Below are 61,879 nucleotides of genomic sequence, written 5' to 3' on the forward strand. Positions count from 1 at the left end.
AAGGGGGAGACACTCTAGACCCAAACTGTTATAGAACTATATCCATCCTGCCCTGCCTTTCTGAAATCTTCGAAAGCCAAGTTAACAGATCACAGAGCATTTCGAATCCCAATCTGGTTTCGTAGCTGGTCATGGGTGTCCACATCAGCCACGCTCAAGGTCCTAAACGATATCATTATCACCAACAATAAAAGACAGTACAGTGCATCCGTCTTCATCAACCTGGCCAAGGCTTCCGTCTCTGTCAATCACCGCATTCTTATCGGCAGACTCAATAGCCTACTTCTCAGATTGAGTTCAGTGTGTCAAATCAGAGAGCCTGTTGTCTGGACTTATGGCAGTCTCTATGGGGGTGCCACAGGGTTCATTTCTCAGGCCAACTCATTTCTCTATATACATCAATGATGTCGCTCTTGCTGCTGGTGATTCTCTGATCCACCTCTACGCAGACGACGCCATTCTGTATACTTCTGGCCCTTCTTTGGACACTGTGCTAGTAATAGGGGTTGCAACAATTTCTGCGGATAATTCTAGAAAGAGAGGGTCCAGATTGTCTAGCCCAGCTGATTTGTAGGGGTCCAGATTTTGTAGCTCTTTCAGAACATTAGCTGTCTGGATTTGGGTGGTGACAGTGTTTCCTAGCGTCAGTGCAGTGGGCAGCTGAGAGGAGGTGCTCTTATTCTCCATGGACTGACAGAATGAGGTCAATATCCTTCCAAGATACCCGGGCCAGGTCGATTAGAAAGGCCTGCTTGCGGAAGTGTTTTAGGGAGCGTTTGACAGTGATGAGAGGTGGTCGTTTGACCGCGGACCCATTACGGACGCAGGCTATGAGGCAGTGATCGGCCTCCCGGGTGGCGCAGTGGTTAAGGGCGCTGTACTGCAGCACCAGCTGTGCCACCAGAGACTCTGTCGTAACCGGCCGCGACTGGGAGGTCCGTGGGGCAACACACAATTGGCCTAGCGTCGTCCGGGTTAGGGAGGGTTTAGCCGGTAAGGATATCCTTGTCTCATCGCGTACCAGCGACTCCTGTGGCGGGCCGGGGCGCAGTGCACACTAACCAAGGTTGCCAGGTGCACGGTGTTCCCTACGACACATTGGTGCTTCCGGGTTGGATGGCGCTGTGTTAAGAAGCAGTGCGTCTTGGTTGGGTTGTGTATCGGAGGACGCATGACTTTCAACCTTCGTCTCTCCCGAGCCCGTACGGGAGTTGTAGCGATGAGACAAGATAGTAGCTACTAAACAATTGGATACCACGAAATTGGGGAGAAAAAGAGGGTAAAAATTCACACAAAAAAATAAAATAATAATAATAAAAATGAGGCAGTGATCGCTGAGATCCTGGTTGAAGACAGCAGAGGTGTATTTGGATGGCAGTTTGGTCAGGATGATATCTAAGAGTCTGCCCATGGTTAAGGATTTAGGGTTGTACATAGTCGGATCCTTGATCATTTGTGTGAGATTGAGGGCATCTAGCTTAGATTGTAGGGCGGCTGGGCTGTTAATAAGCATATCCCAGTTTAGGTCACCTAACAGTACGAACTCTGAAGATAGATGGGGGGCAATCAATTCACATATGGTGTCCAGGGCACAGCTGGGGACTGGGGGGGGTCTATAACAAGCGGCAACGGTGAGAGACTTATTTCTGGAAAGGTGGATTTTTAAAAGTAGAAGCTTGAATTGTTTGGGTACAGACATGGATAGCATGACAGAACTCTGCAGGCTATCTCTGCAGTAGATTGCAACTCCGCCCCCTTTGGCAGTTCTATCTTGTCGAAAAATGTTGTAGTTGGGGATGGAAATTTGGGGATTTTTGGTGGCCTTCCTAAGCCAGGATTCAGACACGGCAAGGACATCAGGGTTGGCGGAGTGTGCTAAAGCAGTGAATTAAACAAACTTAGGGAGGAGGCTTCTGATGTTAACATGCATGAAACCAAGGCTTTTACAGTTACAGAAGTCAACAAATGAGAGCGCCTGGGGAATGGGAGTGGTGCTGGGGGCTGCAGGGCCTGGGTTAACCTCTACATCACCAGAGGAACAGAGGAGGAGTCGGATAAGGGTACGGCAAAAGGCTATAAGAACTGGTCGTCTAGTGCATTCGGAACAGAGAGTAAGAGGAGCAGATTCCTGGGTGTGGAAGAATAGATTCAAGGCATGATGTACAGACAAGGGTATGGTAGGATGTGAGTACAGTGGAGGTAAACCTAGGCATTGAGTGATGATGAGAGAGGTTTTGTCTCTAGAGGCACTTCTGATGGGGGTTCTGGTTCTTAAGTAAGTATAAAAAAAATAGCAGATCCGTACCACATTGGGTGAGGCGGGTTGCAGGAGAGTATATTCAGTCCATAGATGGAAAGCGAGATTAAAATATATATACAAAATATATACTGGAATAAAATGAAGAAAACAATATTTACACGGGACAGGACAGGACAAGACAAAACACACGTCCGACTGCTACGCCATCTTGGGCGGACTTTACTGTATGATGTACTGCATGTGATGAGCTTTACTTGTGAGTGCAGCTGTTGTCAAGCCTCTCAGAGTTAAAAGCGGAAAGAAGAAAATAGGGTTTTGAGAGAGGAGGAAATCCCCTACATCAGGCCAAGAGATCCATGGCAACATGTAGACTGTAGACTGCACCGTGCAGCAGCCCAACACTGATCATTTAAACAAAGACTACATAACGACACAACCTCAAAATTATCCCTATTTCATGTTCATTATTATACATTCGTAGATCAAGGTAAATAGTAAGCTTTCTTTGCAATGCATTGTCAGATCATCACCCTGTGTTGCAAAATTGTCCTTTCTGACTGCTGTAAAAGTAAGGCAATTCTATTGGATTCTCTTCAAGTCAAATTGTATAGTTTAATATAAATGAGATTAAACTTGGTTATTAGGCCTTATACTGTATGGACATTAATGGCTGTGTTATGTAAACTAAATGTGCATAGATACACATGAGACCTCATGCCATTTAATTTCCATCACACTTTAGTTGTGATTCATAAAGGGTACGATGCAAAAAACTCTCAAACTGTACAGTTTTATCTCCATCTCTTCATTCAAAGACTCAATCATTGACACTCTTACTGACAGTTGTGGCTGCTTCGCGTGATGTATTGTTGTCTCTACCGTCTTGCCCTTTGTGCTGTTGTCTGTGCCCAATAATGTTTGTTCCATGTTTTGTGCTGCTACAATGTGTTGTGTTGTTGTGTTGCTACCATGTTGTTGTCATGCTGTGTTGCTACCATGTTGTTTTCATGTGTTGCTGCCATGCTATGCTGTTGTCTTAGGTCTCTCTTCATGTAGTGTTGTGGTGTCTCTCTTGTGTTTTGTCCTATATACGTAAATATATTTTTTTATCCCAGCCCCCGTCCCCACAGGAGGCCTTTTGGTAGGCCATCATCAAATAAGAATTGGTTCTTAACTGACTTACCTAGTTAAATAAAGGTTCAACAAAATGAAAATAACATAAAACTCTAGTATTTCTGTGTAGAGTAGAATTAACACATACCAGACTGATAGTGTTGATTGTGTCTGTTCTGCTGGTTGTCTTGTGTTGTTCACTTTAGGACAGATCAGTCTACACTAGCGCTCAGTTTGGACGGAGCCCAGGTCCCCCTGCTCTGCTCTGTTCTCTTCTGTTGAGGCTATGAACTGCATCAGATTCTTTCTCTATGTGGGAATTCCCCATGTCTCTCTAAAAACATTGAAATTAGCTTCCCCCTCTACTCACCAGTTTCCTTATTAAAAAGCGCCTCTCGGAAAGACGCTCAATGTGTCGGTGAGTTTCTTTGCTTTTTTTCTAAATTGTATATATTGATTTAATTTTGTTAAATGTTATAATAGAGTTTGTCTAGGCTATAAAGAGTCCTGTGTTAAAGCGTTCCGACTCTGACTTGGTTATGCTAAATGAATCATCTAATTTGCTTACGGGGGGAAATCAAGTTAGTGAACAAAACGCTATTGATTTGTGAATGATTGATAACATTAAAAAGGTTACATTTATCGATAATATAATTCTTAATATCTCAGACAGATACATCATAAATATAAATATGATACTCTTTCTGTAATCTAAAAATCATGTTTCGATGTCATATAATATATATCTTTTTAAACATTTAAATCCATTTATGTGATGTAATATAATCTCTTTAACTGATTTGGCGGAAGAAAAAAAATTGCAAAACTTTCCAGAGTCATTATAGTCATTATATTTATTCCAAAAACACATCAGAAATTATAACATGACATTTTTGTAATCACTCCAAATTAAAAATGATTTTACAATTGGTGTGTATTAACAGTACATTTTTATTATTAACCTTTATTTAACTAGGCGAGACAGTTAAGAACAAATTCTTACTTTCAATGACGGCCTAGGGACAGTGGGTTAACCGCCTGTTGAGGGGCAGAACAACAGACTGGTACCTTGTCAGCTCAGAGGATTTGAACTTGCAACCTTTTGGTTACTAGTCCAACGCTCTAACCACTAGGCTACCCTGTCGCCCCACCTGCTGCCCCATACATCTGAGTTATGAATAACAAACCCTATACTGAACGGTGTACATACACCATGCAAATATCAGTCAGCTTTTCCAGACTTCCACTCAGCACATATCCAACCAACTTACAGTCCAGATGTGGACTTTTCACAGTATTTTGTGCTTGAGGAGAAGCCTAAAGTGAGCCATGTATTGCGGAAAATTAGTTGATGTTCATTCCTACAAAGAAGAAAATAACTTTGATATTAAAAGTATATTAGTTAAAATGTTTTAAATAATACCCACCTCTCACATGCCCAGGGCCCACTTTTGGTCCTGACCCATAGTTTAAGAAATCCTGGGCTAGATCAAGGGCCAGTATCCACTCGGACAGATGAAACAATATTTCAATGGAGATTGGAGACTTGTGTTTCCATCTAGTTTATTCTACTCTATTCTACTGTATTCTACTCTACTGTACTCTATTCTACTGTATTCTACTCCACTGTACTCTATTCTACTGTATTCTACTCTACCGTACTCTATTCTACTCCATTATATTGTATTCTACTCTACTGTACTCTATTCTACTGTATTCTACTACACTGTATTCTATTCTCCTATACTATACTCTATTCTACTCTATTATACTGTAGTCTACTCTACTGTACTCTATTCTACTCCATTCCAATGTATTCTACTCTACTGTACTCTATTCTACTGTATTCTACTCCACTGTACTCTATTCTACTCTACTGTACTCTGTTATTCTCTATTATACTGTATTCTAATCTACTGTTCTCCATTCTACTTTATTATACTGTATATTCTGCTCTACTGTACTCTATTCTACTCCATTCTAATGTATTCTACTCCACTGTACTCTATTATACTGTATTCTACTGAATTCAACTCTACTGTACTCTATTCTACTCTATTCTACTGTATTCCAATCTACTGTACTCCATTCTACTCTATTATACTGTATTCTATTCTACTGTACTCTATTATACTGTATTCTACTCAACTGTACTCTATTCTACTGTATTCAACTCTACTGTACTCTATTCTACTGTATTCTACTCCACTGTATTCTATTCTCCTATACTATACTCTATTCTACTCTATTATACTGTAGTCTACTCTACTGTACTCTATTCTACTCCATTCCAATGTATTCTACTCTACTGTACTCTATTCTACTGTATTCTACTCCACTGTACTCTATTCTACTCTACTGTACTCTGTTATTCTCTATTATACTGTATTCAATTCTACTGTACTCTATTCTACTCTATTATACTGTATTCTACTCTACTGTACTCTATTCTACTCTATTATACTGTATTCTACTCTACTGTACTCTATTCTACTCTATTATACTGTATTCTACTCTACAGTACTCTATTCTACTCTATTATACTGTATTCTACTCTACTGCACTCTATTCTACTGTATTCTACTCTATTCTACTGTATTCTACTCTACTGTACTCTATTCTACTCTATTATACTGTATTCTACTCTACTGTACTCTATTCTACTCTATTCTACTGTATTCTACTCTACAGTACTCCATTCTACTCTATTATACTGTATTCTACTCTACTGTACTTATTCTACTCTATTCAAAACCAGCGAGCCGATGTTCAAGATAAGCAATACAACTAAATTATTCCTGATTAGAAAGACAACATTTTGCAGGGTTTTTTTTGTTTCACGATATAAACATGTTTGTTGGTTATGTAACGACAAATGAAACAAATTTTGCAGAGCTAGAATATGTATATTTCTGAAAAACAGATTTGATTAAGCTTTAGCTCAGCAGGCTAAAACTGTCTTTAGTTCCAACTGGGTTTGAACTGGGTTTGTTCCAACTGGGTTTGTGCCGTCCGACTGGGTTTGATGGAAAGGGAAGAATAAAAAGATAGCAGAGTGCCAAGTTTTAACCATTGTGATGGTTACCTGGCCTGACATGAGTGAACTGTTGTGTCGCCCCCCCCCATACCGGAAACAAAGCTTTTCAGTCTTTGTAGGTCTAAGGTTGGCTCGGAGGGCTGGTTATGGCCAGGGTTGCCTAGGTTACTTTCTAAATGTAATCCGTTTCAGTTACTAGTTACCTGTCTGATTACTTTCAGATTACCTTTAAGAGGCATTAGAATACAAAAATGATAGATCAAATGCCTTAGGTTTGTCATCATAGTGGTGTCTGTGTCTCACTCAGGTGGAACAAACTGAAACGTGTGCTGTTTTTCAATGCTGAATTGAATGTCATTGAAAAAAAAAACATACTTTCGGGAATTTAAAAGTAATCCAAGAAGTAATCATCCATTTTTTCAAAAGTATCTGTAATCAGTTTACAACATCATTGCTGGTAATGTAATTGATTACAGTTACTGTTTTTTGTAATCAGATTACATTACTCCCCAACCCTGAATATGATGTCCAATGGGTCCTACAGACCATAGAGAATGAGGGAGGCCTCTAGTGGCAAAAAGACTGTATTAGCATGGGCATCGCCATTGAGGGCTTCCACCATTTTCTTGTCGTCAAATGAGTGGGACTTCCTACTTCCTTGACTGATCCCTCCTAGTGACACTGTTGGACTCATGTCCAACCCGAGTCATCAGGAGAGATCAGCCAATCGTGAAGAAGAAATTGACTACTTCAAAACCAGTGGAGGCTGGGGAGAGGAGCTATAGGAGGACAGACTCTGTGTAATGGTAGGAATGTAAATTCATGGAATGGAGTCAAACACGCGGTTTCCATATGTTTGATACCGTTCCATTTCATTCCATTCCAGCCATTAAAACAAGACCCCGTCCTCCTATAGCTCCTCCCACCAGCCTCCACTGGTCAAAATGGAGCCCATGCTGTCACAGACGCTTTAATGGCACATATGTAAAGGTGAGTCATCTATCTAACTGTATGGTAAAGACACAGGTCTGCACTGTGTCTCAATTATTTTAGTCAATAGCAGTTTGGGTTTAGGTATTATTATATTTCCCACAAGATGTTTATATTGGTTTTGGTTGCATCTAGTGTATGGAGGTCACCCATCATGAGATTCCTATCTTTGAAAATAACTAGCAGAATTTTGTTGATCATAGGCCTATCTGCAGTAGGCCTGTGCATGCTGGTGTTGGCACTTGTATCAAGGTTGTCCCAGAGTTCATATGTGCGCACAGTGAGGGAAACGAGTATTTGATCCCCTGCTGATTTTGTACGACTGACAAAGAAATGACCAGTCTATAATTTTAATGGTAGGTTTATTTGAACAGTGAGAGACAGAATAACAACAACAAAAATACCGAAAGCCGCATGTCAAAAATGTTATAAATTGATTTGCATTTTAATGAGGGAAATAAGTATTTTACCCCCTCTCAATCAGAAAGATTTCTGGCTCCCGGGTGTCTTTTATACAGGTAACGAGCTGAGATTAGGAGCACACTCTTAAAGGGAGTGCTCCTAATCTCAGTTTGTTAACTGTATAAAAGACACCAGTCCACAGAAGCAACCAATCAATCAGATTCCAAACTCTCCACCATGGCCAAGACCAAAGAGCTCTCCAAGGATGTCAGGGACAAGATTGTAGACCTACACAAGGCTGGAATGGGCTACAAGACCATCGCCAAGCAGCTTAGTGAGAAGGTGACAACAGTTGGTACGATTATTCGCGAATGGAAGAAACACAAAATAACTGTCAATCTCCCTCGGCCTGGGGCTCCATGCAAGATCTCACCTCGTGGAGTTGCAATGATCATGAGAACGGTGAGGAATCAGCCCAGAACTACACGGGAGGATCTTGTCAATGATCTCAAGGCAGCTGGGACCATAGTCACCAAGAAAACAATTGGTAACACACTAAGCTGTGAAGGACTGAAATCCTGCAGCACCCGCAAGGTCCCCCTGCTCAAGAAAGCATGCCCGTCTGAAGTGTGCTAATGAACATCTGAATGATTCAGAGGACAGCTGGGAGAAAGTGTTGTGGTCAGATGACACCAAAATGGAGCCCTTTGGCATCAACTCAACTCGCTGTGTTTGGAGGAGGAGGATTGCTGCCTATGACCCCAAGAACACCATCCCCACCGTCAAACATGGAGGTGGAAACATAATGCTTTGGGGGTGTTTTTCTGCTAAGAAGACAGGACAACTTCACCGCATCAAAGGGACAATGGACGGGGCCATGTACCGTCAAATCTTGGGTGAGAACCTCCTTCCCTCAGCCAGGGCATTGAAAATGGGTCGTGGATGGGTATTCCAGCATGACAATGACCCAAAACACACAGCCAAGGAAACAAAGGAGTGGCTCAAGAAGAAGCGCATTAAGGCCCTGGAGTGGCCTAGCCAGTCTCCAGACCTTAATCCCATAGAAAATCTGTGGAGGGAGCTGAAGGTTCGAGTTGCCAAACGTCAGCCTCAAAACCTTAATGATTTATAGAAGATCTGAAAAGAGGAGTGGGACAAAATCCCTCCTGAGATGTGTGCAAACCTGGTGGCCAACTACAAGAAACGTCTGACCTCTGTGATTGCCAACAAGGGTTTTGCCACCAAGTACTGAGTCCTGTTTTGCAGAGGGGTCAAATACTTATTTACCTCATTAAAATGCAAAACAATTTATAACATTTTTTACATGGATTTTGTTGTTGTTATTCTGTCTCTCACTGTTTAAATAAACCTACCATTAAAATTATAGACTGATCATTTCTTTGTCAGTGGGCAAACGTACAAAAATTTCCCTCACTGTAGATAGAACATCATGGAAATAGTAATTCATCCTGTAGAGCTTTTTAAAGGAGTAGTGAAGTCTGTGACTGTACTACAGCCTCTGCCTAGAGGTGCAGAGCTATAAAGGAGTAGTGAAGTCTGTGACTGTACTACAGCCTCTGCCTAGAGGTGCAGAGCTATAAAGGAGTAGTGAAGTCTGTGACTGTACTACAGCCTCTGCCTTGAGGTGCAGAGCTTATAGCTAAAATCCTTAGTTGCTACATATTTTGGGGGACTTATAAATTAATGACATATATCCTGAAGAATATAATTTATAAGCAATTAATGAGATTAGTTCAACAGTCGTACCCCATCTCAACCTGAAATATACATTTGTTTTACACCAATGTTTGTAAACAACATACATTTAAACACGCACACTGTATAGCCTCATAACATGGTTCAAATCATAATTGTGGTATCATGGACAGTCAGTACTTAGCATCTATAGCTCTGTCTATGAATTTGAGAGTGGTTACATATGTCCAGGTCCATCCCTCAGCTTTTTACCAAACCAGAGGCGGGTTGACGGCTTTGTTATTGTTTCAACTAAGGATTCTAGCTTTAAGGTCACGGGTTCAAGCCTTGCTCTGGCTGCCGTCATCCATCCCCCCCAATCAATCCCTGAGCTACCAAGGTTTGGAGCAACAACAAAAAACTGCACGGTTTCTTTAAAGATTAACACAGCCTGTGTCAAGCTTCTGCATTGGTCGGTCCGCTTGTCAACCACAACTGTTTACAACATCAGACGACAGCGAGGTGGAATTTCCCAGGTTACAGCAGAGGCCACTTCCGCAATTGGTGTCTGGGTAAATGGATGGAGCCACTGAAGCAGAAAGGTAGCTAACACAAGCCAAAGATCTCTTTGTTTACCATGAACATTTATAGAAAGTTGGCTAGCTACGTTGTCTGGAATCAGACACTGTTTTTTTTTTTGCGTAACAAATGACTAGTTCGTTTGCTATCCATTATATATTGTGTCATGTTAGCTATAATTTGCATGACTTTGTTAGCCAGGACGTTATCTTGTAGAAATACTTTCACTTAGATATATAACGTTATCTAACGCGAAAAGGGCTATCGTTCAAATAAGCTAAATGTTAGCTTGCTATACAGTCCGATTTACTACTTTGTTCGCTAACGCTAACTAGCTAATGTTTTTTTTTCGGCATCTTAGCAACTGAAATGACTAGTTAGCTAGCTAGCTCCATGGCTAGTCGTAATTGTATCGTTAACTAAAGCCAGCGGTGAAACTATCAAGGATGTCGCTCCTAACTACTGAACCGCGAGATATGTTGTTCTCGCTTGTCATCTAATCAGGGACTGTTTTCTGGACTGGATACTTTAGTCGTCTCTTCTTCTAATCTATAAATGAACGAAGAAAGAAAGAAAGGCCGAAAAGACAGAGTGAGTTGGGTCATGTTGTCTTGTCTCTCGGTGGACATCATTACATCTCATGACAACATCCAGTTTCAATTCAATTGGTTTTATATATATTGTCTTTCATTTCGTTATTCTATTTTGCAACTGAGATCAACTACTAATCGTCTGGTTACTACTGTACAATGTCTTTGTTTCTCATCTTTTCTGTCTGGAAGTTCCGTTTTATAATTGCATGGTCATTTTTCAGGCATTCTCCATTGTGGCATTTTTAATAGCATTTTTACAACGTTGTTATCACTCAATGACTTGACCACATCAGTGTTTGTAAGTTACACATTTTAAATGATCGTGTCCTGAAATAGCTTTTACAGAAGTCCCCTCTGATGGTGACGTTCATATGTGACTCTTTGCATTGTAAATGATTTAGTGGGAAACCAAAACAATGTTTTTTATGTAACAAAACTTCTCCTCCAACGCTTTCGGGAAGTATTTAGACCCCTTGACCTTTTCCACATTTTAGTTTACGTTACAGACTTATTCTAAAATAGCTTTTTTCCCCCCCTTTATCAATCTACACACAATACCCCATAATGTCAAAGCAAAAACAGGATTTTAGAAATCTTTGCAAATGTGTCTAAATTATTATTATTATTTTTCAAAGACTGACATACCACATTTACATAAGTATTCAGACCCTTTACTCAGTACTTTGTTGAAGCACCTTTGGCAGCGATTACAGCCTCAAGTCTTCTTGAGTGTGACGCTACAAGTTTGGTACACCTGTATTTGTGGAGTTTCTCCTATTCCTCTCTGCAGATCCTTTCAAGCTCTGTCAGGTTGGCTGGGGAGTGTCGCTGCACAGCTATTTCCAGGTCTCTCCAGAGATGTTAGATCGGGTTCAAGTCCGGGCTCTGACTGGGCCACTCAAGGACATTCAGAGACTTGTCCCAAAGCCACTCTTGCGTTGTCTTGGCTGTGTGCTTAGGGTCGTTGTCCTGTTGGAAGGTGAACCTTCGCCCCAGTCTGAGGTCCTGAGCGCTCTTGAGCAGGTTTTCATCAGGGAGCTCTCTGTACTTTGCTCCGTTCATCTTTCCCCCGATCCTGACTAGTCTCCCAGTCCCTGCGCTGAAAAACATCCCCACAGCATGATGCTGCCACCACCATGCTTCACCATAGGGATGGTGCCAGGATTCCTCCAGACGTGACGCTTGGCATTCAAGCCAAAGACTTCAATCTGGGTTTCATCAGACCAGAGAATCTTGTTTCTCATGGTCTGAGAGTGTTTAGGTGCCTTTTGGAAAACTCCAAGCGGGCTGTCGTGCCTTTTACTGAGGAGTGGCATCCGTCTGAGGAGCTGGCCTGATTTGGTGGAGTGCTGCAAAGATGGTTGTCCTTCTGGAAGGTTCTCCCATTTCCACAGAGGAACTCTGGAGCTCTGTCAGTGACCATCAGGTTCTTGGTCACCTCCCTGACCAAGGCCCTTCTCCCCCTATTGCTCATTTTGGCCGGGTGGCCAGCTCTAGGAAAAATCTTGGTGGTTCCAAACTTCTTCCATTTTAAAAATGATGGAGGGCACTGTGTTCTTGGAGACCTTCAATGCTGCAGAAATTTTTGGTACCCATTCCCAGATCTGTGCTTCGATACAATCCTGTGTCTGAGCTCTACGGATAATTCCTTCAACCTCATGGCTTGGTTTTTGCTCTAACGTGCACTGTCAACTGTGGGACATTATATAGACATGTGCCTTTCCAAAGCATGTCCAATCAATTGAATTTACCACAGGTGGACTCCAAGTTGTAGAAACATTTCAAGGATGATCAATGAAAACAGGAAGCGCCTGAACTCAATTTCGAGTCTCATAGCAAAGAGTCTGAATACTTATGTAAAATAAGGTATTTCTGTTTTTTTATTTTACATTTGCAAACATTTCTAAAAACCTCTTCAATTTGTCATTATGGGGAATTGTGTAGATGGATTTATAAAAAAAAGTTATTGCATCCATTTAGAATAAGGCTGTGTCGTAACTAAATGTGGAGACAGTCAAGGGGTCTGAATACTTTCAGAATGCACTGTATATGAGGGAGTAGGAGGTTGGTACTTCTCCTCCTGTAGGAGGTTGGTACTTCTCCTCCTGTAGGAGGTTGGTACTTCTCCTCCTGTAGGAGGTTGGTACTTCTCCTCCTGTAGGAGGTTGGTACTTCTCCTCCTGTAGGAGGTTGGTACTTCTCCTCCTGTAGGAGGTTGGTACTTCTCCTCCTGTAGGAGGTTGGTACTTCTCTTCCTGTAGGAGGTTGGTACTTCTCTTCCTGTAGGAGGTTGGTACTTCTCCTCCTGTAGGAGGTAGTATGAGATTTGCATTTTGTAATGTCATGCTAAAGATCATCTCAATGTCTATTAGTTTCCCCCTTAGCCTTGTGTGCTAGAGCTATTGACTTAGCCTGGTCCCAGATCTGTTTGTCAACTCCTTGTCATTCATTGCCATGCCATGGAGTTGACATGATAGCACAAACAGATCTGGGACCAGGCTACTAAAGTCTAGGTTCTCCCATCACAAACGGTAAACATGACATGGGCCTATTTCCCCGTACTGTCACAAAAGTTACTGAGCATAGTCAAAACACATCCCCTAACTGAAACCTCCCACACAGCTCTGCCTCTCTTTTTCTATTGGTTCTTTCCTATTGACTTTTCTGTTCTGTTGTTCCTCCAGTTCCCAGCACCATGCCTGGTAAGTGAATCCGTGGCAATGGAAGGAAAAGGGCCCTATCATATCTACGACCCAGGCGGGGGCGAGGCTAAGGCCAGAGAGGCCAGGGAGGAGGGCAGCAGCGTTGGAGCGAGCAGCTATAGACTACTACTGGAAGAGAACAGCGTGCTCCGAGAGAGGATGAAGGGACTCAAGAGCTTAGGTCCGTCCGTACCTGCTTTTGTGACACAGCCTACCGCTCTGGTCTAGCTCTTTATTATGGTCCTAATCTCTTGTGGACAGAAAACATAGACACATAAGTGGGCATCTGACCAAATTGCGGCAGATTTGAGTTCTGGGTTAATTTTAAATGATTATACGCCATGTAAAACATGTATTTAAACAACATCCCCCTCATCTACCTGTATTATTGTAGGGACTTGTGGCATTGTACAAATGCCACTGTACAGCAGTAGACCTGGGTTAACTACACCCCTGGTCAAAAGTTTTAGAACACCTCATTCAAGGGTTTTTCCTTTATTTTTTTACTATTTTCTACATTGTACAATTTAATAGTGAAGACATCAAAACTATGAAATAACACATGGAGTCATGTAGTAACCCAAAAAGTATTAAACAAATCAAAATATATTTGAGATTCTTCAAATAGCCACCCTTTGCCTTGATGACAGCTTTGCACACTCATGACATTCTCTCAACCAGCTTCATGAGGTAGTCACCTGGAATGCATTTCAATTAACAGGTGTGTCTTCTTAAAAGTTAATTTGTGGAATTTCTTTCCTTAATGCGTTTGAGCCAATCAGTTGTGTTGGGACAAGGTAGGGGTGGTATACAGAAGATAGCCCTATTTGGTAAAAGACCAAGGCCGTATTATGGCAAGGACACCTCAAATAAGCAAAGAGAAATGACATTCCGTCATTAAAAATTTCAAGAACTTTGAAAGTTTCTTCAACTGCAGTTGCAAAAAAACATCAAGCGTTATGATGTCTCTCATGAGGACCACCACAGTAATGAAAGACCCAGAGTTACCTCTGCTGCAGAGGATAAGTTCATTAGAGTTACCAGCCTCTGAAATTGCAGCCCAAGTAAATTCTTCACAGGGTTCAAGTAACAGACACATCTCAACATGTGCCTTCATAGTAAAAATTTCGGCAAAGAAACCACTACTAAAGGACACAATAAGAAGACTTGCTTGACTTGCTTTTCAACAGGACATTGACCCAACACACCTCCAGGCTGTGTAAGGGCTATTTTACCGAGAAGGAGAGTGATGGAGTGCTGCATCAGATAACCTGGCCTCCACAATCCCCCGACCTCAACCAAATTGAGATGGTTTGGGATGAGTCGGACCGCACAGTGAAGAAAAAGCATCCAACAAGTGCTCAGCATATGTGGGAACTCTGTTGGAAAAGCATTCCAAGTGAAGCAGGTTGAGAGAATGTCAAGAGTGTACAAAGTGTGGCTATTTTGAAGAAGCTCACGTATAAAATATATTTTGATTGAACATTTCTTGGTTACTACATGTGTTATTTCATAGTTTTGTAAGATGGCGCCGGAGAAGGCAGACGTTTTACGTGCCCCCAGCCGATTTGTGTATTTGCAACTTTATTTTTTAAACTTATTTTGTACATAATGTTGCCGCTACCGTCTCTTATGACAGAAAATAACTTCTAGACATCAGGACTGTGATTACTCACCGCGGACTAGCAGAATCCCGACGTAAAGGATATACTGCTTCCTCGGGAACAGGCCCTGATCCCCGTGATCTGCGTGAAGAGGAGGCGGAGAAAAAGGGGCCGAAGGGCGGGATGCCTTCTGAGAATTCGTAGGCAATCGAATAAACCCCCACTTCCTTCCATTCTGCTAGCAAACGTGCAATCTTTGGAGAATAAAATCAACGAGTTATGCGGAAGATTAAACTACCAACGGGACTTGTAAAAACTGTAACATCTTATGCTTCACGGAGTTGTGGCTGAACGATGACAATATGAACATACAGCTGGCTGGTTATACGATGTACTGGCAGGATAGAACAGAACTAGAACTTGTCTGGTAAGACGAGGGGCGGCGGAATATGTGTTTTTGTAAATAACAGCTGGTGCACGATATCTAAAGAAGTCTCGAGCTATTGCTCGCCTGAGGTAGAGTATCTCATGATAAGCTGTAGACCACACAACCTACTGAGAGAGTTTTCATCCATATTCTTCGTAGCTGTTTACATTCCACCACAATCAGAGGCACTAAGACGGCAATGAATGAGCCTTATTCCTGCATAAGCAAACAATAAACCGCTCCCCCAGAGGTGGCGCTCCTAGTAGCCGGGGACTTTAATGCAGGGAAACCTAAATCCGTTTGACCAAATATCTATCGGCATGTTAAACGTGCAACCAAAGGAAAATACATCTGGACCACCTTTACTCCACACACAGAGACTCATACAACGCTCTCCCTCAACCCTCCATTTGGCAAATCTGACCATAATTCTATCCTCCTGATTCTTGCTTACAAGCAAAAATTAAAGCAGGAAGCTCTAGTGACCTAGATCAATTTTTTTTTTAAGTGGTCAGATGAAGCAGATGCTAAGCTACAGGACTGTTTTGCTAGCACAGACTGGAATATGTTCCGGGATTCCTCCAATGGAATTGAGGAGTACACCACATCAGTCATTGGGACCCTGGGACTAAACACCTCCCTCTGCAACTGGATCCTGGACTCCCTGACGGGCCGACCCCAGGTGGTAAGGGTAGGTAACAACACATCCTCAACACAGGGGCCCCTCAGGGGTGCGTGCTCTGTCTCCTGTACCATCATTACATTTTCCAATGACACAACAGTGGTAGTAGGCCTGATCAATGACGAGACGGCCAATAGGGAGGAGGTCAGAGACCTGGCTATGTGGTGCCAGGACAACAACCTTTTCCTCAACGTGATCAAGACAAAGGAGATGATTGTGGACTACAGGAAAAAGAGGACCAAGCATGCCCCCATTCTCATCGATGGGGCTGCAGTGGAGCAGGTTGAGAGCTTCAAGTTCCTTGGTGTCCACATCACCAACAAACTAACATGGTCCAAGCACACCAAGACAGTCGTGAAGAGGGCACGAAAAAACCTATTCCCCCTCAGGAGACTGAAAAGATTTGGCATGGGTCCTCAGATCCTCAAAGCGTTCTACAGCTGCACCATTGAGAGCATCCTGGTTGCATCACTGCCCGGTATGGCAACTGCTCGGCCTCCAACCACAAGGCACTACAAAGGGTAGTGCGAACGGCCCAGTACATCACTGGGGCCAAGCTTCCTGCCATCCAGGACCTCTATACCAGGCGGTGTCAGAGGAAGGACCCAAAAATTGTCAGACTCCAGCCACCCTAGTCATAGACTGTTCTCTCTGCTACTGCACGGCAAATGGTACCGGAGCGCCAAGTCTAGGTCCAACAGGCTTCTACAGCTTCTACCCCCAAGCCATAAGACTCCTGAACAGCTAATCAAATGGCTACTCAGACTATTTGCATTGTCCCCCCCCCCCCCCCCCCCCCCCCCCCCTTACACCACTGCTACTCTGTCATCAATGCATAGTCACTTTAATAACTCTACCTACATACTGTACATACTACCTCAACTAACATTGACTCTGTATTGGTACCCCCCCTGTATATGGTCTCGCTATTGTTATTTTACTGCTGCTCTTTAATTACTTGTTACTTTTATTTCTTATTTTTATCCTTTTTTATTTTTTTTTACTGCATTGTTGGTTAGGGGCTCGTAAGTAGGCATTTCATTGTAATGTCTACTATACCTGTTGTATTCGGCACATGTGACTATGATTCACAATGTAGAAAATATAAAGATCAACCCTTGAATGAGTAGGTGTTCTAAAACTTTTGACCGGTAGTATCCATGTGATCTATCTGACAGATCTCAAGACCCATACCCTCAACCCCCTCAACCCTCATCACACTCCTCTGTCGAGATTAGTGTTGTGACCTATACATTATGGGTACATATTCTCATAGCCTTGTAGGAACAATGTGGTTAGACCTGATTTCATTCTTTGGCTGTGTGCTGTAATGTTTGCACGGAGTTTCTCTAGTGACTTGTGACCTTGTATATTTTTGTTGAGTTGGTGTGGTTCATTCTTTGGCTATGTGCTGTTTCTCTGTAATGAGTAATGTTCTCAGGGTCAGCATGATTTTAGTTGTTAGTCATCAGAAACACTAGCTACCGTCTATCCTTCACGTATTATTCACAGTCGACATGACCTATAACATTCATCTATATGCCACAACCCAAAATGAACAAGTGACTACTTCAAATCAAGATGTTTCTAACCGTCTGTCTGTCTGGTGTGTAGGAGCAGTTTGTTACTGCTGTGAATACGGTTGTTACTAATGGTTTGGTGTGTAGGAGACCTGTTGGAGGAGTCTCAGTGGGAGGCTTCTAAGTTGCGTCAGCGTGTAGAGGAACTGGTCAGAGACAACGAGGCCCTGAAGTCTTCTACCTCCAGCTTCGCTACCAGTCTGTGTATGGGAGGACCTGTTCAGACTGAGACACAGGGTATGGTATCAGAGATGGGTTTCCTACCTGATTATTCATGGTTTGCAGCAATATGTTATCACCAATGGCCCAGTGCAATCAAAAACGTGATTGTCCTGTTTAAAAAAATAAATAAAAAAACATGTATTTTTGTAAATATACATTTCCACACTGAGGTTGGTGTAATATTGTGAAAATGATAATGTCATTTTAGTGTAAGAGCTGATTTGAAAATTCCACCTGAAATATCAGCCTGTTTTGGTGGGATGGAGTTTTGGCCTTGGTGACATCACTAGTTAATAGACCAATAGGAGGTCCTAATCTCTCTGTCAATAACAGCTCATTTGCATACCCCTCCCAGACACTCCTAGCAAAATTCTTGCTTGAGAAAGTGCCCTTTGATAAGAAGCTATTTTGAATGTATTTTTGACCCTATAACTGTGATGTGACTCCTAACTGTTTCAGGTCAGGGGAAGCTTCACCGCCAGCCCAGTAACGACCAGAGACCGAGTCAGTCGTGTCTCTCAACGGACAAGGCCCTACATCATGATCAGCCCAGCGTAAGTAAACAGAGATTTTACTTTATCGCTATAGAGTACTTTACATTTTATAGATAATGTGCTGGGCTGCTCAGCTTGCTCAATAATAAGTACAGCCTCATTAGCCTACATCTGAAACATAACATTCACATGTCTGGTGGTGGTGGTGTGCTTTTTATGTCTGTCCCAACTGGCTTCTGGCTTCCAGCAAAAGCTAACTGAAAGTAGTTTAATTTTGAACGGTTCACTCACGTTCAATGCATTGTAGCTACAAGTGTCAAACCATATTGGTTAACTAAATAGTCGTTTTGGTTTACTTAAAGGGATAGTTTGGGATTTTGGCAATGAAGTTCCTTTTTCCTTCCCCAGAGTTGGGTGAACTTGTGGATATATATATATTTTTTTTGGGGGGGGGGGGGGGGGGGGGGGGGCTCTGTGTAGTTTTTAAGGAAGTCGCTAACTGGCATTAGTGCATCATGCTAGCTCTTCTCATAGACTTCCAGTCATTGCGCTACTGCTAGTTAGCCTTGGTTCGGGAAACTACCTCTAACGTCCCCCTTACTGGATACAGAGGCATACAAATAAAAAAGGTGAGTTGGTCGGACTCTGAGGAGGTAGATAAAGGGCTTCATTGCCAAAATCCTGAAGTCTCCCTTTAATACCGACCAGTCTGGATCATTGTCCTCCTTGGTGCTTGTAGGAAGGTCTGTCCGAGTTTGATGTGGTGAATATGGAGCAGAAGACCTCCGATACCCTGCCGGTAAGTACTAGTTTTCATACGAGGTCAGCTAACAATAACAGGGGGCAAAAAAAATGGGATGTTTGGAAACGATCCAGGTTCTTTATGTAATTGGTTCAGTTTAATCCATAAAGTTGTGTGTGTAGCCTACATTCAGGGCCACTCAATCTGTTTGTGTCTAGAAGGCTCAAGTTCAGCAAGAATTGGACTGTGTGTGTGTGTGTGTGTGTGTGGTTATAACTTCCAGTCAACACTGTTAAACTGAGCGGTTGTTTTGGGCCCTGTACAGGGCCAGACAAGAACAACAATATGATCAGAAAATAGAGAGTGACGTATCATTTAAAAGCTATACCTCTTCCTCCATAAACACCGTGAACCATGCTCTATGTTCATAGAACATACAACATAGGTCAAGGTGCAATTGGTGGCATATTCTATTTCAGATTTCTCATTCACCAACGTGGGGACAATGTTGCCATACTGACTGGACAGGCCTGTGTTTGTAGGACTTAAGAGTTCTGGACCCCCAAAATGTATTTTATGAGGGTAGTAATACAATATTCATATGTCGTTTTAGAAAATGCCTACTAGAGTTAAGAGGTTTAAAAACCATTGAACATGGTCGTTATACCTGGTGAAGAATCTAAGAGCGGCTCCTCAAGTTTCATTTCCTTAGCTCTCGGTTGTCTTTGGTCATGTCTTCTATATCAGGAACTTCTCCTGTGTCTCTTTTCTAGTGAGTCAACTAACAGCCAACTAACTCAATACTGGTAGCTCGACATGAGTCAGCACAGGGAATGTCCACGATTTATTACTGACCACACACACACACACACACACACACACACACACGCCTGCAGTTAGAGAATGCCTGACAGGGAAGAATGTCAGTCACAGAATATTCCGGACTGATATGGTATAGAATCAAATGACTATCGCTGATATAATGCATCATCACTCAAAAGTATAGGAAAACTGTGACACATTTTCACACGTCTATAGACTGAGCTTCTTCTAAATGTTTCATCAGCTCGGAGTCGATCTTAATGGGGTTTTTGCTTCGTTGTACAATATTGCGCAACATGTAATAGCCCTGCATTGCATATAGGATATGGAGCGTTACTTACATGATTGATCGATCAATACAACACGCAGGGATAGAGTCTATCTACAGGCTGTATGATCCAGATGGGATTTCTCCTTATTTTTATACATCTCGTATCCATGAAACTGGAGAACTAGAAATATATGTTGTTTTTGACATTACTTGATTGGAGTCCTGTCCAGTCAGTATGGCAGTACAGAGCTTCTGATCTGTGTTTCTCAGATCCTCTTTGTTTTGCTATCATATAACTCTCTCTTGAAATAACAGATTTTTATTTATTTTTTATCTTAATGTCATATTTGTCTAGAAATGTATTGTTTTGGAGGTGCTATATAAATACAGTTTGATTTGATCTCCAGGCTGGTGCAGGAACAGGACAGCTTCCTCAGGAGAACCAGGAGTTAACCAGTCAGCTACAGCGTCTAGAAAGCTCCTTCAGTATCTTTGCTGAGGCGTCCAACCCCAACCAGCTCCTAGCCCACCTGGGACGCATGGCTGTCGAGTTCCACCACCTCTCCTCCAAGGTCCAGAAGAACGAGCAGAGGACCTCCCTCCTACAGGTAACTGACAGAGGAGAGGGGCAGGTAGACAGCCAGGCAAGTAGACAAATGTCCACACAGGTATTTCAAAGACTGGAAATTCAGCATGTGACCTGAATAGCGAATAACAGTTGTGTATTTTGTCATTCCTGATGCTGAACCAAATGATGTTGCAAAACCAGCGTCTAGTCTTCCTGGGTCCAAATAGGAAACGAAACACAACAAATGAAATGCATAACACAATACATCATATAATTCAAAATACAATACAAATTAATTTTAATGTGTGTGTGTGTGTGTGTGTGTGTGTGTGTGTGTGTGTGTGTGTGTGTGTGTGTGTGTGTGTGTGTGTGTGTGTGTGTGTGTGTGTGTGTGTGTGTGTGTGTGTGTCTCTTTATATGCCGTAAGGTGTTCTTTTATCGGGTTTTATTGCTAGCTTGAGTTTCCTGGGGTGGCAGCGTTCCATGCTACCGCACAGCAAGCGGTACTGGAGCGCCAAGTCTAGAACCAAAAGGTTCCTTACCAGCTTCTGCCCCCAAGCTATAAGAACTGCTGTAAATAGTCCGGCCACCCAGACTATTGCTTATTATGACAGGGGGGGACTGGAGCACTAGCCTAGAGGTTCACTATGTTGAAGGAGATCATCCTGGAACCACTGTGGTTAGGGAGAATCCCCTCTCTTTAAAAGACTGTTGGTTGCTCCCACAGCAAGTCAAAATTGTCACAGAGACGTTCCTGTCTGTGCAAAGTTTCTTCAGGGACTCCTTTAGGGCAGCGAGGCGGCTGTAACTTTCCGAACCCTTTCTATAGTACGGCATCGGGCCAGATATGATTATTCTCTTCCCTGTGCCAACAAGGGTGTTCAAGACAATGTTGTAGTCCTTCTACGGTTCCTCAGATTGCCAAAGTGAGTGACGATGGTGCCAGTATTAGAGTAGTTGGCTAGAACAGTGGGCAGAAGGGAATTGATGTCTCGGACACGGGCGCCTCGGTGACGCTGGACCTTGGTCAGCCCACAGGCCGTAGGCAGGCCGAAGTCTCTCACCATCGAGCGTCCCATGGTGACCGTGGTCGAGATGGAGTCCGATGGGGAAGGAAAAGGGGGAACAGAACGGGACTGCCTCGGTCAGGGGGGGGGGGGGGGGGGTGTGTCCTGGTACAGGAGGACAGTGCTGTGTTACTAATGCGTGTCCCTCTGTTTGTCTAGACTCTTTGTGAGCAGCTCAGACACGAGAACAGCGAGCTGAGAAAGAAGATGGAGGAAGACCTTCAGTACAGAAATGGAGATGTGGAACTGTTGAGGTGAGTTGTTGTATTTTCTCTGCATTCGGTTTCATCTCCCCAGGGGAGAGGAGGAGTTTACATTTACTATTGTGAATTGAAACGGTTGGCTTCATCCTGTTTTCTGCTCCTAAGTCAAGTTTAGTACTTTGTTGGAGTTTATTGAGCTTAAATAAAGGCAATAAACTCTTGGTAGTCAGTAAATTATAAGTGGACTTTCACTTTTCTTTTTCACAATGATTCTCTGTCCAGCAACTACAAAGCTTCAAGTGAAGTGACAGTTGGTCAAAGTTTTGTTTCTGATGATTCCCGGAATTGCCCTAATATTCTCCCTACCTCAGTGGGGCTGTAGGGTCTTCCCAGAGAATATTCTAGGGCTCTGCCAAGCAGCACATTCCTCCTACTAAACACTGTGATACATAGTCCAGATATCTCTATAACTGCATAGTGACACTAACCCTGCTGGTCACTGCAGACCAGAGAACCTGAAGCTGAAAGAGCAGGTAACGGGAGCAGGAGAGACCGCGGCAGAGAGCGAGGGTCAGCCAGAAGCCAAAGAAGACGTGGTGAAAAAGGAAACTGCCAGCGTTAGATCCAAGATGGAGGTCAGCACACCACAGAAGGTATGAAAATCCCTCCCCAGAATGGATGGAATGGCACCTGTCTGATTCAGAGCACATTAAAAGCTGGGGGGGAGAGAGAGAGGGGGGAATGATCAGCATAGACGTCTAGGAAGCCACGGCATCATTTCAGGATGTGCGCTGTTACAGTAAACACTCCAGTTTTTAAATACTCTAGTTTCCGTATTGAGCATTGGCAGTATGAGTCAGGTCATTGCCAGGCATCGCGGTAGTAGAATAGTTACCATGACTGATGTCTCATCCTAACGTACTGTACAGTATGGGGATGTGATTGACAGTAGTACTACTGTAATGCTTTTTTTTCCACATTGTCCCATTTTGGTCACTGTAGAATGTCTGAGAGACTTCCCCAAAAAAGCACATGTTTATTTTTATGACAGGACTTGTGTAGGTGGTGATCTGTACTAGTGCGGGGAATTTTAAGAGCAATGTATGTTTCATATCCTTGTCCTGTTGCAGAGTGGTTCTCTGTGAATGAATTACGGTTCTAATCATTTATTGCGAAACGCATCATTGTGATGTTTTGACAGTTAGCTTTTTGAAAGTCCTATGTCTTGAAAATGTGATTGCTGATATGGGGGGGGGGGGGGCATTTTTGTCACTGTATCAACAGTGGGATCTAATGAAAACAAATACCAACAAAAAAAAACAGGTTTGGAATTGGATTATTCCTTTTGTTTTTAAAGAATCATCATGTTTTATATCCCTTGTACTACAGCGGAGGGGGAATGCCACAGAGATGGAGAAAGCCCTGGCCAAGCCCTGTGACCCAGAGGCCTACGAGAAGAAGATCAAGCTTCTAGAGAAGCAGAGGAAAGATGTGAGTCCCTCTCAACGTTACACCAGGTGTTCTCTTGCCACGTAAAAAAAAGTCTTTGTTATAAATGTGTATGTCCCAAATGACACCCTATTCCCTTAAAAAAATAAAAATAGTGCACTAGTTTTGACCTGGGTCAATACATAGTAGTGCACTAGTTTTGACCTGGGTCAATACATAGTAGTGCACTTTTTATAGGGAGACATTTTGGGACACAGTCTTGATAAGGTGTTCGTGTTCCCGCTTGAGAGAGTCTGTGAAAAAATGTGTACATGACGTATTGGTTTCAGTCATATTTCTGTTGTGATGATGATGATAACAGGTACTGGATGTTAACAAGCAATGGGATGCCCAGTGGAACTCGATGAAGTCACAGTTTGAACAGAAGGTATGTTCTATCTCTCTCTCACACACACACACACTGTGTTCATATAGTAAGTAACCTGTGTGTGTGTGTGTGTGTGTGTTGATGGAGAAGATGTAGTGGTGTGTACTCTGATGACACCCAGGGTGTGTGTGTGTGTGTGTGTCAACCACATGTTCTAGTGACACATCAGAAATCCCCTCACCTCTCTGGTACTCACTGTTCCTGCTGTGGTCCACACACCCACACACTGAGACGCACACACCTACACGCCCACACACACTTCCACGGCTCGGAGATTTGGGGCTAACCCTAAACTGCTCCACATCATTCTTCTGAGTCTGAAATGATGATTCTGATCATGTGTCTCGTTGAAAAGACATACTCCCTGTATTTAAGAGTTTGAACCTCCCCCCGATCAGATCACAGACCTGCGTCAGCGGCTAGCGGACTCCCAGAAGGCCGTGCAGGAGTTAGAGGCGGAGCGAGAACAGAGGCAGCGGGACTACGATAAGAAGCTGCTGCTCGCCAAGTCCAAGATTGAGAATGTACAGGTGAGAACAGACAGAAACCTAGTATAGACCCAACCATGTCCTCAAGACGTATACAAACCCATCAACGTACACAACATTGTGTGTGTGTGTGTGTGTGTGTGTGTGTGTGTGTGTGTGTGTGTGTGTGTGTCCGGTCTTCACTGCTGGGAACACGTGCATGTCAGCGTGGAGGAGAACCGCTCCAGCCCACTCAGCCACGGTCCAATGAGTATTTCTCACCAGTCTGTTGTGACACAATGGACTCAAAATAGCTAATTTGAAGCCAAGGAAATCAAATATGTATGTAGACATAACATGCACAGATTAAGCTACTCCAGGAAGTGACGTTGCGGGCTAGCTCAGTGCTGCCCCCTCTCATTGAGTATCTCAAGTTGAAGGCCAACCGAGGTACTGCAGGCTGCCAGTAGCAACTGAATTATCCTAATAACTTCTTCTGTGTGCAAATTTTTCTGATGTAATGTTACATTTTGTCACATGCGCCGAATACAACAGGTGTAGACTTAACCGTGAAATGCTTAGTTATGAGCCTTTTCTCAACAATGCAGAGTACTAATATATACACACACACACACACACACACACCAGTACTGAGTCAATGTGCAGGGATACCAGGTTACGATAATTGATGTAATATTCGCATGTACAGAGCCTTCAGAGTAGTCTCCGGGGCCTTCAGAGTAGTCTCCGGGGCCTTCAGAGTAGTCTCCGGGGCCTTCAGAGTAGTCTCCGGGGCCTTCAGAGTAGTCTCCGGGGCCTTCAGAGTAGTCTCCGGGGCCTTCAGAGTAGTCTCCGGGGCCTTCAGAGTGTTCAGACTTATTCCACATTTTGTTGTTACAGCCGGGATTCAAAATGGATAAAATAATCTCACCTCCTTTTTATTTTAAGAGAGTAGAGTAAGAGAGAGTGATTTTGTAGAGTGATTTATTTAAGATTTTATTTCGTTCATCACATTCCCAGTGGGTCAGAAGTTTACATACACTCAATTAGTATTTGGTAGCATTGCCTTTAAATTGTTCAACTTGGGTCAAATGTTTCGGGTAGCCTTCCACAAGCTTCCCACAATAATTTGGGTGAATTGTGGCCCATTCCTCCTGACAGAGCTGGTGTAACTGAGTCAGGTTTGTAGGCCTCCTTGCTCGTACACGCTTTTTCAGTTCTGCCCACAAATTATCTATAGGCTTGAGGTCAGGGCTTTGTGATGGCCACTCCATTACCTTGACTTTGTTGTCCTTAAGCCATTTTGCTTCAACTTTGGAAGTATGCTTGGGGTCATTGTCCATTCGGAAGATCCATTTGCAACCAAGCTTTAACTTCCTGACTGATGTCTTGAAATGTTGCTTCAATATATCCACATAATTTTTCTCCCTCATGATGCCATCTATTTTGTGAAGTGCACCAGTCCCTCCTGCAGCAAAACACCTGCACAACATGATACTGCCACCCCCGTGCTTCACGGTTGGGATGGTGTTCTTTGGCTTGCAAGCCTCCCCCTTTTTTCCCCAAACATAACAATGGTCATTATGGCCAAACAGTTGTCTTTTTGTTTCATCAGACCAGAGGACATTTCTCCAAAAAGTACCATTGTCTGGTGTCTGCACCATTGTCTGGTGGAAAGCAGACTGAACCAGGTTTTCCTCTAGCATTTTGCCTATGCTTAGCTCCATTCCATTTATTTTTTTATCCTGAAAAACTCCCCAGTCCTTTATGATGACAAGCATTCCCATAACATGATGCAGCCCCCACTATGCTTGAAAATATGTGTAGTGGTACTCAGTAATATGTTTGGGGCAAATCCAATACAACACTTTGTATTCAGGACAAAAAGTTCATTTATTTTCCACATCTTTTGCAGTTTCACTTGAGTGCCTTGTTGCAAACAGGATGCATGTTCTAGAATATGTTTTATTCTGTACAGGCTTCCTTATTTTCACTCTGTCATTTAGGTTAGTATTGTAGAGTAACTATAATGTTGTTGATCCATACTCCGTTTTCTGACCATTTAACTCTGTGACTGTATTAAAGTCCCCATTGGCCAGTGACAAAACATCTAAATCTAATCCATTTTCAATTCAGGCAGTAACACAACATGTAGAATAAATCAATGGGTGTGAATACGTTCTGAAGGGAATGTAGGTAAGTGACTAGGTAATCAGGATAGATATTAAATGTGTGTGTGAGCATATGTAGTGTCTGTGTGTTGGAACTGTCAGTGTAGTATGTGTGGGTAGAGTCCAGTGCAAGGTTCAGTGTAAATAATAAAGGGGCTCAATACAAATAGTCTGGGTAGCTGTTCAGCAGTCTGGTGGCTTGGGGGGTAGAAGCTGTTCAGCAGTCTGGTGGCTTGGGGTAGGAGCTGTTCAGCAGTCTGGTGGCTTGGGGGTAGGAGCTGTTCAGCAGTCTGGTGGCTTGGGGGTAGAAGCTGTTCAGCAGTCTGGTGGCTTGGGGGTAGGAGCTGTTCAGCAGTCTGATGGCTTGGGGGTAGAACCTTTTTTGCAAAAACATGCCAGGTTGACTATGATATGATGTTGGTCAGTGTTAGGTCACCATCAGATGACCTTTAACCTGACAGTCTCTGACATGTGGAACATTACTTATCAGAATTTCACATCCTTCAGTCTGGTTTAAACTGTGAATGAACTCTGAAAAGGTGGAGTTGAAGCAGGTTATGTTGTATCAATGTTTTCAGGGGGAGAAGGAGTGTCTGAACTCTGAGACCACAGAGTTGAAGCAGAAGATTCGTTACCTGCAGGATCAGCTGCTGCCCCTCAGTAAACAGAGAGAGTACCAGGAGAAGGAGATACAACGCCTCAACAGGGTCTCTATCGTGTGTGTGTGTGTACTGTGTGTGTGTACACTGTGTATGTGTGTACTGTGTTCTAATTTACTGTCTCCCTCTGCCACCCTTCAGGCTTTAGAAAAGGCCCTGAACCTGCATCCTCCCCCGTCCTCCCAGCAGCCACCGTGCCAGGGCACCAGTGGTAACCATGACGACATGCCTAGTAACTTGAGGCAGGAGCTTCTCACTCAGATAACGGTGTTAAAGGAACAGGTCAGTTAGACACACTTAGTACCTGAGTTAATTCTCCTCCCTCACCAACTTAGTACCTGAGGTAATCCTCCTCCCATTGCTGTATCTACTCTCTCAGGTGAAGATCTTTGAGGAGGACTTTAGGAAAGAGAGGAGCGACAGGGAACGAATGAACGAGGAAAAGGAGGACTTGAGGAGACAGGTGGAGAGGCTGCAGGGTCAGGTGACCAACCTCACCAATCAGGTTAGGAGCTGCTTTCATCTGCTTCGTAAATGGCACCCCATTCTCTATGTAGTGCACATACCTATGGGCCCTGGTCAATAGTGCACTGAATAGGGTGCCTCTTGGGATGCAGACTGTTTCACAGCAATTTGCATTGACTAGGGAGGTTCTCATCTCCTCCACCTGCCATGTGTGGGTTTTCCTGATGTGTGTTCATCCATTTCTGTTGGTTTGTTCCTCTGACATCTTGTCCAGGCCCAGAGGGAGAGATGCAAGCTGGAGAGACTACAGATGCAGCATCATAAACAGGTACTGTAGTCACCGGGCCTCAGTCCCTTCTCATCTCCCACTGTAGACGGGTACTGTAGTCACCGGACCTCTTCTCATCTCCCGCTATAGACGGTACTGTAGTCACCGGGCCTCTTCTCATCTCCCGCTATAGACGGGTACTGTAGTCACCGGGCCTCTTCTCATCTCCCGCTATAGACGGGTACTGTAGTCACCGGGCCTCAGTCCCTTCTCATCTCCCACTATAGACGGGTACTGTAGTCACCGGGCCTCAGTCCCTTCTCATCTCCCACTATAGACGGGTACTGTAGTCACCGGGCCTCAGTCCCTTCTCATCTCCCACTATAGACGGGTACTGTAGTCACCGGGCCTCAGTCCCTTCTCATCTCCCACTATAGACGGGTACTGTAGTCACCGGGCCTCAGTCCCTTCTCATCTCCCACTATAGACGGGTACTGTAGTCACCGGGCCTCTTCTCATCTCCCGCTATAGACGGGTACTGTAGTCACCGGGCCTCAGTCCCTTCTCATCTCCCACTGTAGACGGGTACTGTAGTCACCGGGCCTCAGTCCCTTCTCATCTCCCGCTATAGACGGGTACTGTAGTCACCGGGCCTCAGTCCCTTCTCATCTCCCGCTATAGACGGGTACTGTAGTCACCGGGCCTCAGTCCCTTCTCATCTCCCGCTATAGACGGGTACTGTAGTCACCGGCCTCAGTCCCTTCTCATCTCCCGCTATAGACGGGTACTGTAGTCACCGGGCCTCAGTCCCTTCTCATCTCCCGCTATAGACGGGTACTGTAGTCACCGGGCCTCTTCTCATCTCCCACTATAGACGGGTACTGTAGTCACCGGGCCTCTTCTCATCTCCCGCTATAGACGGGTACTGTAGTCACCGGGCCTCTTCTCATCTCCCGCTATAGACGGGTACTGTAGTCACCGGGCCTCAGTCCCTTCTCATCTCCCGCTATAGACGGGTACTGTAGTCACCGGGCCTCAGTCCCTTCTCATCTCCCGCTATAGACGGGTACTGTAGTCACCGGGCCTCAGTCCCTTCTCATCTCCCGCTATAGACGGGTACTGTAGTCACCGGGCCTCAGTCCCTTCTCATCTCCCGCTATAGACGGGTACTGTAGTCACCAGGCCTCAGTCCCTTCTCATCTCCCACTATAGACGGGTACTGTAGTCACCGGGCCTCTTCTCATCTCCCACTATAGACGGGTACTGTAGTCACCGGGCCTCTTCTCATCTCCCGCTATAGACGGGTACTGTAGTCACCGGGCCTCAGTCCCTTCTCATCTCCCACTGTAGACGGGTACTGTAGTCACCGGGCCTCAGTCCATTCTCATCTCCCGCTATAGACGGGTACTGTAGTCACCGGGCCTCAGTCCCTTCTCATCTCCCGCTATAGACGGGTACTGTAGTCACCGGGCCTCAGTCCCTTCTCATCTCCCGCTATAGACGGGTACTGTAGTCACCGGGCCTCAGTCCCTTTTCATCTCCCGCTATAGATGGGTACTGTAGTCACCGGGCCTCAGTCCCTTCTCATCTCCCACTATAGACGGGTACTGTAGTCACCGGGCCTCTTCTCATCTCCCGCTATAGACGGGTACTGTAGTCACCGGGCCTCTTCTCATCTCCCGCTATAGACGGGTACTGTAGTCACCGGGCCTCTTCTCATCTCCCGCTATAGACGGGTACTGTAGTCACCGGGCCTCTTCTCATCTCCCGCTATAGACGGGTACTGTAGTCACCGGGCCTCAGTCCCTTCTCATCTCCCGCTATAGACGGGTACTGTAGTCACCGGGCCTCAGTCCCTTCTCATCTCCCGCTATAGACGGGTACTGTAGTCACCGGGCCTCAGTCCCTTCTCATCTCCCACTATAGACGGGTACTGTAGTCACCGGGCCTCAGTCCCTTCTCATCTCCCACTATAGACGGGTACTGTAGTCACCGGGCCTCAGTCCCTTCTCATCTCCCGCTATAGACGGGTACTGTAGTCACCGGGCCTCAGTCCCTTCTCATCTCCCACTATAGACGGGTACTGTAGTCACCGGGCCTCAGTCCCTTCTCATCTCCCACTATAGACGGGTACTGTAGTCACCGGGCCTTAGTCCCTTCTCATCTCCCACTATAGACGGGTACTGTAGTCACCGGGCCTCAGTCCCTTCTCATCTCCCACTATAGACAGGTACTGTAGTCACCGGGCCTCTTCTCATCTCCCACTATAGACGGGTACTGTAGTCACCGGGCCTCTTCTCATCTCCCGCTATAGACGGGTACTGTAGTCACCGGGCCTCAGTCCCTTCTCATCTCCCGCTGTAGACGGGTACTGTAGTCACCGGGCCTCAGTCCCTTCTCATCTCCCGCTATAGACGGGTACTGTAGTCACCGGGCCTCAGTCCCTTCTCATCTCCCGCTATAGACGGGTACTGTAGTCACCGGGCCTCAGTCCCTTCTCATCTCCCGCTATAGACGGGTACTGTAGTCACCGGGCCTCAGTCCCTTCTCATCTCCCACTATAGACGGGTACTGTAGTCACCGGGCCTTAGTCCCTTCTCATCTCCCACTATAGACGGGTACTGTAGTCACCGGGCCTCAGTCCCTTCTCATCTCCCACTATAGACAGGTACTGTAGTCACCGGGCCTCTTCTCATCTCCCACTATAGACGGGTACTGTAGTCACCGGGCCTCTTCTCATCTCCCGCTATAGACGGGTACTGTAGTCACCGGGCCTCAGTCCCTTCTCATCTCCCGCTGTAGACGGGTACTGTAGTCACCGGGCCTCAGTCCCTTCTCATCTCCCGCTATAGACGGGTACTGTAGTCACCGGGCCTCAGTCCCTTCTCATCTCCCGCTATAGACGGGTACTGTAGTCACCGGGCCTCAGTCCCTTCTCATCTCCCGCTATAGACGGGTACTGTAGTCACCGGGCCTCAGTCCCTTCTCATCTCCCGCTATAGACGGGTACTGTAGTCACCGGGCCTCAGTCCCTTCTCATCTCCCGCTATAGACGGGTACTGTAGTCACCGGGCCTCAGTCCCTTCTCATCTCCCGCTATAGACGGGTACTGTAGTCACCAGGCCTCAGTCCCTTCTCATCTCCCACTATAGACGGGTACTGTAGTCACCGGGCCTCTTCTCATCTCCCACTATAGACGGGTACTGTAGTCACCGGGCCTCTTCTCATCTCCCGCTATAGACGGGTACTGTAGTCACCGGGCCTCAGTCCCTTCTCATCTCCCACTGTAGACGGGTACTGTAGTCACCGGGCCTCAGTCCATTCTCATCTCCCGCTATAGACGGGTACTGTAGTCACCGGGCCTCAGTCCCTTCTCATCTCCCGCTATAGACGGGTACTGTAGTCACCGGGCCTCAGTCCCTTCTCATCTCCCGCTATAGACGGGTACTGTAGTCACCGGGCCTCAGTCCCTTTTCATCTCCCGCTATAGATGGGTACTGTAGTCACCGGGCCTCAGTCCCTTCTCATCTCCCACTATAGACGGGTACTGTAGTCACCGGGCCTCTTCTCATCTCCCGCTATAGACGGGTACTGTAGTCACCGGGCCTCTTCTCATCTCCCGCTATAGACGGGTACTGTAGTCACCGGGCCTCTTCTCATCTCCCGCTATAGACGGGTACTGTAGTCACCGGGCCTCTTCTCATCTCCCGCTATAGACGGGTACTGTAGTCACCGGGCCTCAGTCCCTTCTCATCTCCCGCTATAGACGGGTACTGTAGTCACCGGGCCTCAGTCCCTTCTCATCTCCCGCTATAGACGGGTACTGTAGTCACCGGGCCTCAGTCCCTTCTCATCTCCCACTATAGACGGGTACTGTAGTCACCGGGCCTCAGTCCCTTCTCATCTCCCACTATAGACGGGTACTGTAGTCACCGGGCCTCAGTCCCTTCTCATCTCCCGCTATAGACGGGTACTGTAGTCACCGGGCCTCAGTCCCTTCTCATCTCCCACTATAGACGGGTACTGTAGTCACCGGGCCTCAGTCCCTTCTCATCTCCCACTATAGACGGGTACTGTAGTCACCGGGCCTTAGTCCCTTCTCATCTCCCACTATAGACGGGTACTGTAGTCACCGGGCCTCAGTCCCTTCTCATCTCCCACTATAGACAGGTACTGTAGTCACCGGGCCTCTTCTCATCTCCCACTATAGACGGGTACTGTAGTCACCGGGCCTCTTCTCATCTCCCGCTATAGACGGGTACTGTAGTCACCGGGCCTCAGTCCCTTCTCATCTCCCGCTGTAGACGGGTACTGTAGTCACCGGGCCTCAGTCCCTTCTCATCTCCCGCTATAGACGGGTACTGTAGTCACCGGGCCTCAGTCCCTTCTCATCTCCCGCTATAGACGGGTACTGTAGTCACCGGGCCTCAGTCCCTTCTCATCTCCCGCTATAGACGGGTACTGTAGTCACCGGGCCTCAGTCCCTTCTCATCTCCCACTATAGACGGGTACTGTAGTCACCGGGCCTTAGTCCCTTCTCATCTCCCACTATAGACGGGTACTGTAGTCACCGGGCCTCAGTCCCTTCTCATCTCCCACTATAGACAGGTACTGTAGTCACCGGGCCTCTTCTCATCTCCCACTATAGACGGGTACTGTAGTCACCGGGCCTCTTCTCATCTCCCGCTATAGACGGGTACTGTAGTCACCGGGCCTCAGTCCCTTCTCATCTCCCGCTGTAGACGGGTACTGTAGTCACCGGGCCTCAGTCCCTTCTCATCTCCCGCTATAGACGGGTACTGTAGTCACCGGGCCTCAGTCCCTTCTCATCTCCCGCTATAGACGGGTACTGTAGTCACCGGGCCTCAGTCCCTTCTCATCTCCCGCTATAGACGGGTACTGTAGTCACCGGGCCTCAGTCCCTTCTCATCTCCCGCTATAGACGGGTACTGTAGTCACCGGGCCTCAGTCCCTTCTCATCTCCCGCTATAGACGGGTACTGTAGTCACCGGGCCTCAGTCCCTTCTCATCTCCCGCTATAGACGGGTACTGTAGTCACCGGGCCTCAGTCCCTTTTCATCTCCCGCTATAGATGGGTACTGTAGTCACCGGGCCTCAGTCCCTTCTCATCTCCCACTATAGACGGGTACTGTAGTCACCGGGCCTCTTCTCATCTCCCGCTATAGACGGGTACTGTAGTCACCGGGCCTCTTCTCATCTCCCGCTATAGACGGGTACTGTAGTCACCGGGCCTCTTCTCATCTCCCGCTATAGACGGGTACTGTAGTCACCGGGCCTCTTCTCATCTCCCGCTATAGACGGGTAATGTAGTCACCGGGCCTCAGTCCCTTCTCATCTCCCGCTATAGACGGGTACTGTAGTCACCGGGCCTCTTCTCATCTCCCGCTATAGACGGGTACTGTAGTCACCGGGCCTCTTCTCATCTCCCGCTATAGACGGGTACTGTAGTCACCGGGCCTCTTCTCATCTCCCGCTATAGACGGGTACTGTAGTCACCGGGCCTCTTCTCATCTCCCGCTATAGACGGGTACTGTAGTCACCGGGCCTCTTCTCATCTCCCGCTATAGACGGGTACTGTAGTCACCGGGCCTCTTCTCATCTCCCGCTATAGACGGGTACTGTAGTCACCGGGCCTCTTCTCATCTCCCGCTATAGACGGTTACTGTAGTCACCGGGCCTCATCTCATCTCCCGCTATAGACGGTTACTGTAGTCACCGGGCCTCATCTCATCTCCCGCTATAGACGGGTACTGTAGTCACCGGGCCTCAGTCCCTTCTCATCTCCCACTATAGATGGGTACTGTAGTCACCGGGCCTCTTCTCATCTCCCACTATAGACGGGTACTGTAGTCACCGGGCCTCTTCTCATCTCCCACTATAGACGGGTACTGTAGTCACCGGGCCTCAGTCCCTTCTCATCTCCCACTATAGATGGGTACTGTAGTCACCGGGCCTCTTCTCATCTCCCGCTATAGACGGGTACTGTAGTCACCGGGCCTCAGTCCCTTCTCATCTCCCACTATAGATGGGTACTGTAGTCACCGGGCCTCTTCTCATCTCCCACTATAGACGGGTACTGTAGTCACCGGGCCTCTTCTCATCTCCCACTATAGACGGGTTTAGCTTGTCTTCACATGGCTGTGGTGATCCTAGTCCATTAGTACAGGTATTATAGGCTAACCCCTCAGTCAGACAGACTGGTTTACCACCACAGTCATGTGAAGACAAGCCCTATCAGTCTAGTTTCACATGGCACTTAAAGACATCCCTGAAGTAATGACAGCAATAGGATGGATTTCTCCTGATTTTAGATAAGTACAAATGGCTGTGTGCTGTGCTTCACTTCTTGTCTGTTTGAGGAGCACCAACTAGGGCTGTGCTTTACTCCAGTTATATCTCAAACTACTGGAACATTCTTCTGCTAGATCTGTTGTATAAATCCAAGTGACTGGACGCTGTGCTTCCTCTACCTGCCTGCTTGTCCTGCTTTACTCTGCTCTGACCGGGGTCACCGAGGTGTGTGTCCCTGTGTTCCCTGGTAGGGCCAGCAGCAGCAGGAGAGGCGTACCTCAGACCCCTCCTCAGGCACCATGAACGGCCCTCTGAGCCCTCCCTACTGTGGTCCCTTTATGCAGGTGGCTCCAGGAGGAGGCCCGGGACAGGACGTCCGGACAATACAACCCAGGATCCTCAACATCGCCGCGGCCGCCGGCAGTGTAGCTCAAACGGAACGTAGCGACTTCACACCGGTAAGGGTCCGTATCACAATAGATTTATTAGTGGAAACTGTTTTGCAAAATCGAAAAAGAAAATAAGCGTTTTCTTATTGGACCTTTTTCAGGTTGTCGTTCCCTATTTTGGTTTGTTTTTCTTCCGTTTTGGTTCCTAGTGAATATGATCCAGTGACCCAATCCCAAATGGACCGCTAGCCACTACCCTTAGATTATAGCGGCAGGGTAGCCTAGTGGATTGGACTAGTAAATGAAAGGTTGCAAGTTCAAATCCCCGAGCTGACAAGGTACAAAATCTGTCGTTCTGCCCCTGAACAGGCAGTTAACCCACTCTTCCTAGGCCGTCATTGAAAATAAGAATTTGTTATTTAACTGACTTGCCTAGTTAAATAAAGATAAAATAAAATAAAAAATAGCTACTGACAGAGAAGCGTTTTCCCCTGGCCACGAAGCAGCTACTAGCTGTTAGGCTGGGTTACCGTAAAGCACTTAGTGACAATTTATGTAAAAAAGGACTTGTATGAATAAAAATGTGATTCCCGGTGCTGTCATCGTTCCCCCAGCCCAGAGGACCCAGGTGGGCCGGCGCCGGGGATGGTTCCAGACCACCACCAGAGAACATGGGTACGCTGACACAACAGATGGCTGTGGAAAAAAGGGTTGCAAACTTCTGGAAAACCTGGTTGGAAGATCACCCGGAAGCAGGAAATTCTGCATCCTCCAACCAGGATATCTGGTTGGGAAAAGTTACCTGAATGTTTGTTTGTTTGTTTGTTGCAAAACTCTCTCTCTCTCTCGTTCTCTGGAGTGGCTGATTGCTTAAGAGCTAAACCTTTTCCTCTACTCTTGTCTATAGATCAGTCCACCGCAACTGGGTTTGGAAGAAGAGAGCGATAGAATATTGACCCTGGAAAGCACTAAGGTCCTCTCTACCATTTGTTCTCTGACCGTGGAGCCAGCTGGGTGGTAGCAGCATGAATCAGTTAGTTTTCTGTTGACCCGGTGTGATTTCAACTATACTTTTCCTACTGAACTGTAGATATCCTGTTGTAATGTTGTTTATACTTGACTTTTTATAAGCCTACTTGTGAAACACTGTTTTCGCTATTCAGAAATATATTATAATTTAGATGCGTTTCTTTTTTAACCTCTTCATTTTTTGGGGGGAGATTCAACATCTGCTTCATATGATTCTATGCAGGAACTGAAGTCATTTGTGTGTAATAGGTTGAAATGATCCAAATGTAATATTTAAGACAATATACCCATGAGATTATCGGCTATTGACGATCGTCCCACTTGCAAAATATGTAAAGTTTCTACAAAGCTGTTTTGTTTCTCGTAGGGTCAAAGGGGTCTATTATCCCATGTCAATAACAACAAGTACTACTTGTATTCATTCCAACGATTATATAATGAAAAAAAGGTCAATTGCCTTGGAATTGGAATCCATAGAAATCGTAACCGTGGGATGTGTTCATTACTGTTGGTGTTCTAGAACTCTACCACAAGTATAACTGTTCATACAGTGATTGTTATAACACATTAAACTTGGGAAGTGAATTTAGCTGGTATATCATGCCCTCCCCCCCCCCCCAAAAATCATGATTGTTGTCGTCATTTTATTTATAATCTACTGTTTTTTGATGGTTGCATTGACTAAATGTAGATCACTTGTCTTTCAGTAATGCTGTTCTTTCTGTTAGTGTACTCCCAATATATTGTAGCTATTGACATCGTATGTTGGTTACACATACATGCGCACGTACCCGATTGGCCAAAAATGACCAATGCAACACCTTTTTTTTATTTTAATTGGTTTAAATATTTGATAATCGATTTCAATATGTATTGCGATCCTAAGGTAGATAAGTCCTCAACATATTTACCCCCAAAGCTGTCCAGTTATATGTCTGGAGGATTGGGTCATAGGTTGTAGTGTATCCAGGCTTTGTCCCAATAGTCTTGAATGGCTTCCTTTCCTGACTTCCTTTCCTTCCCTAATGCTGACAGTTGATAGCACTACAGTAGGCCTGTTCTGGTTGCTGTAAACGTTAACGTTAGCCTACCTGAGCACTCTGCTAGCAGAGTATGGTCAGGATACTGTAGGTGCTGTAATATGTGCATTTTTATATTGAGTTAACAGGGTACAATTGGTCTCCATCATATTGCTTTTAACCTGTCAGTCATGTCTTTTTTTCTTTTGTATCAGAGGAAATTAAGCTTCTTTTTTTTTACGAAGAATCTGCTAACCCCCAAGGATCAGTCAGTCAGCGATTACCTCTGTGATAAACCACCTCAGCCAGACTCCCAGCCCTGGTCAAAAGTCACTTTTTTTATATAGGGAATAGGGTGCTGTTTGGGCCACATCCCTGACTCTGCTGGCTTCTGTCTCAATCCTGTAAGACCAGCAGCTCCATACTAATATCCTATCTATCCGGCAGTCCTGTGAGCCTCTGATACCGTCAAGAGCCAGTTTGAAATCCAACCCCAGCCTTGTACCTTACCCCAGGTACTTCTATTGATCAGAGGATTGGATAGGTGTTGAACAAAATGGCGTGGAGTTATTACTACTATACTTTACGATGTTTTGATATCTTCACTAGTGTCTGGAGTTTTAAGGGGCGAGGGGTTGGTCACTACCCCTAGAGCCACCAATCCTTCTGATGTGTGATTTGGTTTGGTGGTGAACTAATCTCCTGAATCCAAGCTACATAGGATTGCATATGTATGGGTATTATAAACCTTTGTGTATGTTGCATTCAGACTGGTAAAGATGGGTGTTTAATTCACTGTAAATCCAGTTGGATCAGACTTATTTTTTTAAAGACGTTAGATTCCAGAATGGTTGAATTGCTCTTTGAAAGGAATGCCTTGGTTTTTTTCCCCCTCTGGCATTGGTCTTTTCCTAGTTTGTAGTTCTGGAGTGTTTGCAAGAGGGGAAAAGCACATTACTGATGTGATGAGACTTTTTGTATTTAAACTGGCTTAATATAAACATATCCTAAATGTCTTTGTACGTCTTACTCTGGTGGTCATCTTCATTTAAAAAAAAAACGTTTTCTTTGTTGACCTAGACATTTTGTGAAAGCATTTGAGTGGCCACACACACACACACACACACACCACAGTTCATCATCGTTTACAGGAAGAACTTGGCACCATGTTATACTGACGTGATTTATTGACATGAATTAGTCAGGTGGCAGGACCAGGAGGTAACATGACTCCCAGGGTTACCAGGCCCAGCCTGAATGCACTGAAGGACTGGCCTGGACCCTAGAACTCAGGTTTGGCACCACAGACGCGCTGTTTTCAAGCCTCACCTTCATACAACATGCCACCTCCTCTACGACCAGCGACCCTTACCCACTACCACCACAGCCAGCCATTTGAATTGATTGACATTTTCTTCTACGAATCAGTTGAATGATCTATTCTACACATACATGGCTTGTCAGGATGGGGAAAATAGTTATATGACATTGGTTTCCTTGATCCAGATTCAGCCTACTCTTGGAATAACATGACAGCATACTCATTGGAGAATTTCCATTGAAAGTGCTTTTTAGTCCAGAAAGAGGTGTAATCTGGACCCTGGAAACCAGTCCACTGTGTTTTCGTGTATCTAAAAGGGGAATCTAATAAATCTGTAGGCTGAATTTCAATACAGGAATTTACTCCATTGACATGGAATCGACCCCAGCCCTGATAACACAGGCTGCATCCCAAATGGCACCATATTCCCAATATAGTGCACTAGCCCTGTGGGCCCTGGTGAATTGGAGAATTTCCAGTAGTGCACTATCTTGGGATTAGGGTGCCATTTGGGGCACGTTAAATCTTAGTCAATGTTCTGCTGGGTGGACTGGGAGAAGAGTTGACGGATGTATTTGAGGATGTCCTCCCGAACCTCAGACACTGGGACCCGGGGGAACCACCTCATCACGGGCTTCCCATCCGGTCCGACCAGGAACTTCTCAAAGTTCCACTTGATGTCGTTGATCTTCAGGGGCTCCCAGAAGAGCCTGTTGGTGGGGTTCTCAAAGCTGTCCCCTACTGGCGGGCAGGAGTTCTAGAAGACAGGGTTATAGGGTTAGAACAGTTCTAGAAGACAGAGTTATAGGGTTAGAACAGTTCTAGAAGATAGGGTTAGAACAATTCTAGAAGGCAGGGTTATAGGGTTAGAACAGTTCTAGCAGAGGGGGTTATAGGGTTAGAACAGTTCTAGAAGAGGGGGTTATCGGGTTAGAACAGTTCTAGAACAGGTTTATAGGGTTAGAACAGTTCTAGAAGAGGGGGTTATAGGGTTAGAACAGTTCTAGAAGAGGGGGTTATAGGGTTAGAACAGTTCTAGAAGAGGGGGTTATCGGGTTAGAACAGTTCTAGAAGACGGGGTTATAGGGTTAGAACAGTTCTAGAAGGCAGGTTTGTAGTGTTAGAACAGTTCTAGAAGACAGGGTTATAGTGTTAGAACAGTTCTAGAAAACAGGTTTAGAACAGTTCTAGAAGACAGGGTTATAGGGTTAGAACAGTTCTAGAAGACAGGATTATTGGGTTAACAATTCTAGAAGACAGGGTTATAGTGTTAAAACAGTTCTAGAAGAGGGGGTTATAGGGTTAGAACAGTTCTAGAAGAGGTGGTTATAGGGTTAGAACAGTTCTAGAAGAGGTGGTTATAGGGTTAGAACAGTTCTAGAAGAGGGGGTTATAGGGTTAGAACAGTTCTAGAAGAGGGGGTTATAGGGTTAGAGCAGTTCTAGAAGGCAGGGTTATAGTGTTAGAACAGTTCTAGAAGAGGGGGTTATTGGGTTAACAGTTCTAGAAGACAGGGTTAGAACAGTTCTAGAAGACAGGGTTATAGGGTTAGAACAGTTCTAGAAGAGGGGGTTATAGGGTTAGAACAGTTCTAGAAGAGGGGGTTATCGGGTTAGAACAGTTCTAGAAGAGGGGGTTATCGGGTTAGAACAGTTCTAGAAGAGGGGGTTATAGGGTTAGAGCAGTTCTAGAAGGCAGGTTTGTAGTGTTAGAACAGTTCTAGAAGACAGGGTTATAGTGTTAGAACAGTTCTAGAAAACAGGGTTAGAACAGTTCTAGAAAACAGGGTTAGAACAGTTCTAGAAGACAGGGTTATAGGGTTAGAACAGTTCTAGAAGACAGGGTTATTGGGTTAACAATTCTAGAAGACAGGGTTATAGTGTTAAAACAGTTCTAGAAGAGGGGGTTATAGGGTTAGAACAGTTCTAGAAGAGGGGTTATAGGGTTAGAACAGTTCTAGAAGGGGGTTATAGGGTTAGAACAGTTCTAGAAGAGGGGGTTATAGGGTTAGAGCAGTTCTAGAAGGCAGGGTTATAGTGTTAGAACAGTTCTAGAAGAGGGGGTTATTGGGTTAACAGTTCTAGAAGACAGGGTTATAGTGTTAGAACAGTTCTAGAAGACAGGGTTGGAACAGTTCTAGAAAACAGGGTTAGAACAGTTATAGAAGATAGGGTTAGAACTACCGTTGGGCAGGTTATGTTGTCCTATCAGAAGGATGTTACGAGAGCTACAGGAAGGATCCCAAGTCATACTCTTTTTGTCCAGAGTGCATGAGATACATGGGCTAAAAATACTGGGACAAAGGGGTGCTGTTTAGCTCGCTCTGACGCTTTTTTCTTGTTCACATTTTTGGTTAAGCATGGTTTCCCTTGGCAACCATGAATACAGCCAGTGTTGTAGGCCTAATGACACCTGCTGAATGTCATTACAGTTGTCTGTCCATAATAAAGCATTTCTCTACTTTCTTAACAGAACTATCAACAAGCCAGGTCCTACAGGCTCTAGTTTTGTCCCACCTGGACTACTGTTCAGTAGTGTGGTCAGGTGCCACAAAGAGGGATCTCGAAAAATTACACCTGTCTCAGAACAGGGCAACACAGCTGGCCCTTAAATGTACACATAGAGCTAACATTAATAATATGTATGTCAATCTCTCATGGCTGAAAGTGGAGGAGAGATTGACTTCATCACTACTTGTATTTGTAAGAAGTGTTGACAAGCTGAATGCACCAAGCTGTCTGTTTAAACAACCAGCACACAGCTCAGACACCCATACATACCCCACAAGACATGCCACCAAAGACATATTCACAATCTCCAAGTCCAGAACAGACTATGGGAGACACACAGTACTACATAGAGCCATGACTACATGGAACTCTATTCCACAGTACTACATAGAGCCATGACTACATGGAACTCTATTCCACAGTACTACATAGAGCCATGACTACATGGAACTCTATTCCACAGTACTACATAGAGACATGACTACAGGGAACTCTATTCCACAGTACTACATAGAGCCATGACTACAGGGAACTCTATTCCACAGTACTACATAGAGCCATGACTACATGGAACTCTATTCCACAGTACTACATAGAGACATGACTACAGGGAACTCTATTCCACAGTACTACATAGAGCCATGACTACAGGGAACTCTATTCCACAGTACTACATAGAGCCATGACTACATGGAACTCTATTCCACAGTACTACATAGAGCCATGACTACATGGAACTCTATTCCACAGTACTACATAGAGCCATGACTACATGGAACTCTATTCCACAGTACTACATAGAGCCATGACTACAGGGAACTCTATTCCACAGTACTACATAGAGCCATGACTACATGGAACTCTATTCCACAGTACTACATAGAGCCATGACTACATGGAACTCTATTCCACATCAGCTAACTGATGCAAGCGGTAAAATTAGATTTAAAAAATGACAAAATACCCCTTATGAAACAGCGGGGACTGAAGAGACACACACATAAAACACACTCTACACACATTTTTTTTTTTTTTTTATTTTACCTTTATTTAACTAGGCAAGTCAGTTAAGAACAAATTCTTATTTTCAATGACGGCCTAGGAACAGTGGGTTAACTGCCTGTTCAGGGGCAGAACGACAGATTTGTACCTTGTCAGCTCGGGGGTTTGAACTTGCAACCTTCCGGTTACTAGACCAACGCTCTAACCACTAGGCTACCCTGCCGCCCCATGTGCACATGGGTGTTGTAGTGTAGATATGTTGTAGTAGAGTAGAGGCCTGAGGGAACACACTAAATGTGTTGGGTAAAATGTTATGAAATGTAATGTCATGTAATTTTTTAAAGAAGAGTAGCTGCTGCCTTGGCAGGAACTAATGGGGATCCATAATAAACCCCAGGAAGAGTAGCTGCTGCCTTGGCAGGAACTAATGGGGATCCATAATAAACACCAGGAAGAGTAGCTGCTGCCTTGACAGGAACTAATGGGGATCCATAATAAACCCCAGGAAGAGTAGCTGCTGCCTTGGCAGGAACTAATGGGGATCCATAATAAACCCCAGGAAGAGTAGCTGCTGCCTTGGCAGGAACTAATGGGGATCCATAATAAACACCAGGAAGAGTAGCTGCTGCCTTGGTAGGAACTAATGGGGATCCATAATAAACACCAGGAAGAGTAGCTGCTGCCTTGGTAGGAACTAATGGGGATCCATAATAAACCCCAGGAAGAGTAGCTGCTGCCTTGACAGGAACTAATGGGGATCCATGATAAACCCCAGGAAGAGTAGCTGCTGCCTTGACAGGAACTAATGGGGATCCATAATAAACCCCAGGAAGAGTAGCTGCTGCCTTGGTAGGAACTAATGGGGATCCATAATAAACCCCAGGAAGAGTAGCTGCTGCCTTGACAGGTACTAATGGGGATCCATAATAAACCCCAGGAAGAGTAGCTGCTGCCTTGACAGGAACTAATGGGGATCCATGATAAACCCCAGGAAGAGTAGCTGCTGCCTTGGCAGGAACTAATGGGGATCCATGATAAACCCCAGGAAGAGTAGCTGCTGCCTTGGCAGGAACTAATGGGGATCCATAATAAACCCCAGGAAGAGTAGCTGCTGCCTTGGCAGGAACTAATGGGGATCCATAATAAACCCCAGGAAGAGTAGCTGCTGCCTTGGCAGGAACTAATGGGGATCCATAATAAACCCCAGGAAGAGTAGCTGCTGCCTTGACAGGAACTAATGGGGATCCATAAGAACCCCAAATACGAAATACAAATGACCCTGTTTGTAACAGAGGTCTCTTTCCATTCATTAAATGGCGCGTGCACAGTGCACTGTTTGGATGCTGGGATTATTTGGAGTGGGCGAACGTGAGCAGCCGGAGGTAGCCTACTTTTTGAAGTGATTTATTTGACAATCAGATGAAAACATCATGACTGGTTGTGTTCATGCCACAATAAAAATGGAATACATTTGCACCATTAAATGACGTCTTTACTGTTAGACCTATTAAAAACAATGTCTGTACCCAATAGACACAGTGAATGGTACGGTATAATTCTCTCTGTGTAACCCAGTTCCGTTTCTGTTACAGGATGATTTTGCCAGCTGTCACAGCCACAGTATCCGTCCAATAATTCAGTCAGGATTATAGTGGGAATCTGACCAGGTAAGTCGCCCACAAAGTGTTATTGACTCCACTGTACACTAGGATGACAACAATCAGTCAACTTGTTTCTGATAACTTTCCAATGTTGAAGTTTTCCAGAAGTCCTGGTTGAAGGTTTTGGGATTTCTGGAAAACCTGGGAATATTGAGTGCGTTTCCTGAACACTTTCTCTAAACACTTGCTTACTTTAAGGAAAGTGTAGACTCCTTGTTCTGTGTCTCCGTTCACATCCCCCCTCTGGAATAGCAGGAAGTTTGGAACAAATCCATTTCCTGGTCGGACATGCCTGGAACCCAAGGAGAGAGAGAGATACACTTATCACTGGACTGCCTCCCAAATTGTACTCTATTCCCTATATAGTCCCCTACTTTTGACCAGGGCCCATAAGGTTCTGACCAGGGCCCATAAGGATCTGACCAGGCCCCATAAGGATCTGACCAGGCTCCATAAGGATCTGACCAGGCCCCATAACGATCGGACCAGGCTCCATAAGGCTCTGACCAGGCTCTGACAAGGCCCCATAAGGCTCTGACCAGGCCCCAAAAGGCTTTGACCAGGCTCCATAAGGCTCTGACCAGGCTCTGACAAGGCCCCATAAGGCTCTGACCAGGCCCCATAACGATCGGACCAGGCTCCATAAGGCTCTGACCAGGCTCCATAAGGCTCTTGTCAAAAGTAGCACGCTATTTAGGGAATAGGGTGCCATTTGGGACACAAACACTGGCTAGACATGCTTTTGAGAACTTAAAGGACCTTTTTAATGGGTGCCAAACTCACTAAGCTATTGCCCTAGATAGACAGACTATGTGACACGAACACAAACCACAACACTGTTAAGCTTCTTAAACATACAATCTCTGCTTTTACTAGAGGTTAACAACCCAGGTTATAAACCCAAATATACTGAAGGCAGACACTGGTGAAACCAGGGTTAACAGTCTGGGGAACATGGGGTTTAAGCTGGCCAGGGGTAGAGTCTAAGGTGGGCTAGAGGGACCAGATACCATAGGAATGTTGCTTATTCTCAGAGCGAGCTATACTTTAGGGATCTGTATATCGCTTCTCAGAAACTGATCTCCCAATCCTGGGATGTTTTTCCCAAACTAAATGAAGCTCTGTTGATTGACAGAGGATTTGCCTTTATTGGCATGCAAGACACTTGCATTAGTTTCAGGTTTATTTCACCTTCATAATAAAAACACTGGTAATGTACAGTATATCATATACATTAGACCACTTTATATGTATTTTAATGACTGTTCAATTGTTAACGGGTCTTTGAGACAAACAATACTTACTTTAGAGTGGCCAGAATCTCATGATTTTCTCCTGGCTCCTGTTTTCCAAACTGATTGGAGGGGAACCCGAGAATGGTAAACCCATAATCCTTCATTTCCTCGTGTAGTGCATTCAACTCTGATTAGATCACACACCACACACACACACACACACACACACACACACACACACACACACACACACACACACACACACACACACACACACACACACACACAGCTGGATTAAAGCTTTTATAATAGAAAGATAACACAACAACAAGATCAATCCGATAAACCCCTTGGGTAACTTGAGGTCAAAAAATCAGATTTCTAAACAACGTACATTAAAGTAGGGCGTATACTACAGTTCCCCTGTTCTGGTCACACATGGACTAGCCTTTGTCTTTGTTGCAGAGCACTCTAGGGGCTCCATTCCTAGGATCAGAACCGACATCTGCATTGCGGGTTGTTTTTGAAATGTGTCGTGAGTTGAAACTGCGTTAGCTCTGTCAAATCCACAAGCTGCTCCCGGCATTATACCTAAAGCGGACATTGCCATTGGCCGCATGGAGTCGCATTAACTGCCTTTGTTTACAATCTCCAACACTGGAATGTGAGATGTAATCTGCACCTCCATTAGGCTGATAGAAATCCTCATGATTTCGTTTAATGATTTTTCAATTAGAACGTCATTATTTCTATATAGCCTGTACACTTCCTCCTTCTGGGTGTGGCTTCCTGACAATGATTACAAGAGCAGCAGCTCACCGATCTGACAGCTCCCAAGCAGTTCCCACCTCCAACACAGCCAAAACGTCAGCTATGCGGGTGACAGCTATCGCCGGTTAACGCTTGATCGGATTGAATCTAGGCCTCAGTCAGTCAAGCCTGTTAGTCTATGTGTGGACTTGCTCATTGTAAGAGGGATTTACATGGTTTTGGGGATTAAACGAAGTGTGGGTAAGGTTGGGCTGTATCCAGATGTTCATGTTTCCTGTACCATACCAGGCTATACGGTAGTATTGAATTTGCACACAAGCGGTGCTTTAAAAAAAAACTATTTATAGGCAACAGGCATCTTGAACCAGGAGGGGATTGAATGTCTGCTATAATAATCAAGAAGCTTGATCTTGACATCTAGTCACTTAGCTAGTAGGTTAGCAAAGCAGATGCACAGCTGGAGCCCTGACCTGGATATAACAGGATTTGATTATATCTATGATTCTATTTATTCGATCTCTTAGTTATAAGCAGTGGCGTAGCACGCACGAAAATCATACAGCCTGGTATTTTGAAATTCCCCGGTATAGGGTATAAACGGTATACCGCCCAAGACTATAAGCGTGGGGCCAGTCTACTGTGAAGGCTCGAGTTAGCCTACTGCATTCTGCTAACTCCACTGTTAGCCTACTGCATTCTGCTAACTCCACTGTTAGCCTACTGCATTCTGCTAACTCCACTGTTAGCCTACTGCATTCTGCTAACTCCACTGTTAGCCTACTGCAGTTAGCTAACTCCACTGTTAGCCTACTGCAGTTAGCTAACTCCACTGTTAGCCTACTGTATTCTGCTAACTCCACTGTTAGCCTACTGCAGCTTGCTAACTCCACTGTTAGCCTACTGCAGCTTGCTAACTCCACTGTTAGCCTACTGCAGCTTGCTAACTCCACTGTTAGCCTACTGCAGCTTGCTAACTCCACTGTTAGCCTACTGCAGCTTGCTAACTCCACTGTTAGCCTACTGCAGCTTGCTAACTCCACTGTTAGCCTACTGCAGCTTGCTAACTCCACTGTTAGCCTACTGCAGCTTGCTAACTCCACTGTTAGCCTACTGCAGCTTGCTAACTCCACTGTTAGCCTACTGCATTCTGCTAACTCCACTGTTAGCCTACTGCATTCTGCTAACTCCACTGTTAGCCTACTGCATTCTGCTAACTCCACTGTTAGCCTACTGCATTCTGCTAACTCCACTGTTAGCCTACTGCAGTTAGCTAACTCCACTGTTAGCCTACTGCAGTTAGCTAACTCCACTGTTAGCCTACTGTATTCTGCTAACTCCACTGTTAGCCTACTGCAGCTTGCTAACTCCACTGTTAGCCTACTGCAGCTTGCTAACTCCACTGTTAGCCTACTGCAGCTTGCTAACTCCACTGTTAGCCTACTGCAGCTTGCTAACTCCACTGTTAGCCTACTGCAGCTTGCTAACTCCACTGTTAGCCTACTGCAGCTTGCTAACTCCACTGTTAGCCTACTGCAGCTTGCTAACTCCACTGTTAGCCTACTGCAGCTTGATAACTCCACTGTTAGTATACTGTTATAATGTTAGTCTTAAACCAGACAGTCTTACCCAGGTACTGGAAGGTGAGTCCTCAGTAAGTGGCTACGTTGACGAAGAGGACGGTCTTCCCCATGTACTCACTGAGGGAGACTGAACGACTCCCATTCAGTGTCTTAGCTTTGTAGTTATAGATCGTGCCATCTTTAGATGGGTCACACACCTGAGGATCAACACACACACACAAACATTTAAACGGGTTATGCATATTCTCTGCTGTATAGCCATTTTCCCTGAAGTGTGTTTATTTATGCATATACTTTCTTGTGGTGATATCAGCTGTCCGTCTTTAGAAAATAGGTCAAAACACATAGAACCAGTTTTCAATCTTCAACAAAAATCTAAACTAATCAATGACATCCAATAGTGATATCTGTGCCTCCTAATTGACCAAGAATGTAACCACTAGTATTCTACTTTCTTTACATAATGAATAATGTGTATTTATCTGTCTAGGGTTGTCCTCGACTAAAATACATCTTGGTCAACCGAGTGTCGTCTGTTCTTTCGACCAATAGATTTTCCCCATATATATATATATATATATATATACACCCCCTATGTGTTTTATTATATATGCACTGAGCTTGTCTGATGCTTTAAACCAGGGGATGTCAAACTCATTCCATGGAGAGCCTAGTGTCTGCTGGTTTTTGTTTTTTTCCTTTCAATTAAGACTTAGACAACCAGGTGATTTCCTTACTAATCAGTGACCTTAATTCATCAATCAACCGCAAGGGAAGACCGAAAACCCGCAGACACTTGGCCCTTGACCGAATGACACGCGCTTTCAGCACGTTGGATGAAATAATAAAGACATAAATGACTCAAGAGGGAGCCAGAGATCAAGATAACCAGAAGAAGAAAAGGGTATTCCCAACCCGCCCCCCCCCCTCCTCCTCCCGCTGCTGCTGGCCTGTCAATAAGATCACTAGGGGCACTAGGGGTCGGCAACCTTTTTCATGTGGAATGCCAATTTATCTTACCATTTCTACCAAACCAGTTATGATGTTCATGTGCACATTTTCGTGGAACAATTTAATTTCAATTATAATAACGTATCTGTTCTATTGCCAAGTAGGTAAAATGAGCCTACATAAAGCCAACAAATAAAAATATTGCAAGTAGAAAATATATCCTATAAATCACACTGGCTAAGCATGGGGGTTTGTTCATGTTCTTCAACTGCATTTATCTCTCTACTCCTGTCTGCAATGAACTTGAAACATTGTATCAACTGGGTCTGGCTTGAGCTAGGCTATCGAACTTGCAACATTGTATTAACTATTCTGGGCCCTCAAAGTTGCCCTCTGTAACGGCTTTCTTCTTCCTCTTCTGAGGAGGAGGAGTAGGAAGGATCGGAGGACCAAAATGCAGCGTGGTATGTATCCATAATGTAATTTAATGAGAATGAATACAGAATACAAAAAGAACAAGAGAAACCAAAATGAAAACCGAAACAGTCCCAAATGGTGCAAACACTGAAACGGAAAATATATCACCCACGAAACACATGTGGGAAAAGGCTACCTAAGTATGATTCTCAATCAGAGACAACTAACGACACCTGCCTCTGATTGAGAACCATATCGGGGTACATGGCACCAGCCCTACGCATGGTGTCCCTGGTTCGCCAGCACAGGCCTGGCAATCTTCTCAATTGGATTGAGGTCTGGGCTTTGACTAGGACATTCCAAGACATTTAAATGTTTCCCCTTAAACCACTCGAGTGTTGCTTTAGCAGTATGCTTAGGGTCATTGTCCTGCTGGAAGGTGAACCATCCCAGTCTCAAATCTATGGAAGACTGAAACAGGTTTCCCTCAAGAATTTCCCTATATTTAGCGCCATCCATCATTCCTTCAATTCTGACCAGTTTCCCAGTCCCTGCCAATGAAAAACATCCCCACAGCATGATGCTGCCACCATCATGCTTCACTGTAGGGATGGTGTTCTTGGGGTGATGAGAGGTGTTGAGTTTGCGCCAGACATAGTATTGTCCTTAATGGCCAAAAAACGAAATCTGACCAGAGTACCTTCTTTCATATGTTTGGGGAGTCTCCAACATGCCTTTTGGCAAACACCAAACATGTCTGCTTATTTTTTTCTGGACACTCTTCCGTAAAGCCCAGCTCTGTGGAGTGTACGGCTTAAAGTGGTCCTATGGACATATACTCCAATCTCCGCTGTGGAGTTTTGCAGCTCCTTCTGGGTTATCTTTAGTCTCTTTGTTGCCTCTCTGATTAATGCCCTCATTGCCTGGTCCATGAGTTTTGGTGGGCGGCCCTCTTTTGGCAGGTTTGTTGTGGTGCCATATTCTTTCCATTTTTTAATAATGGATTTAATGGTGCTCCGTGGGATGTTCAAAGTTTCGGTTATTTTTTTATAACCCAACCCTGATCTGTACTTCTCCACAACTTTTTCCCTGACCTGTTTGAGCTCCTTGGTCTTCATAGTCCCGCTTGCTTGGTGGTGCCCCTTGCTTAGTGGTGTTGCAGACTCTGGGGCCTTCAGAACAGGTGTATATATATACTGAGATCATGTGACAGATCATGTGGCACTTAGATTACACACAGGTGAACTTTATTTAACTAATTATGTGACTTCTGAAGGTAATTGTTTGCATGAGATCTTATTTAGGGGCTTCATAGCAAAGGGGGTGAATACATATTTCCGAATACATACTCCCACTTTTTCATTTCACTTCACCAATTTGGACTATTTTCTGTATGTCCATTACATGAAATCCAAATAAAAATTTAAATTACAGGTTGTAATGCAACAAAATAGGAAAAACGCCAAGGGGATGAATACTTTTGCAAGGCACTGTAGGTTGTGAGCTCAAAAGTGTCCACAATGAGAATGGTAAAGGACTGTACGCTATATATATATATATATATATACAAAAGTATGTGGACACCCCTCCCTTCAAATTAGTGGATTCTAATATTTCAGCCACACCCGTTGTTGATAGGTGTAAAAACAAATGCACACCACCATGCAATCTCCATAGACAAACATTGGCAGTAAAATGGCCTTACTGAAGAGCTCAGTGACTTTGAACGTAGCACCATCATACAATGCCACCTTTCCAACAAGTCAGTTTGTCAAATTTCTGCCCTGCTAGAGCTGTCCAGGTCAACTGTAAGTGCTGTTATTGTGAAGTGGAAACGTCTAGGAACAACAACGGCTCAGCCGCGAAGTGGTAGTCCACACAAGCTGCCAGAACGGTACCGTTCTTTGGACTCCGGAGCAGTGGAAACGCGTTCTCTGTCTGGAGTGATGAATCACGCTTCACCATCTGGCAGTCTGACGGATGAATCTGGGTTTGGCGGATGCTCAGGAGAACGCTACCTACCCAAATGCATAGTGCCAACTGTAAAGTTTGGTGGAGGAATCATGTCTGGGGCTGTTTTCCATGGTTTGGCCTTGGCCCCTTAGTTCCAGTGAAGGGAAGTATTTACGCTACAACATACAATCACATTCTAGACGATTCTGTGCTTCCAACTTTGTGGCAACAGTTTGGGGAAGGCCCTTTCCTGTTTCAGCATGACAATGCCCCATGTGCACAAAGCTTGGTCCATACAGAAATGGATTGTTGAGATCGGTGTGGAAGAACTTGACTGGCCTGCATCAGTCCTGACCTTAACCCCATCGAACACCTGTGTGATGAATTGGAACGGTGACTGCTAGCCAGGCCTAATCGCCCAACATCAGTGCCCAACCTCACTAATGCTTGTGGCTGAATGGAAGCAAGTCCCACCAGTAATGTTCCAGCATCAAGTGGAAAGCCTTCCCAGAAGAGTGGAGGCTGTTATAGCAGCAAAGGGGGGACCAATACCATTTTAATGCCCACGATATTTGAATGAGATGTTCGACGAGCAGGTGTCCATATACTTTTGGTCATGTAGTGTATATTGGATAAATTACGTAACCAAACAAACATTGTAGATTCACACAATTAAGTTATGAAACAATGAATGCGAGTGAAATGGCGGGAGAGCGCACTCTGGTGAGAGACGTGCCTTGTTCATCTTAGCTGCACTCACCTTATTGACTCAACATTTTAAATTATACCCAAGGAAAATGATCTTCACACACAGGCTTACTGTAGGCCTAAGGAATACTCTCACAAACGGTGTCAGGTCCAAAGCAGTAGTCACTTGTGGAAAAGCAATGCAATTGAGAAACGAATGCAATTTCACTTATTTGATCAATTTTATCAAATTACTTGGCTACCAAGACAAATAGTCTCGCGGCACGCGTGCTTCGCGGACTGTTCCATACGCAATGGATTAGTCCACTGAGACTGGCGCAAATCTGTCAGGAAAGGTATCTCATGTGCCATGAAAAATAAAATAAATTGCGACTGCTTGACAACAAAAAAATCTCAGTCGGCCAACAGTTTATTGACCAAATAATCAACTAGTCGACTAAACAGGGTCAGCCCTAATTGTATCTGTCGGATGGTTTTTGTTTTTTTAACGATTCTCAGGTGGCCAGTGGTTTTCTGGAAACGTCCATTCCAACGACGTGTCACTTACAATGATAGTAAGATAACAGCCGAGTTTTGCGTAATGGTTCGCGTGACGCTCCAAGGATAAGTCAATGTTTAGTCCCCCGATAGAAATAATACATTTAACAGCAACCACTGGATTGTGAAATAAACAGAATCATAACTGACTACACCAAAACGATAAAAACAAAGTGCCACCTGTAATATATTAGCCTATGTAGCAATTTAGTTCTCCCAACCATATTTTTCAAATGAAATTATATTGTGTCAATCGTAATATCACTAGGCTATATAATATATTAATCAATTTACACAAGGGAAATTACCTGACTGAGTGAGTAGCCTGCAGCCCAGGGCTTTAACAGCCCCAGTAGAACCAGAGGTAGGACCCACATACTCTCCTGCATGCGCCGCATCGTGAAAGTGAGAGGGACCTGTCCGCTCCTTCTCCTTCCCCTGGGACCTGGTTAATCATCTATTCAGTGTGATCTCTCCACGCAGTGACAACAAGCTGACGCACATTTCACTCTCAGCCAATACAAATCCAGAGCCCAGTCTCCAATGTTTTTTTTTTCTTCTCTCACTGGGGTTCGTGTTGTTATTTATCACTTGTATAGTGCTGAAGACTGCCTTTTGACATAGAGTAGACATCCAAAGAGGTCAGTCGCCACACACACTGACAAATGACAAAATAGATATCGAGAGAGGTCAGTCACCACACGCTATTCACAGCAGCAGCAGTTATTTTTAGTCTTTTCTCTTCTAATCAACATCTGATGTCTATCATCATCACCATGTTTGATGTGGCAGAGATACATTTACAATTCATTAATTCTACTAAATAAGCAACCATAATGTGTTGGGAGAAGTAGGCCTACCATAATGTGTTGGGAGAAGTAGGCCTACCATAATGTGTTGGGAGAAGTAGGCCTACCATAATGTGTTGGGAGAAGTAGGCCTACCAGAATACATCATGTCACTAATGTCTTGCCAACATGGCAAAATAAATAAATATATATATTTCACTGCCTCCTTCAGTTTTCTGCTGTTACCATGGTGAGCAGAGCCTATCGAACGTTTCTAGAACATATGTTAGGTATGGGCAAATGTTCTCATTAGACAAAAAACTGCCCAGTCATGGTGATGATTATAGATTGTTTGTATAGAACATTTGTCTGTTATTGCAAGAACATTCTTAAGAACACATTTAGCTCAGTTCTTTAAAAGGTTCCTATAATGTTTCATTATGTTTTGGGAACAGTTTGGTGAGAACAATGTGGGGACATTACAAAATAAATGTTCCCAAAACACAAAAAAACGATCCAGTTTCTTTTAGGGTGCAAAAAAAACATTCACCTGACTTTACAAGAACGTTTCCAGAACACATGTTGTCAGTCTTTAAGAGGTTCCGGTTGTGGGAATATGTGGACATGACGACGAGATTGTTCCCAAAACACGATGGACATTTGGACAGCATTTAGTCCTACAAACAAAAAACATATTTTCCTTTACACTTCATATATTGACGATCTGTACATAGAGTTTAAACCTGCAATGTTTGGTTCCCAAGTCAGGTCTGTCATCCTCTGCGCCACCAGGGAAGCTTCTTTTTTCAGTATGGCAGATCATGAATTCCATGCGTATTTTTTCGCCTTCTCGGAAGGCAAATGACAAACCAAGGGAAATACTGGTAAGTGGTTTATTCACTATCATTTCCCTCACCCATGTTTATAAGGTATTTTATTTAACTAGGTTAAGAACAAATTCTTATTTACAATGATGGCCTACGAACACTGCCTCGTTCAGGGGCAGAACGACAGATTTTTTTTTTTTTTTACCTTGTCACCTCGGGGATTCGATCTTGCAACCTTTCACTCTAACCACTAGGCTACCTGCCGTATTCAATACTACGAGTGCTGATCTAGATCACTTTAGCTCGCGAAAACCTTTCTTCTCCGAATGTAGTGTTTTCAGCGGTGACATCCGCCCACGGCTACAGTTGGTGTAATATATAGATATATAGATATATAGATAATAATCTTTTTTACTTTAAAGATTACTTTAAAGATTATTTTGAACTACAATTCCGACGGTGTGTTTTAACGTTTAGAAATGTCAATAATCATCGTTTTCAAACTGGTTTTCGAAAGTGATGATTTCAAAATAAACTTTAAAGTAAAAATATATTACACCAACTGTAGCAGTTTGGCACAGATCCATATACTGTGTGTGCCTCCAGTTGGCTGGCACACAGATGTTCAGAGCATGCTAGATAGCTAATTAGCACTGATGGCTGCCTGTGTCTTCCTTAAACAAGTGATGTAAACATGGAGTTATCGCTGTGTTGGTACACTAACCCCACTAACCCTATGTGTAGTAATTTAAGTAATTTAACCTTTTGCTAATGTGAAAGATATGATCCTTATGTTTCCCAAAACCGTACCCACCAATTAGACCTTTAAGGTAGAGTGGCCAGATGGAAGCCACTCCTCAGTAAAAGGCACATAACAGCCCACTTGGAGTTTACCAAAAGGCATCTAAAGGACTCTCAGACCCTGAGAAACAAGATTCTCTGGTCTGATGAAACCAAGACTCTTTGGCCTGAATGCCAAATGTCACGTCTGGAGGAAATCTGGCACCATCCCTATGGTGAAGCATGGTGGTGGCAGCATCATGCTGTGGGGATGTTTTTCAGCGGCAGGGACTGGGAGACTAGTCAGGATTGAGGGAAAGATGAGCGGAGCAACCTACAGAGAAATCCTTGATGAAAACCTGATCCAGAGCGCTCAGGACCTCAGACTGGGGTGAAGGTTCACCTTCCAACAGGACAATGACCCTAAGACACAGCCAAGATAACGCAGGAGTGGCATTGAGACAAGTATCTGAATGTCCTTGAGTGGCCCAGTCAGAGCCTGGACTTGAACCCGATCTCTGGAGAGACCTGGAAATAGCTGTGCAGCGACGATCCCCATCCAACCTGACAGAGTTTGAGAGGATCTGCAGAGAAGAATGGCAGAATCATACGAATACAAGTTATTTAAAAGGAAACCCTATCAAACTAAAATCACATTTCATAAGACGTTCAACACGTGATGAAGAAAAGAGTACAGAGATGAGGACCGATGCAAAGCCAAGTGTACAGAGAGAGATAAGAGAGAGTAAAAGGGATCTGAGGAAAAGTCCCAATTGTACACACACACTGACAGACAGGACAGACAGAGAGACAGAGACAGAGAGAGAGAGTAAAAGGGATCAGAGGAAAAGTCCAATTGTACACACACACTGACAGACAGGACAGACAGAGAGACAGAGACAGAGAGAGAGAGTAAAAGGGATCAGAGGAAAAGTCCAATTGTACACACACACTGACAGACAGAGAGACAGAGAGACAGAGAGAGAAGCATTACCACTCCTTAGTGCATCCAGCCAATACTCTTGGGTAGTACATATAGGCTGAGTACGACAGACAAAGGCTCCTCCAACATGGCCTTTTCATTTATTTAAAGCTGCATTTCGCTCCAGCCTTTAACAACGTTCCACCCATGTAAGAGAGAACTGCCTTCCCCTTGTTGAGTGAAACGTGAGGAATGGGAGCACTGCAGTTACTCTGTCTGGAAAATGGAAGAATACAGACTGAAACAGGGAGGGACTTGTCCCTGGACTTGTCCGATAAGAAACACCCAATTTCCATAGTGAAACGAATTAAAATGTTTTCCGTTGTGTGCCCTAATGAACACGACCCAACTCTTCCCAGACCCACTCAGGCATCCGTGATAAACGGACGGAGCAGGCAGGGGAAAGCCCAGAGAGACACCAGAACATGTAAACAAAACAAAAAACCAGGAGACGGGCAACACCGACTGAAGGACGCCTCGGGCATCAGAGAGGCTCATCTAGTTGCAGATTGGAAAATTTAAATGCCTTTTTTTTTAAAACTTTGATTTTAATGTGTGTGTTGTGCCTTTAGCTCCCCACCCTCAAACAAGAAAAATAAATAATAATAATAAAGATTTGGTCACAAAAAAAAGAAAGGAATGGAAAAAGTTGTCAATGGTTCAATAGGGTAATGCAACATGATATCACAGGAAAATGTCATCCTGACATGTTTTTGCAAAAAGGTCCATTGTTTTCCTCAAGACATTGCAGTCAATGGGAAAAGATGTCACAGGGATGATCTTTTTCCTGTTTATGTATATCTGTCTCTCTCTACCTCATCTTTATCCAACCCTCATTCTCTTCTCTCACCCTCCGTCCCTCTCTCACTCTCCCCCTTCGCTCTCCCTCTCTTTCCCTCCTTTCTCTCCCCATCCCTCCTTCACTCACTCTCCCCCTTCCCTCCTCTCTCTCCCATCCCTCCTTCACTCACTCTCCCCCTTCCCTCCTCTCTCCCCATCCCTCCTTCACTCACTCTCCCCCTTCTCTCTCCCTTCTCCCCCTCCATTCTCTCTCCCTCCTTCTTTCCCTGCCTCCCCCTCCCCTCTCTCACTCTCCCTCCCCTCTCACACCTCTTGTCTGGCTGTTGACTCTCTCTCTCCCCTCTCCCTTCTCTCTCTCTCCCTCCTGCCCTTCCATTCTTTTTCCCTCCCCCTCCTCATCTCTCTTCCCCCTCTTTCCCCATCCCTCCTTCCCCCTCTCTCCACCTCCCTCACTCTCCCCCTTTTCTCTCTCTCCCGCCCTCCATTCTCTGCCTCCCCCTCCTCTCATCTCTCTCCCGCATACAGGCCGACAGATGGACAGACAGGCAGACAGACAAACAGGCTGGCAGGCAGGCAGACTGAGCTAATATGACTAATTTCACAGTGAGCTAAGACGCTAATATTTGTGTAAACTCTACATAGTTGTCACCGAGTAGGCTAATACCCCATTTAATGGGTGCACACTCCACAGATAAGGCTATACAGTGCATATACCGTATGTATGCCCCCAATGCAATTATCCTGTCTAATAAATCCACAGTGGGATTTGAACAATTTGTCTGTTTATTGTAAAATGTATTAATTATTGTATTTATTTGTAAGTTATATTACAACATAACAACATTCCAACCTTATCTAGTCCAAATTCCACTATTGTGGCTAATCCTCATTGTGTCAAGCTTCACACAGGTGCAGCTGGCCACCTGACTGACTGGCATATCTATACGCGACTATTTACCAGTTGTGCACTCTCAAGCTCCAAGAGTCGACTTTTGTTTGTTTGCGAGATGTCTGTAGACACCGCAGAAGTTGCGGGCGGTTTTAAAATTGTATTTTTTCCAAGCATCTTACAAACACTGTCAGCAGCGCCTCTAGTTGCCTCCTTGAACCGACTCCGAGCTGGGGTCGTTCGTTTCACACCTCAGGCCCTCCGCCTGGGCTGCGAGAGGGCGGAGAACCGTTAGAGAGAGAGATGAATGTGCTGCCAACAGACAAATCCGGGAGGCAAATCCGGTTGGCGCAGGCGAACCTAATGATTCAACTCGTTTGGACAGAGGGCAGGTACTATTAAAACGCACTCAGATCGGGAATATAAGCGTTCTGACCTTTGATCAACGCTGGGAGCAATATTTGGTTGTTAGGGAAAATGTATGGGAATAAAAAGTACATACATTTCTTTAGGAATGTAGTGAAGTAAAAGTAATATAAATAGTGAAGTACTACTTAAAGTAGTGCTTTAAAGTATTTTTTGCATAAGTACTTTACACCACTTCCTAGTTGTCTTGTTGTGTGTTCTATGTCAGAGAAATATTCCTCTCGAGTCGCATTTAAAGTTACGAGTTCCAAAGAAAGGGAAACCTGCATTCTGACAAGCAGTCGATGCACAACAATTCATGCAATCGCGGGGAAAACAGACGTTCTGATGGCCTTTGTTAAAGAGTGGGGTTTCCCAGCTTTCCACTACGTTATTTCTCAACTCCTAAATATGCGCGAACTGCACCATTTTAAACCCGGAGTTTTTAGCAGCGACATTTTTAAGCACGTTACCACTTGCAATTGGCTGTGAGCGCTGCTGACTATTTTAAAACCGCCCGCAAAGGGAGAGTGGGGCTAAATGTAACACGGGTCAGTTGTAGGGTAACATGGGGTAAAACGCCACCCTACCTCCCAAAAATGTTTGGGGGAGTGACTTAAAAAAAATATTGTGATGAGACAGGTGACAGTTTTCGTTGAGCAAGAGTAATGGCAACCAGGGAAAGTGTTGGGGAGGGAAATGGTGACATTCAGTGGTTTCTGTGAGAAGTACAGGCAGTGGACCTATTACCCTAACCTACCTAATATTCACTGTGTTTATGCAGGTTTTTTGGGAGGACATCAATTCATCATTAGGATGCTAATTAGTTAAAATATCAAATTTGGGATCTAGCTAATGATTAGCCCATTAGGATGAATACAGATAGACAACCCCATGCTTCAGCCTATTTATTTATAGCTACTATGCTGCATCAGTTAGACTACAGGAGATCATGGTTCTTGCTAATAGCATACCTGATCATCTGGACCATGCACAGGCTATATACATGGTCAAAATATGTCAATTAAACTTTAAAGAATTTTACAAATATATTATTGGAGTTATTTCTGGAGGTGGAAATTATATTTTAAATGGTGTCAGCATCATTTTAATTTAGTTTATTTTGGAGTTGAATTGAATGAGTAGTTCCAATTGAATCAGTACTACGTGCAGATAAGTATGTATCTTCTTCCCCCAGGGAACAACAGTGTGCCAGACTGCAGTACTAGGAGCAGATGTAATATTGTTCTTGACAAGTAGAGCATGCTACAACCTGCCTGTTCTCATACTGTCCCAGAATCACAGAGTGGAGTCCAGACAACATCTCTGACCAGTCTATCACAGTGCCATCCGTTTTGTCACCAAAGCCCCATACACTACCTACCATTGCGACCTGTACGCTCTCGTTGGTTGGCCCTCGCTTCATACTCGTCGCCAAACCCACTGGCTACAGGTTATCTGCAAGTCTCTGCTAGGTAAATCCCCGCCTTATCTCAACTCACTGGTCACCATAGCAGCACCCACTCGTAGCACGCGCTCCAGCAGGTATATCTCACTGGTCACCCCCAAAGCCAATTCCTCATTTGGTCGTCTTTCCTTCCAGTTCTCTGCTGCCCATGACTGGAACGAATTGCAAACATCGCTGAAGCAGGAGACTCACATCTCCCTCACTAGCTTTAAGCACCAGCTGTCAGAGCATTTTACAGATCACTGCACCTGTACTTAGCCCATCTGTAAACAGCCCATCTATCTACCTACCTCATCCCCATACTGGTATTTATTTATTTATTTTGCTCCTTTGCACCCCAGTATCTCTACCTGCACATTCATCTTCTGCCGATCTACCATTCCAGTGTTTAATTGCTATATTGTAATTACTTCGCCACCATGGCCTATTTATTTCCTTAACTTACCTTATTTGCACTCACTGTATATAGACTTTTTGTTTTCTTTTGTTCTACTGTATTATTGACTGTATGTTTTGTTTATTCCATGTGTAACTCTGTGTTGTTGTATGTGTCGAATTGCTACGCTTTATCTTGGCCAGGTCGCAGTTGCAAATGAGAACTTGTTCTCAACTAGCCTACCTGGTTAAATAAAGGTGTTCTCAACTAGCCTACCTGGTTAAATAAAGGTGTTCTCAACTAGCCTACCTGGTTAAATAAAGGTGTTCTCAACTAGCCTACCTGGTTAAATAAAGGTGTTCTCAACTAGCCTACCTGGTTAAATAAAGGTGTTCTCAACTAGCCTACCTGGTTAAATAAAGGTGTTCTCAACTAGCCTACCTGGCTAAATAAAGGTGTTCTCAACTAGCCTACCTGGTTAAATAAAGGTGTTCTCAACTAGCCTACCTGGTTAAATAAAGGTGTTCTCAACTAGCCTACCTGGTTAAATAAAGGTGTTCTCAACTATCCTACCTGGTTAAATAAAGGTGTTCTCGACTAGCCTACCTGGTTAAATAAAGGTGTTCTCGACTAGCCTACCTGGTTAAATAAAGGTGTTCTCAACTAGCCTACCTGGTTAAATAAAGGTGTTCTCAACTAGCCTACCTGGTTAAATAAAGGTGTTCTCAACTAGCCTACCTGGTTAAATAAAGGTGTTCTCAACTAGCCTACCTGGTTAAATAAAGGTGTTCTCAACTGGCCTACCTGGTTAAATAAAGGTGTTCTCAACTAGCCTACCTGGTTAAATAAAGGTGTTCTCAACTAGCCTACCTGGTTAAATAAAAGTGTTCTCAACTAGCCTACCTGGTTAAATAAAGGTGTTCTCAACTAGCCTACCTGGTTAAATAAAGGTGTTCTCGACTAGCCTACCTGGTTAAATAAAGGTGTTCTCGACTAGCCTACCTGGTTAAATAAAGGTGTTCTCGACTAGCCTACCTGGTTAAATAAAGGTGTTCTCAACTAGCCTACCTGGTTAAATAAAGGTGTTCTCAACTGGCCTACCTGGTTAAATAAAGGTGTTCTCAACTAGCCTACCTGGTTAAATAAAGGTGTTCTCAACTAGCCTACCTGGTTAAATAAAGGTGTTCTCAACTAGCCTACCTGGTTAAATAAAGGTGTTCTCAACTAGCCTACCTGGTTAAATAAAGGTGTTCTCAACTAGCCTACCTGGTTAAATAAAGGTGTTCTCCACTAGCCTACCTGGTTAAATAAAGGTGTTCTCAACTAGCCTACCTGGTTAAATAAAGGTGTTCTCAACTGGCCTACCTGGTTAAATAAATGTGTTCTCAACTAGCCTACCTGGTTAAATAAAGGTGTTCTCAACTAGCCTACCTGGTTAAATAAAGGTGTTCTCCACTAGCCTAACTGGTTAAATAAAGGTGTTCTCAACTGGCCTACCTGGTTAAATAAAGGTGAAATAAAAAATAAAAAAAGAGCTTCATTCATAATAGTTAACACAACAGTGGAGGCTGGTGGGAGGAGCTATAAGAAGGACGGCTCATTGTGTAATGGCTGGAATGGAATTAATGGTACGGTATCAAACATATGGAAACCACGTTTGATTATAATGAGCCCGTCCTTCTTATAGCTCCTCCCACCAGCCTCCACTGAAATACAACATGGTTTAAATTGATTCAGCGCCATCGGCAAGATGTCACTGAGAAAACTGTCCGTTAACCCACTGTTCCTAGGCCGTCATTGTTTACACTGTTGTCTCTTTTCAGCAGCTGGTAAGGATCCATCAAGGAGACGACACCTCTCGTCTTTGCCAGTAACCCTCCTGACCAGAACCAACACCACAGAACTAACACGACCCTCTATCTGACATGGTGCACAATACAAGGTAGAGGATGCCATTTTGGACAGACCCTGATGCTGTCTGTCTGTTGAAGTGCTCTCTCTCAGGTTGCTGACCACTCACAGCTGCAGACAGTCAACACCTCATTCCAATAGACTGATGCTGTCTGTCTGTTGAAGTGCTCTCTCTCAGGTTGCTGACCACTCACAGCTGCAGACAGTCAACACCTCATTCCAATAGACTGATGCTGTCTGTCTGTTGAAGTGCTCTCTCTCAGGTTGCTGACCACTCACAGCTGCAGACAGTCAACACCTCATTCCAATAGACTGATGCTGTCTGTCTGTTGAAGTGCTCTCTCTCAGGTTGCTGACCACTCACAGCTGCAGACAGTCAACACCTCATTCCAATAGACTGATGCTGTCTGTCTGTTGAAGTGCTCTCTCTCAGGTTGCTGACCACTCACAGCTGCAGACAGTCAACACCTCATTCCAATAGACTGATGCTGTCTGTCTGTTGAAGTGCTCTCTCTCAGGTTGCTGACCACTCACAGCTGCAGACAGTCAACACCTCATTCCAATAGACTGATGCTGTCTGTCTGTTGAAGTGCTCTCTCTCAGGTTGCTGACCACTCACAGCTGCAGACAGTCAACACCTCATTCCAATAGACTGATGCTGTCTGTCTGTTGAAGTGCTCTCTCTCGGGTTGCTGACCACTCACAGCTGCAGACAGTCAACACCTCATTCCAATAGACTGATGCTGTCTGTCTGTTGAAGTGCTCTCTCTCGGGTTGCTGACCACTCACAGCTGCAGACAGTCAACACCTCATTCCAATAGACTGATGCTGTCTGTCTGTTGAAGTGCTCTCTCTCAGGTTGCTGACCACTCACAGCTGCAGACAGTCAACACCTCATTCCAATAGACTGATACTGTCTGTCTGTTGAAGTGCTCTCTCTCAGGTTGCTGACCACTCACAGCTGCAGACAGTCAACACCTCATTCCAATAGACTGATGCTGTCTGTCTGTTGAAGTGCTCTCTCTCAGGTTGCTGACCACTCACAGCTGCAGACAGTCAAAACCTCATTCCAATAGACTGATGCTGTCTGTCTGTTGAAGTGCTCTCTCTCAGGTTGCTGACCACTAACAGCTGCAGAGAGTCAACACCTCATTCCAATAGACTGATGCTGTCTGTCTGTTGAAGTGCTCTCTCTCAGGTTGCTGACCACTCACAGCTGCAGACAGTCAACACCTCATTCCAATAGACTGATGCTGTCTGTCTGTTGAAGTGCTCTCTCTCGGGTTGCTGACCACTCA

At 44.6% G+C, this 61,879-nt stretch overlaps 1 protein-coding gene and 1 pseudogene across 12 annotated transcripts; one reads left to right on the forward strand and one right to left on the reverse strand.

Moving 5' to 3' along the window:
- Positions 1 to 3,587: 3,587 nt before the first annotated feature.
- LOC139390917 (TNFAIP3-interacting protein 1-like) lies at positions 3,588 to 36,313 on the forward strand. Of its 12 annotated transcripts, none has more exons than XM_071138301.1 (18): positions 3,588 to 3,791; positions 13,354 to 13,552; positions 17,752 to 17,901; positions 18,346 to 18,440; positions 19,120 to 19,179; positions 20,623 to 20,823; positions 22,010 to 22,104; positions 22,559 to 22,706; positions 23,443 to 23,544; positions 23,864 to 23,929; positions 24,328 to 24,459; positions 27,146 to 27,274; positions 27,368 to 27,508; positions 27,606 to 27,731; positions 27,966 to 28,019; positions 34,523 to 34,735; positions 35,275 to 35,335; positions 35,568 to 36,313. In XM_071138301.1, the coding sequence occupies exons 2-18, from the start codon at positions 13,390 to 13,392 to the stop codon at positions 35,606 to 35,608; spliced, it is 1,977 nt and encodes a 658-aa protein (XP_070994402.1). In that variant the 5' UTR covers positions 3,588 to 3,791; positions 13,354 to 13,389; the 3' UTR covers positions 35,609 to 36,313. The 12 variants fall into 12 exon arrangements, with proteins under 12 accessions (XP_070994402.1, XP_070994404.1, XP_070994408.1 ...); XM_071138303.1 differs by having other exon boundaries at positions 34,523 to 34,729; XM_071138307.1 differs by having other exon boundaries at positions 34,616 to 34,735.
- A 1,564-nt stretch (positions 36,314 to 37,877) lies between these two features.
- On the reverse strand, positions 37,878 to 51,849 carry LOC139390926 (glutathione peroxidase 3-like; annotated as a pseudogene).
- Positions 51,850 to 61,879: the final 10,030 nt, after the last annotated feature.

This window comes from Oncorhynchus clarkii, chromosome 31 (genome assembly GCF_045791955.1).
Source record: "Oncorhynchus clarkii lewisi isolate Uvic-CL-2024 chromosome 31, UVic_Ocla_1.0, whole genome shotgun sequence".
NCBI classification, from domain to species: domain Eukaryota; kingdom Metazoa; phylum Chordata; class Actinopteri; order Salmoniformes; family Salmonidae; genus Oncorhynchus; species Oncorhynchus clarkii.

Coding starts and splice junctions, on each gene's coding strand:
- LOC139390917 (XM_071138297.1), top strand. CDS start 10,632: ATGAACGAAGAAAGAAAGAAAGGCCGAAAAGACAGA. Junction 27,509..27,605: donor TAACGGTGTTAAAGGAACAG/GTCAGTTAGACA, acceptor CTACTCTCTCAG/GTGAAGATCTTTGAGGAGGA. Junction 27,732..27,965: donor TGACCAACCTCACCAATCAG/GTTAGGAGCTGC, acceptor CATCTTGTCCAG/GCCCAGAGGGAGAGATGCAA.